The sequence below is a fragment of the Hordeum vulgare genome, chromosome 1H (genome assembly GCF_904849725.1).
Source record: "Hordeum vulgare subsp. vulgare chromosome 1H, MorexV3_pseudomolecules_assembly, whole genome shotgun sequence".
NCBI lineage: Eukaryota > Viridiplantae > Streptophyta > Magnoliopsida > Poales > Poaceae > Hordeum > Hordeum vulgare.
Window position 1 is genome coordinate 429,138,770 of NC_058518.1, and position 72,089 is coordinate 429,210,858.

General features: G+C 44.0%; 2 protein-coding genes across 3 annotated transcripts; one reads left to right on the forward strand and one right to left on the reverse strand.

Moving 5' to 3' along the window:
• Positions 1-1,863: 1,863 nt before the first annotated feature.
• On the forward strand, positions 1,864-6,765 carry LOC123442770 (KH domain-containing protein At1g09660/At1g09670-like). 2 transcript variants are annotated; one of them, XM_045118911.1, is made up of 7 exons: positions 1,864-1,913; positions 2,924-3,009; positions 3,561-3,706; positions 4,564-4,680; positions 4,787-4,903; positions 5,905-6,048; positions 6,164-6,765. In XM_045118911.1, exons 3-7 carry the CDS (start codon positions 3,656-3,658, stop codon positions 6,320-6,322), a joined length of 588 nt encoding a protein of 195 aa, XP_044974846.1. In that variant the 5' UTR covers positions 1,864-1,913; positions 2,924-3,009; positions 3,561-3,655; the 3' UTR covers positions 6,323-6,765. The 2 variants fall into 2 exon arrangements, with proteins under 2 accessions (XP_044974846.1, XP_044974838.1); XM_045118903.1 differs by lacking the exon at positions 1,864-1,913 and adding an exon at positions 1,924-2,485.
• A 6,332-nt stretch (positions 6,766-13,097) lies between these two features.
• LOC123442785 (glycine-rich protein 2-like) lies at positions 13,098-14,076 on the reverse strand. Its single transcript, XM_045118922.1, has one exon. It carries the CDS (start codon positions 13,995-13,997, stop codon positions 13,392-13,394), a length of 606 nt encoding a protein of 201 aa, XP_044974857.1. The 5' UTR covers positions 13,998-14,076; the 3' UTR covers positions 13,098-13,391.
• Between the last annotated feature and the right edge of the window lie 58,013 nt (positions 14,077-72,089).

The window sequence follows — 72,089 nt, forward strand, 5'->3', positions numbered from 1 at the left end:
ACAACTTTTGGTTATCAACACCTATAACTCAACTATATTGAAACGTCACCGAACCTTAAGTGTGCAGACCCTACGGATTTGAGAACTATGTAGACATGACCGAGACACCTCTACGGTCAATAACCAATAGCGGGACCTGGATGCCCATATTGGCTCCTACATATTCTACGAAGATCTTTATCGGTTGAACCTCCATGTCAAGGATTCAGTTAATCACGTATGTTGTTCCCTTTGTCCTTCGGTATGTTACTTGCCCGAGATTCGATCGTCGGTATCTCTATACCTAGTTCAATCCCGTTACCGGCAAGTCTCTTTACTCGTTTCGTAATACAATATCACGTGACTAACTCCTTAGTCACATTGCTTGTAAGGCTTATTGTGATGTTGTATTACCGAGTGGACCCCGAGATACCTCTCCGTCACACAGAGTGACAAATCTCAGTCTTGATCCATGCCAACCCAACATACACCTTTGGAGATACATGTATAGCACCTTTATAGTCACTCGGTTACGTTGCGACGTTTGATAACACACAAGGTATTCCTCCGGTGTCCGGGAGTTGCATGATCTCATGGTCATAGGAACAGATACATTGACATGCAGAAAACAGTAGCAATAAACTGACACGATCATATGCTACGTTCATAGTTTGGGTCTTGGCCATCACATCATTCTCCTAATGATGTGATCCCGTCATCAAGTGACAACACTTGTCTATGGCCAGAAAACCTTGACAACGAGCTAGTCAACTAGAGGCTCACTAGGGACAGTGTGTAGTCTATGTATCCACACATGTATTTGAGTTTCCAATCAATATAATTTTAGCATGGATAATAAACAATTATCATGAATAAGAAAATATAATAATAACCAATTTATTATTGCCTCTAGGGCATATTTCCAACACGTGTAGCCCAAACCAATGATTTTGAAGCACGTGGAGAACAAGTTGAAATCCCGGAAGATCAAGATGCAACTCACCTTATGAACTTTCTACACATTCATCAGAACTCTGAGATCATGAGGTGCACGTGCAAACTACTCAGTGCTATGGTGAAGTATATCTGGACCCATAATGAAAACCAAAAAGCAGATGATTGATTGTGCACTTCAAATAAATTTTATGTAAACACTATTTATGTTCGATACCAACATTTGTTATTTACGTTTGACAATTATTTATATGATCGACGTGCATGGTTTTGCATGGATTAGAGAGTCCGAATATGAGATATGTGAATGCAAGAAACGAAATATTAGGGACCGTCTGGATGCGTTCGTGGACGTGTCCAGACGCGTTCGTGGATGTATGAAGGACCGGATTTGACCAATCCGGTTGTAGATGCTCTAATCGACGGAAAAGAAATACCTGTCAAAGGAAGAAAAAAACACGAGAAAAGGAGACAGGCACGGGAGCGACGTTGCAGAGACCGGACTCACTGAAAAAATCAATATATACTTAAAAGTTTAAAAAAATAATATTTTTTATACAGATACATATGTATGATAGTCAAGCATGTAAAAAGTTTTATCAGGTAATTGGGCTATTTACATGCTACATAAAAAAGATAAATATCTGATTCAAATACAACAAAGATAAAGTTCATTTTAATCTGTGTATTTATCCTTTTTGTATACGCTACATGAAAGCATAAATGCTCGTTATACGTGTGTACTGCGAATACACATCTATGCAGCTCAAAAAAAAAAAGAATACACATCTATGTATTACTTTTTTCAGATTTTTTAATGTGTGGAAATAGTATCTTGGCAAAATAAATAACGAGCTGGGTGGAGCTCGGTCGCTGCTGTGCTTTTTCGGCACGCAGGGCTCGAATGACCCCAAGTTCAGAAACCGGTGAGACGCGCAGCTGCATAGAGAGTTGCATAGAGCAGTGAGCGAGCATCCAAGGTCCTCGGCTTGTCTCTTCCTCCCTCTCACCGCTCACCCCCACCCCCCACCCCCCTGTCCGTCCACAGGGTGCGACATTGAAGTACAGGGAGGAGGAACAGCAAGCAAGAACAGCAGGAGCGGGCGGGCAGCCACAAAGCGCTGCTGCCAACCCCCGCACAGCCTGGGCTCCGATAATTGATTGACGCAAACCCAGCTATCACCTCCCCTTTTTTATTTAATCTATAGCATATATAATCCCCACCCATCGGCCATCCCTACACTTATTTCTTGGTTCTTGGCACCTTCCTGTCTTTTCCAGATTTCATTGGATTCCATATAGGGCCTCCACCACATTCATTTGCTTTGATAGCTACCAGCTGCTCCCCTTTCTCCCTTCTCCAGATTTCTTGGCTCCCTGGCTTGCCCAGAGATTGCAATCTTGCAGAGCTCTTCTTTGGTTTCTTCTTCATGCTGGGAGCCATGGATGAGAGGATCCCGCCGCCCCCTTTCTTCCACTACTCGCCGTCTGGCGTCCATTCTTCCCCTCACCACCACAACCCCATGAGGTCGTCTGCCTCTGACAGGGAGAGGTCTGTGCCGCCCCTCCTCTTGTGAACCGCTGTCAAGTTTTCGTTTTTATCTTCGCGCCGATCCTACTAGCTTGAAAAAAATCGTCGTGGGCGTGAGATTTGACTCTGGCCGTGCGAGATTTGTGCCTAATCTGGACCGTCTCGGTGTGATTTTCGTGAATGGTCAAATGATGCCCCCACGCTGTAGTGATGTGCCGAGTTGAGGATTTGGGGACTGCCTGCTAATGGTAGATTTGTGCTTGCTGTTACGAATAAATGAGCTTGATGTCCTCGATTGGCCTCCGATAGTGTGAAGGTCATTTGCAGAGTGTTCATTGTTTTGACTTTTGATTAGGCCGCAAATTATTGGTGCTTTTTTTTTTGCTCTTAAATAAATCTGTTCCTGTGATACTTGCGGTTGATCTTACCAATGACTCAATGAGATGGTTTGCTTTGCAGGTATATTGCTGAGTTACTTGCCGAGAGGCAGAAACTCGTTCCCTTCCTGCAAGTTCTTCCATTCTGTAATAGGCTTTTAAACCAAGGTTTGTTTCCTTCTTCTTCTTTTTTCTCTGAATTATACATCGATGCTATTTGTGTATGTAGTTCTCAACATTAGAGTGCTACATACATTCACCCAATTGTTATTCTTAGCTATCCACACTGTCCGTTGGAAGAAACTGATATCCTTCTTTGGACAATCATGTCCATTCTTTTTTTTATATAAAAAGCTGCTCATGAGGGGAAAAAATAGAATGTGTAATCAGTCATTTGTCATGGTTCCTGTCAAGGTTATATTCCACCATACCGTTACTTTGGAGTCCCAAATGATGTCATTCATGCGAATCACATAAACTGCTGCAAGAGATTGTATAAAGCGTAGAACTAACTCATTGACGAAACAAGAATATGAGACAGTCTAACACCGTGAAGTTCCTCAGTCATAACTTTCAGTTAACATGCTTACTTTTCACTTCTGTATCATAATGTAACCGCTATATTACTTGAGTGGCGATTTCTAAACTCTAACCTCCAGTTGTAGTTCCAGGTCGAATAGAACTAACGGATTTCATACTGCTTGTTTTCTTCAATGCAGAAATTTTGCGGGCATCTTCTTTGCCACCTAACCCAAATTTTGTTGAACCTGAGAGATTCGATTATGGTAGCCCATTAAGATTAGCTGGCCACCCTATGAATGGTCAACCAATGGATTTGGAGGGATGGACTGGCATGCATGCAGAGGTTGTGCAAATTCATACAATCTTCTGATTATTGGTTTTACAAGTCCTAACTGCCTTAACATTCTATATAGCTGTTAGAGAAATGCTGGCATGATTATATCTACCTTCTCTACTTTTTTTTTCTTATTCTAATATGGCTATTTCAAATATGCAAATCTCTACCAGTGCTGCCACTAGTTCATGTTATCCTTGAAGCTGTTTAGAAATTCGCAGGAACCAATGAACTAATTTAGGACCGAGTTTCAGTCAGCTGTCCAGCACATTAACATGAAACGAAAAGAAAAGGCAAGCTGTACGTTGTGGTACTAATAGGAATGGTTTCAAAAGCACCAATCAAGTTACGGTCACTGTTACAGATATTAATAGCTTTAAATAATTCAAGAATGGCATGATTCGACTTTTTCCTTTTGAGAGAACGACAAGGTTCTTGCTACTTCAATGGTGGTTCCCATCCAAGCCTTTGATCTGAAATTATTCCTACGAGATTAATGATTAGGAACCATTGGTTCTACTCATAAGGATAATATTTAAATGATGTCCAGTTGTTCTTGTAACCGATCTTTACAGCCTGTCAGCAATTTCATCTACCCATGACGATCGTATTTCGACAATACAGTAAAAAATCAACCTGAGTTTTGTTAAGGAAGTGGTGTGGATATACAGACTGTTTATTCATATCGTTTTCCTGATATTACAACTAAGAGACTTGTGTAACTTGTTTTTGTTTCTAGGATTGACTTGTATAGCTTGTTCTTATCATGTAATTATTAATGGGCAATACTGGCCATCTTCAATGCAAAATAGAAGCACTTTTGTATTATTTCTTTGCATTGATTCTATTAAAATGCCTTTCTTCAGCATATGGGGATACACCATTCACCATCCATGGGCTGGAATGGTGGTCCCGGAGTTGTTGGCGGTCCTGTTGTGAAGAAACTTGTCAGGATGGATGTTCCAGCAGAAAAGTATCCAAATGTATGTACGGCGTACTTTCACCTCAAGCTGTTTGGATAAACTATTTAACTTTATTTTTATGAAATTTTCGAAATTCAAATCATCCATAATCTTTTGGTATGATTAGTTCAACTTTGTTGGTCGTTTGTTGGGCCCACGAGGAAACTCCCTGAAAAGAGTTGAAGCTACAACACAGTGTAGAGTCTATATTCGTGGACGTGGTTCAGTGAAAGATACTGTGAAGGTAATTAAACACAGATTAGAACCACCATTCAATTGTTGCTTGCTAACACACTTAGAATGTTCTAGCATCACTTCTTTTCTAGAGATGTTTTAGGACTTTGTTCCATTACAGTACTTGTTTTGCACGTTAAAATATAGATATAGACATATAGTATGTATGGTTGTTATTTGTTAATTAAATTGGATATGTATGTAAAACTGAAGGTCGATCCTGAATTCTTCTGTTTGATGTATAACTCCCATGTTTTTAGAAGTAGTATATTATCCCTTTCACGGTAAAAGGCTGATAGATGTTGAAGTAGTAATGGGCAGCATTGGTATTGATTGAAGTAAAAGAACCTTTCCAATTCTGCTCAGTTATTTGTTATTTCTAGTGTCATAAGCTTCAATCCGTGGCTTGTTAAGATGAAAATTCTTGTAATTTACCCACAAACAGTCAGAAAGTCCCAATAAACCTTCTAGGTTCCATATACTAAGTTTGATCACTAGTAACATTTGATATTATGGTCCATGAAAGATCGACTAGTAGTGCATGTGGTAGGCATATAGAGCTGACAGTTAAAATGTGGTGTGTTCATTATATTGTATTTTACCTATATTCTCATGTTGTTGCCCAGATAGTATGGAATGTCGATTGTTTTCTATAACTTATTTCATTGGTATCCATTTTGAAAACATGCACTCATGCAATTTTAGTTGGCACATGCATAAATAAGACAACTGCTACTCCCTCCGTTCCTAAATATAAGTCTTTTTAGAGGTTCCACTAAAAGACTAAATACGGATGTATATAGACATATTTTATAGTGTAGATTCATTCATTCTGCTCCGTATGTAGTCCCCTAGTAAAATTTCTAAAAAGACTTATATTTAGGAACGGAGGGAGTAGTTACTAAAATCTGGCTTAATAGAATTAACTCTTGTGTTTGACAATTCCACTCATCCCGTGACTACCAAAAACCATTGGAGAGGTTCTGAAAAGCTGATTTTGTTATTGAATAGGAAAACAAGCTTAGAGATAAGCCTGGCTACGAGCACTTAAACGAACCACTGCATGTGCTTATCGAAGCTGAGTTCCCGGCGGATATCGTTGATGCGCGCTTAAACCAGGCTGTGGTCATACTGGAAGATCTTCTCAAACCAGTAGTATGTCCCTTTATATCTTATTGTCTGTCCCAGTTCCCACCTTTCCATGTCCTCATTTTGTTTATTGAATTAAGTCGGTGTTACCTCTCCTGCTAATGGTATTACATATAACCAGGATGAATCCATGGATTACTTCAAGAAGCAGCAGCTGAGAGAATTGGCAATACTGAATGGCACTCTAAGGGAGGAAAGCCCAAGCCCAAGCCCCCATCTCAGTCCCAGTGTATCACCTTTCAACTCCACCGGGATGAAACGTGCGAAAACGGGCCGCTGATCGATCGTGCTTCTGAACACTGATTTGCCTGAGGTGACCATGATTTGAACAGATTGCGCCCTAACCTGTTCTACTGCTGGAAATGATTCCTGATGCATATGTGGGGCCAGCAGGGCTTCCTTCAGGCTCGTCGCATCTGTGACACGAGCTGCGATATATCTTTGGATGAATGGTCGCTATGAAAGAAATGAATTATGTCTGCTCGTGGAATCGGGGCTTGCTGTTTGGTCTTATTGATTATTCTCTGTGTATCTATATGACTCCCAAATATTAACGTTATCGATTCGGATTAGTTAATGCGATTGGTCGGTGGTTCGAAGTAATGTAGTTGCGCAAAATAATCAGGTTTTTTTGTCAGTTGTAACATGTCAGAGGTGTTTGCTTTTTCTTGTGGACAGCCATGGTTGGTGCAAGTCTAAATAAGATTTGTTTTCCCAATGGTATTCCAATGTATGAACCGCAAGCAACATCATGAAGATCACTCGCCTCGTACTCCCATTGTATCGAAATATTTATAGTTTTAGTAGGCTAAATTGGCTCGTACTCCTAGTAAGCATGTCTCTGCCGTTGTAACGTCCTGATGATTGCCGTGCTGTTGTAACACCATGATGATCGCCATATGTGATTTCGTTGTACATGCCTTTATTGGCATGACTCATGAACTGTGATGTGTGGTATGTACCCTACAACGAAGTTGCTCCTCCACGGATCCAGATGGCTCTACCATCATTTCAAGACCCATCCTTTTACCGACAAATGCTCGGGAACACATGAATTGAGAAAATTACTTCATATACATTTTTTAAAAGGAAAATATATTAATATCGCGAAGATATCAATTACATCTGGCCTCCGCAACAACGAAATGTCCTATTACGGATCATGGATGCACAGAACCATCAACAAAATAAAGAAAAAAGATCCCGCTACAACGATCAATTTCTTGTAACTGCAGCACAACGTCCGAAGTTCATATTTTTCAAAAACGATGTCTTCAAGAAGAAAACAGTGCACAAGCATCGTCGTCGCCCGATCATCGATCTAAGATTTTAGACCTGAAGAAAATTTGTGCTCTCAAAACAATGCCTTGAACAAGGCCACTGTTAGATACAACCAATTAAGATCATACTTTGGGTTTTTATCGTGAAAGCTAAGACTTTCTACTCCTCTTGTGTTGCCGCCCCCTCTTGCTGATGCCGCTGTTACTAGTCACGAATCACCAAGCAAAGTCCTCATCGTCTCGAAGACTCGATCGGCCATTAGTAGGCCTCAGACTTCAGCCACCATGATGTTCTCCGACATTCTCTTTATCATGAAAATCGCAATACCGACATGTGTCCCATAATGTCAACAAATGGTCGCCTTAGACTTAGGAATAGACCAAGTCCCATAATGGTCTATTCGTACTTTGCACTAAGCTCTCCAATGGAGCTTCCGGTCTTAATCAGCAAGTTACGTGCCTTGTTTCTTCAGCACTCAAGAGACTGCTGGATTCAGATTAAGCTTGTATCATGACATGCCGACGAAATGGGGGAGGGATTGACAGCACAAGTGGTTAAATTTGCCTTGTATCATGGCAAAGTATCATTGAGCGAGCCTTACTTAGCAAGGATGCATAAAGGTCAGGTTACATTTTGCAAGCCAGTTTTGAACTCAAGTACTGCTACGTATAGACAGCGGAGCCAGACAAGCAGGTGCAGGTCGACAGTTGCACATATAGAAATGGGCATTGGGATGCTACACAAATGCACTTACTGTTGAAGATCTGGGGCCATGAGCCTGCAGGCAGCGTATTTTAGCTTGGTTATTTGGGATCGTGGCACATGGTTTGGGGGACGAATCAAGATTGGTTACTAGGGCTGAATGTGTCGGCAGGATCACTAGAAACAAACCTCTACAAATGGGAGTATCTTTCGCGAAAATCCAATTCACCCCTTGCTTCTGCCATCAAAATGTTTGTTGAAAATGGCAAAAATAAATATAGAGAATAGATATGCTCATTGTCACATCCAAGTGCTACCTGCATTTTTTTTAGGAGGAAAGCTTAACCATTTTGACTTGTGAAAAAGAACTTTGGATGAAGGAGACTTCAACCACCCCCAACCCCCGCGTCTCCTCTCTCGGGCGACTCGAGGGTGGGTAGCGACTCGAGGGAACCCACCGACGCCGACTACTCCCCACCATGCTTTGCCCCAGCTCCTCGCCACTGCCTGAGGAGCTCGCCGACAAAGCCCGGCCAAGCTCGAGGGAGGGTGGCGGCGGGGCTCCTGTGTGGACGACGCATGGGTGGATCTAGCGTACGAGTTCGCCATGCTCCGCTAGGCATGCGGACGTGGCTTCGACGATGGCTGACGCAGTTCGAGGGTCCGACGGCAGGGGCGACACGACGGTGGCCTTCGCTTCCGGGCGTGGGCGCAACGGTCAAGCGGGTCTGGTGCGAAAAGGTGGCGCGACGAAGCGGGGTGCTTGTGTCCAACGATCGACGAGGCGGTGTAGGGTGGCGCAGGGCGCGGCGCTGATACCTTCATGCGGTGCAGATCTGTTGCAGGGAGTGGGCCTGATGGTGACGATGCGCTCGAGGCGCGGTGGCGGGTGAAGCCGGTGGACGCCGAGCATGGGGATTGTGTGTTATGCAATGCTTCGGTTCTCTTCGGATTCGAAGGTGTGATGGAGCTCCAGCTGAAAACCCAGCCCTGACTTCTGGTCGGTGCCGGCAACAGCGGCGCCATAGCGTCGTTCCCCTTCTTGAAGGCGTTGTCGTGGAACTTCATTGCACGACTCTCCGGGAGAAATCTCTAGCTTCGGATGGTCGAAGCGAGCGATGTCGGCGGCTACGTCTTTTCCTTCTTTGAGGCATCGCCTTGAAGAGTCAGCATACTGTAGTTTGCACGGATCTCTTCGTCGTCAGGGACACTGGACGTCTGGGTGGCGGCTGGAGGTGGTTTCTGTTGGTGCGTCGAGAAGGCGATCTCGGGAACAATGTGAGTGGCAACTCTATGAGGTGGGGCTCTATCTCGACATTGATCTGATGGCATCCTTGTCCCGCTTGGGCGGTAGGGGTGTCGCCTTGGTTGATGTGCCCTAGAGGGGGTGGTGTGACTTTACATCGGAGTGGCGGCCCCGTATGTGGTGCGGCGTTCATAATCTGCGAGTGGTTGCCCTCGAGCAGCGTGGGCTACGGGCAACTATGTTGTGCGGTGTTGCTGCTCGAAGGGAGCGGTGGTATGTCGAGGCGGCGGCCCCGAAAGGCGGTGCTGGTTGTTTGCGTTGGGTGCTACAGAGCGGTGGATGTCAGGGCGGCGGCCCTGAGAGTATCACTATTGCGTCCAGACTTCTATTGCAACGATGATGGTGGGAGCGAGGTCGGCGACGCGGCAATGGTTGCGGTTGTCGGCTCTTCTCCGACGTGTCCATAGTATTGCCTCAAATTGTTTGTTTCTATGGAGTCGAAGCTACGACGATGGAGACGTGTGGTGTATGATGAATGGCTGATGGTAGCCCATTCGGTGATCTACCGTGGCGCTGGTCGTGCCTCGTTTTGTTTTTCTCAATTCATCGTGAGAGTTGGAAATGCGTTGTCTCCACGCAGGTCGACATATCGTCGTTTTAGGTGGGCTCTGCCTAAAGTGTTTCAGTTTATGGGAGTGAGTTTGGCCATTATTGTTTTGGTTTTCGTCCGATTTTCCGTAATTAACTGACGATTCTTTTCTACTTAATTAATAGATGAGGTAATTTTTACCTCCGTTTAAAAAACTTTAAATGCCAAATGTTACCCTTAATTTTGCTTCTTTCACCGACAAAGCACTCATATCCCGTTTCGCATGAAATTATCAAACACGCTTGTTACTCTAACAAAGACAAAGAAAAAAGAAAATTTTAAAATTTATTTACTAATATTATTTTAAATTTACTAAGCATATGCACTCAAGAACCAAAACGGTCATCCCGTTTCGGCAATACCCTTGGATGTTTAGTTTGACTGGCTCATCGTGAACTACTCCATTACTACTGCGAAATATCTTCAAGTCCTGACACCAAAACAAAAGGCCAATCAGGGCCGTATAAAACCTGCTTATCTTCATCATGCCGCGACGCCACATGTTCGCGTGCGAGGGAGTTGCTTGTTCTACAGGGCAGTTCTATTTGGTTTCAATCGTGTTCTTCTCAAGTGTCTATTCAACGGTCAGCTGTTATGCCCAATCATGTTGTTACACGTGGTCAAAAATATGACTAACTAACTGACGGGTGGTTTCATCTTCCAGACCCAATAACAACCAGCGGACAGCACCTTGCTCAACGTTTAAACTGAAACTGCAGTTTTAGGTTGATGGTGTTGTCGGCATACAAATAGAGAGGGAATAAACCATGCATGGATTGAAAAATAAGAACACAGTTTCTGTAGAATTAAACATGTAATTCCTCCCCGGTTCATGTTCACAGTACGGAAAACTAGCTGGCTTGACACAATATCATGTCCAAATCGTATCGGTGAGAACCAGAACAGTGACACAAAGACCAAAGGCAAAAATGTAAAAAAGGACAGGCAGCCTTTGCATGTTGAAAATTTTGAAAAGGATATAGCACTGGCATCTCAGAGTGAAAACAGAGAGAAAAGGCTGGAGAAACAAACTAAAATCCTGGTGATGTAAATGGAATGCCTTTTCTGTTGTTGCTCTTTTCATCCTTGGATTGATATTCATGATAGCCAATCCTCCAGCCAGCACTGTTGGGAAACAAACATGAAATTTACAAGGGAAATTTCCAGCCAAGCATATGAAATCAGGCCATCTATACAAAAACCAAATAGACGGTACAAGTTGCCCAGCTAGACGAGTTAAAACATACTCCCTCCGTCCCAAAATTCTTGTCTTTTAAGTTTGTCTAGAAATGGATGTATCTAAATACTAAAACGTGACTAGATACATTCATATTTAGACAAATCTAAGACAAGAATTTTGGGACGGAGGGAGTACCATGCTAGCACTCACTGAGCTCGTTGGCCAAAGTAACAAAATCAGAACTAGTCCTGGAATTCAAGATTGCCCATGAACTCCTAAAATCATACTCTCTACAACTAAAAATCAAGAAAAATTGATCCGACGTTGCACATGATAAGCATCACAAATAAAAAAAAATTAATATACACATGCAGAGTACTAATTTGACACCAAAATCTATGATTTCAGGATTCTTCCTAGTCATTCATCCACCTGACACCACATCTAAATTGGCACACAGTAAAATACATAAATATGATCATCTCTGGAGAAAGAAAACATAGTGGTACAAAAACTTACGGCAAGAAAAAATGGCCTTGCAAGTTCAATAAAATTGTGAGTTGGTACAGATATATCTGATGTAGCACTGAAATCTATAGACAGAAGAAACACACACTAAATCCTGATGAGATAAAAGACACAGAAGACTGAAGAAAAAGTAATTAAAGCAGAGGACTTGACAAAGACATAGAAAGATGACAGCAACAATTTAAATTAACAACAATAATTTAGCCTGCAGTAAAGGAATATGGCAACATCTTCTCTGAAATCTGAATAGCTAACAAAAGTAGTCAACTTGGATTATCAGCACAAGTGTCCACTTATGACTAGAATGCAATTGAATTTTAGAGAAAAAAGGCATGTAGCCCAGTTTCATAGAAAGCAAACTATAATCTCTGCTCATCGGGTACAAAATGAGCCGAAGTGGCTGATTTACAGCATGGCTGTACTTAAAATAGACCGTCAGGTAAAACAATACGTGCAAATGAATAAAAAACTTGCAAAAGAAAGTTTCCAACCCTGGGTGCCTCTTTGTTTATCACTTCCGAAAGGAAGGATAAAATGATCATAATCATTACAACAATATGATAGATTGAATAGATACTGCAATGCGCCATGGACAAAATTTGAGAAACTTGTAAACAGAAATTATGATGAACAAAGAAAATTATAAAGCTGAAGAAAAAAGATGAGAATTAAAAGGCTAAAAGATGAAATTAAGAGAGGTTGAAGACAAAGAGAGACAAAAATAAGTGCAAGTAGCCTTCAGCATGATTGATCGGTCATGAAGAATGAAAAACTGAAGAAAAATGGGGTGCTAAAATACTGAGATGAACGGCCTTGACTATGAAAAAACTGCTATATGTAAAAATAGCAGACATAAGAAGCCATTGCCATGCAAGAGCTCAGCGAATGAAGACAGATACTGGTAAGACTGAGCAATGATGCAAGCACATAGAGCAAGGGACAGAAACCATAGAGACTGTAAGCAAAACATAGCTTCCAAACCTTCTTCTGATTTCAGTACACACAACTACTAAGATTGGCAAGCAAAACAAAACCACATAAATAGTGGGGCTGTTCTTTCATGCATCAAACACAAAATGACTGAAATATGACACGGAAAAAACTAATCTCTTCACATATATACTACTAATACTACACTCTGAACCATAATACTTAAGCATGCTATTTCCACAATCCATCCAGCAAACGCTAAACAAGCATACTTTACGCTATTGAACAATGAACATTATAGAATGCTATTGAACATGCTAGAATACGACATATATAAATTAACACCAAATACTGATAGAATGAACAATGATGCAAGCTCACAGAAAAAGGAACAGAAAACATAGAGAAACTGTAACACGCCCTGAGATGGACACACAGACCAACTGAAAAACTGACTCTGCACGAGATGAAAAACAATCAGCAGTTTTGTTTTGGGAAAAATGAAAGTAATATGCGAGTTTAATCGAGATCAATAGGCAGACAGCATAACTCGACTTGCATAACTTAGTTCATTCCATCCAATACATAGAGATAGATCAGTCTGTCCACATCAGACGACACGACAAAGATAACTTCGAACAAACAACACGCCACCAGCAATACTACTGGAACCAATCTCGCATCGTCGATTCTTCTTCCTAGGGGAAGCACGGGGTAACACTACGGCGACATATACTAATACTGATAGGTATATGTATGACTTGCTGCAGAGTCAGGCGGTAGGAAAAGGAACGAAGGGGAACGGGGCACTCAGATCTGACGGGCTGCGCCGCCTAGTGAGCCTTGTTGGGGCACTCGCGGGAGAAGTGGCCGGACTCGCCGCAGGAGAAGCAGCCACCGCCGCCGCCGCCGCCGCCGCCACCACGGCCGCCACCGCCACCGTAGCCGCCGCCACCACCACCACCACCGCCCTGGGGGCAGTCCCTGGAGATGTGGCCCTCCTCGCCGCACTTGTAGCACTCGCGGCCGCCGCCTCCTCCTCCGTAGCGGCCGCCACCGCCACCGCTGCCGTAGCCGCCACCTCCACCGCCGTAGCCGCCACCGCCGCCGCCGTAGCCGCCACCGCCACCACCGTAGCCGCCACCGCCGTAGCCGCCCCCGCCGCGGCCCCCGCGGTCACCACCGCCGTCGACAGGGCGGGAGCCACCGGCTAGAGCGCCTCCTCCTGGTGCGGTGACGTCGGAGGCCTTGGTGCGCCCGTCGTCGCCGGTGATGACATCGAACTCGACGACGTCGTTCTCGTTGAGGCTGCGGTAGCCGTCGGCCTTGATGGCGGACTGGTGGACGAAGAGGTCGTCGCTGCCGTCCTCCGGGGAGATGAAGCCGAACCCCTTGGTGACGTTGAACCACTTCACGGTTCCCTTCACTCTCTCCCCCATCTTGCGCCGCCGAAAACGAAGGACTAAAACCCTAGCAGGAAACCCTAGATCGGTGTGGTGGCTGAGGCTGATGGAGGAGGTGGGGGGTCTAGATAAATAGTCCTTTTAGTTGGGCTTCTACAGCAGCCTTGAGGCCCGACCACACAGCTAAGTTGGACCTGCTGTTTTTCCATGGCCCAAAGTGGCTGTGCGTGTTCTTTTTTTTTTCTGGAAGGCTTTGCAAAAAACAAAAAACAATGTGGCACGCGAGGCACTTCCAATAGAGTGTGCTATATTTGGAAGTCAAAAGAAAAAAAGTGTGGTATATTATTATTTTTCTATACAACGCATGAACTGTTTCTAGTAATTTTCTATTTGCTTAAAAAATAAATAGTGTTTCTTTTTCTCCCATGCAGAAATCTTCGTCAATTTAGATAGTGTTTCTTTTCCTCTTCCATCATAATTATCCATTGATTTTTTTTCATCCACACGAATTTTTCCACCACGTCATATTTGAATGTGTCCTTCAAATACGTTGCTCAATTGTATACCTTTTGGAGCATTGCATATATACTAATACTAATATATTAAGTTTCCTAGTTTTAGAGGCCTTACAATCAATTAAGGTCTTTAAATTGGAATTGGGTCACTCAATTTTGATTGGATCAACATTTTCTTCAAGAAGCTCCCTCGTATTATGTTTTTAAAGCTCACTAATTTTAGAGGCCTAGGAATAAATTGTGGACTCCAATTTAAAATTAGGTCACTCAGATTTACCAAAAAAGTCTTTCGTCCCGCGTTATATATAAAGCAATGATCATCAATAATCCGGTACATACGCACGTCACCACAACACACTCACACACCCAAAAGAGGATACATAGACGCTAAGCGCAACAACACCTTCCCTAGCACTACGAGAGCAAACAGGGACTTCAACCATGAACACGCCAGTGTGAAGAGATGAAGCCACACACGACGAACCGTGGGCTTCAAGGCGGTGTCTTCAAGAAGGTTACGACATCGGAACGCCGCCACTTCTAAAAGATATATCCCATGGTTGTGAGGAGAAGGCAAAAACCTTGTATGTGTGCGGCACTTCATGAAGCGTATGATCCATAGTGCATAGATCTTGAGTTCAAACAGGTTGATGCTATTGGCAGCTAGGGTTGTGAGAAATATATCTTGAAGATTGAACCTGATGCCATAGACAGTGTTATAGACCAATGTCTTCAACGCACCTTGCAGCTTGCTTGAAGATGAATGCCCTTTGATCGGCCATATGGTATGACAAAGAATATGGTATATAGTCCTCGACGGATCTTGAAGATCATTGACAAAGAAGCTTGTGGGCAGATCAACATCTCGGGCCAAAGGCTTCATCCCGACGAGCATGTCAATCATATTCGGCTCGCGTGACTGGAATATGTTGCGAGTGGCTTCAGCATAAGTTGCGGATCTTGGATCTAAGTCTTCACCAAATGCGGCAAGTGGTGTGGTGGCAAAGAATTCCATTGTAGGAGCTTGGACATGTTCATCTCAAATCATGAAGTCCATTTTCCATGTCTTCATATCTCTTCCATAGCGAGAGATGTGGAGAGTTGCATAAAATTGAAGAATCATTTCTTCATTCCAATCTTCATGGTTAGTGACAAATAGCAACAGTCCAACATCTTGAAGACAATCGAGGGCTTGATCAAAACACGGAAGACCACTCATTGCTTCAAAGCTAAGATGCTTACGAGGGGAGATCTGGTTCTGTCCATAGAGCACATCTGAATAGTAGTCGCACCGAGGCATGCTCCAAAACCTTTCAGATTGGATCTTAGCCTTCGTGTATGGATTTCTGTGAGAGTCATAGAAAGTATTGTTCAGTCTTAAGCGTTGGACAGTGAAGAGAATGGGGCGACCTGGTCCTTGGTGGCGAATGCTTGGCAGCCTCGGCATAGGCTTCATAACTCGTGGGTAGCGAAAGATGTTGAACTCATATTGCGGCCCCATTCTTGCACGTGCTTCAAGCCTTGGCCATCTGGTAGGACCATTTGTCCTTCCCTGTTACGAGCCATCATAATGTTCTCAGCATTGAAGTCGGTGGATGGTGTAGCAGACATAGGAGGGTCATCAAGTGCAACAACATCAACAACAGCAATATCTTATGTTGCTTTGGCTTCGACTTCAGGCTGATCACGAGCAATATCTTCAAGCCTGAGAACTTCATCGACTGTTGGAGTCGAAGTCACACACACTTCATCTTCAGGGATGCTTTGCATCGAAGAAGTGGCTTGCCTTGGTCCTTTGCGAAGCCTTTTGAGAGGCGACACAGGTTCAGTGGCTTCATCCTCCATTGGTGAAAATGGCGATTCTAGGAGTCTTGCCACAAGTGTCAAAAGTGGACTTTGAAGAGATTCAGGAGCGGTTTCATGCACATCTGGCCTTGTAGGAGTGCCAATTTCCATATACTCACTGCCTTCATGCAGTGGCGATGATACCACTAGGGCATCTAGTTGAGGCACGGGGTTTAGTCACTCCTTGAACATTGTCTTCAGCAGAAGCAACGTCTTAAGCGACAGTTGCTGCATTGTCTTAGCTGCGGTGATCTCAGCATCTGGTGCATCGTTAGTTGTTTGAGCCTCTGTGGTATGAGACTCATGTAGAACAACTTGCCTCTCAGTATTTTCAGAGGCATGAGGAGCCATTGAGATTGGCATCACAAGGAGTGGCTCCTCACGGGTTGGCGGTTTGGTGGATGGAGATGGAGGGTGCTCGGGTACTTGGGCAGAGCTCGAAGACTTTGTCTTCTTTGTCTTTCGTCGCTTAACTGGTTGAGCTCTGGAAGCACGAGCAGATTTGTGTTTCCTGGCTTCAGCTTCACCTTGCTTGGTCTTGTTGCTGGTTACAACAGAGGAAGGAGGGGATGTTCTTGTGTTTGAGAAGCGAGCAAGGAAGACAATGCTTGGCATGTCTTGATGTGTAGAGGTAGGCTGGATCGAAGACAATGAGCCTTGCCTTGATCGTTTGTTGATTCTGGGGTCAAGTGTAAGCTGGCCAGGTGCTTTGCGCTTCAACATTGCATTGTGATTATTTACCATCTGCCCAATCTTCTTCTTGATACACTCAATTGTACCTTTGATAGCTTCACAATGTCTATCAAATTCAGCTTTGAGATCTTTCATAATGATCTGATATCCCTAAATCTGTGTGGTTGTGAGCTTGTGCACATTTCTCTTGAAAAGAGCCTTCTCACAACGTATCTTCTCTCTCTGCTGCACAACCTTCTGAGAAACAGTGAGCTCTTCGTTCACCAGTCCTTCGAATGTGACCCTAAGTCCAATGGGAAGTTGTAGGGCGTCGATGGTGAGCAAGGGATCAGTAAACCATTCATCAACGAACTAGTTTACGATTGTTGCATCTATCAAAGGCAAGTCTTCGAGGCATTTTGCCTCTTCTTTTGTTGAATCAGCCTTGTGAGGGGTTCATCATCAAATTCATCACTCGATAATTCTATCATATTGGCCGCATCCTTCGAAGAGATGGATGGTTGTTGTCCACGGGCACTGACATGTTTTTGCTTTAGTCTCCCAGTGATGCGAGATTCTTCCTCAGTTTCAGCTGCTGCAGCTGGTCTTGATTTGGAGGCTTGAGGTGCAGTTGTTGGCCTTAAAGCCTTTGCAGTCTTAGGCTTTGAAGCATTTGCTTTCTCCATTAGCTTCGTACGTGCAACAAGAGACTGATCTTCCTCATCAGATGTGTCCTCTGTTGCAACGCGACCATGGATGCTTGATGGATCTGACCGCTCAGGCGTAGGAGGTCGTACCATGCACGGGTAGAAGCCAATATGTAAAGCTTCAGCCTTTGTCTTCGGATGCAGATTTTTGTAGATTATATGTGTCCATGGAGCCTTCTTGGAATTTTCTTGGCATATTCATTTGTGACGAAGTGGTAGTTGAACCACTCCTCGACCCAATATCTTCGGATCCATTGGATCCAGGTCTTGCGCTGGTGGTAAGTATCTTCTAGATCATACTTGTATCATTCATAGAGATCTGGTGGAAGTTCCTTTGCAGTATTCAGACGTCTTTGCCTTCCACCCTTCTTGGGAGTGTTGACTCTGGCCATTGTCGTCAACTTGGTCAAATACTTCACACATGGATTTAGGTTAGAGCAGGATCGAGGTGAGTCCAGATGTATCTGCAAGTAGTGTGCAAACGAATTCAGACTATGAGATCCAAGTGATTATGCCACAAACATGTATGTGTGAAAGAATTAGAGATGCGAGGGAATAGACGAGGTCATTTGCATTCTTAGAAGATTTTGAAGCTAAAACACTGTGTGAAGATATTGGCCTCATTCACTTAAGACTTTCACTTTTTCTCAAGACAAGGTGGTTTCAGATTTGTACAAGTCCGAGAATTGCACAAGTGAGAAATCAACCCATAGTTTTAAAAAGTAAAATAATTGAGCAAATAGAGATAGATTTGTTGAGAGTTGTTGGAACTATAGTGGAAAAACAACTTTTGAAGATTTATGGTAACTTTTAAGATCAATCGAGTGGTAAAAATCAGCGATTTATTTACCACGGTGAAGAACGAGAAGAACTGTTCGACAAGGCGAAGAAGCCGAGCAGTTCGATCTGCCACCCCTAGCTTGGTGGTGGCAGATGACTACGATGGACGAAGATGGTCGTGGCCTGCATGAGTACGTTGGTGAGGAAGTCATGGCAACAAAGCGCTTCTTCTCCGACGATGATGGAACCTAGCGACGACGCTATGGTTTGGAGCTTGGAGGCGGAGATGGAGAGGTAAGAGTAATAATGGAGCTTGGTGCTTTGTATTTATAAGGATGGGGTAAAACAAGAGCATTCGGTATGTTTGGCCTGATTTATCCTGGACTCTTTGGCTTAATGGGGCACGTGGCAAGCATGCAACACATGTGACAACCCACTACCTCCGATCTGCTATGCCAGGCGCGGTAATTGTGCCGTTTTGGGCGGTAGAATGATAGGTGTGAAAAACATTTTAACTTCTTGGTTGGATTTGTCTTCGACAAGCAATGATGCCGCAAAGACAATCAACACGTGTCAATTAGAATGCATATGACTGGAATTGAACAGTGTTAGGAGATATAAGCATAGATGAGGTGTAAAGGTCTGATCACATTTGCCTATATAAAAGTCGAAGATATTGCTATAGGCAAGATGCTCTAGAGGACAGAACTCCATAGTGTCTCATATGACGTATTCAAATGACAAGTGTTCAAGTTCGAAGACAACCACAAAATTTGAAGATGAACTCAAATCACTGAAGACATGGATGAAGATACGAAGGTAAAAGCAATGTCTTCGGGAGGGGTTGGTGGCGTTGCCCATCGTATAAGAATGTTTGACCCAGACACGAAGCACAAGTATTGTGGCGCTTTGGAGTCTTATTCTTTATTAATGTATTCACACTTAGAGTGTATGACTTCATGAGTTGAAGACAAACGTCACTTCGTGTGTTGTGCATCAAAGTCATCAACACGCATAAGCGTTAGGATGTGTGTCCATTCACTGGACATTTGAGGACTCTAAGGTATTTAGATCACACCGTAGCATGCAAAACCTCTTCTCATCCAATTGCTTTGTGAAAATATCAACCAACTACTCTTCTGACTTCACGGGTTCGATGACGATGTCGCCCTTTAACACATGATCACGAAGAAAATGATGTCGTATCTGAATGTGCTTTGTCTTCTAGTGTTGTACTAGGTTGTAGGCGATCTTGATAGCACTCTCATTGTCACAGTAGAGAGGTACTTTCTTGTGACGCCCCCATTTTGATCGTACGCTAATCATACACACAAATGTGTACAACCAACATTTGGGGCTCACGGGAAGATATCACAACACATCTCTAGACACAAAAAAGTTATACAAGCTTCACATTACAAGCCAGGGGCCTCTAGGGCTCGAATACATAAGCGTGGAATCAAACGAGTGAGCGGAAACAAATAATATCTTAGTACAAATGTAAGTCGACAAGCTTTGCCTTATAGAAGGCTAGCACAAAAGATACATCGATCAAAAGAGGCGAGGCCTCCTGCCTGGGAACTGACTCACACTCTCTAGCAATAGCTAGACGAATGCTGATTCTGTGACAACAAACCTTCCCCGGCAACGGCACCAGAAGAATGCTACTAGCACTCCCCAACAATGAAACTAGAAGAATGTTGTTGACGGCCCACCAGCGCGTGGGTTCGCAGCAGTTTTCGAGGGTAGAGTATTCGATCCAAATTTGTTGGTACGCCAGACAGGAGGTGAGAGAATACTCTCGAGTATTAGCAGCTGAATGCGTCAGATTCAACCACACCTGAAAGATTAGTATCTACAAGCAAAGTAGTAAACAACAAAGTAGTATGATAACAACGGTGTCAGAAACGATCCGTTGACGGCAGACTATTCCTAACGATTGTATCAATGGCGCCAAGTTGCCTCGTGGACGGAAATTGTCAGTTCCCGTCAACGACCAGCGATCAAGATTGTAGCAGGTAGCAGCAGTGTAACGAGTAATAGCAGTGGCAAGGAACAACAGTAGTGATAGCAGTAGCAAGTAGCAACAGTAGCAGCAGAGCAAGACAAGTAACAGCAGCAGAGCAAGACAAGTAACAGCAGCAGAGCAAGACAAGTAACAACAGTAGCAACAGTAGTAACAGCAGAGCAAGAGAAGTAACAGCAGCAGTAGGACAAACTCGTAGGCAATGGGTCGGTGATTTGTTTGGATGATATTCATCATGCAACAGTTATAACACGGAGAGATATGTGGCTAGCTCCCGTTCGTCAATGTGATGTAGGCATGCATTTCGTGTGTCGTCATACGTGCTTAGGGAAAAGAACTTGCATGACATCTATTGTCCATCCCTCCCGTGGCAGCGGGGTCCAAAAGGAAACTACTGGATATTAAGGTTCTCCTTTTAATAAAGAACCGGACCAACGCATTAGCACTTGGTGAACACATGAACTCCTCAAACTATGGTCATCACCGGGAGTGGTTCCGGTTATTGTCACTCCGGGGTTGCCGGATCATAACACATAGTAGGTAACTACAACTTGCAAGATCGGATCTAAAACACACATATATTGGTGACAACATAATAATTTCAGATCTGAAATCATGGCACTCGGGCCCTAGTGACAAGCATAAGCATGGCAAAGTAGTAGCAACATCAATCTCAGAACATAGTGGATACTAGGGATCAATCCCCATCAAAACTAACTCGATTACATGATAGATCTCATCCTACTCATCACCGCCCAGCGAGCCTACGAATAGATTACTTACGAATGACGAAGAGCTTCATGGAATTGGAGAGGGAAGAAGGTTGATGATGACGATGGTGATGATTTCCCCTCTCCGGGGCCCAAAACAGACTCCAGATCTGCCCTCCAGATGAAGAACGGGTTGTGGCGGCGCCTCCGTATCGCAAACGCGACGAAATCTTCTCTTTTTATTTTTTTCGGACGAAAGTGAACTTATAGACCTGAGATTGGGGGCGGCAGAGCCATGTGGGCCCCACAAGTTTGCCCACCGCCACCAGGAGGGTGGCGGAGGCAGGGCTTGTGGCCCACTGGCCCACCCCCTCAGGTGGATCTTGGCACAGTTTTTTTTCATATTTTCCAAAAATGCTCCCCGTAAATTTTCAGGATGTTTGGAGAACTTTGATTTCTGCACAAAAATAACACCAAGGCAATTCTGCTGAAAACACCGCCAGTCCAGGTTAGTTCCATTCAAATCGTGCAAATTAGAGTCCAAAACAAGGGCAAAAGAGTTTGGAAAAGTAGATACGATGGAGACGTATCAACTCCCCCAAGCTTAAAACCTTGCTTGTACTCAAGCAACTCAGTTGACAAACTGAGAGAGAAAGAAAAACTTTGACAAACTCTGTTTGATCTTGTTGTTGCAACTATGTCTAACTCATAACCATAATTTCAGCAAGATCACAAGTTAACCACATAAGCAAGTGACACAAAGGTCTCACGGTAAACTAATATCAATGGCATAATCAATGGTAAATCATCCGTCTACTAGCATCTCTATCCAGAAAATCATGGCGAACCATGCTGTCATAATCCAGATATTTTTCAGGGAGAAGCATTTCTCCTTCCTCTCACAGTCTAATGGGTATCTCAAAGTGTCTGGAAAGACGGGTAGCATAGATACCTCCATAGACGACACCCTTGGAACGATTGATGTTCAATCGCTGGGCCACTATAGCACCTAGGTTGTAAGTCTTATTGCTATAAAGACCTTCGCGCAAAACCGCAAGGTCTGGAGAACTAAGTGATCCAGCCTCCCCACGGCTAATCAAACATTTCCCCACAAATAATGAGAAGTACCGAAGCACAGGAAAATGTATGCTCGCAATTCTAGCGCGAGACACTCCTCTCTCCTCTCCAACAGCAATAGAACCAATGAAATCCTCCAAGTCCCGTGGACGAGGGTCACGGATATCCCCAACATAAGGTAATTTGCATACATTGCAAAAATCCTGTAGTGTCATGCACTGGGGGATGTCGTATATCATGAACTCAACCATGGGAGGATTCTTCCTCGGATAAAAGTTGAAGCTTTCCACGAAAATATTGGTGAGGAGGAGGTATTGTGAGCACTTACCTTCAACGAACGCAGTAAGACCTGCGTTCTTCACCAAGTAATAAAAGTCTTCATAAAGCCCAGCGACGCGCAAAAGATCATCACTTGGCCACTCGCATGCTCAAACTTCTGTGACTCGAGGGACTACGTACTTGGGGTGGTTCTTCTCATCCTCCTTGGGGTTACGGCTTGAAGAGCCTCTCAAGAACCTCTTCATCTTTTCCTTTCTCTAGCTCTGAAAAATTCTGAAATTTTTAGAGACTTCGAAAGAAAAGTGAACAAAGATTAACCCAACTTGTAGCAACTACTCCTACTAGTGCCTAGAGACCGTATCACGCGTTAAAACTACTTGGGACCAGCTAAAATCAACCTTTCTAGCTCAAGAACAGGGTCACCAAGGTAGCAAGAATACGCGAAAGATAAAGCACTAGAGCAAAAACTAATTGGACTAATGGAGGAGTCACTTACCAAGGAGTAATTTCCCCAAAACGGTTCGGAGAATGGTGCTTTGAGCAAGGAGATCGAAAATCATAGCCAAATGAGCAAGAACACGGGTTTGAGTTGCTAAACAATTTTTTCTGGAGGTGGAAGAAGAGGCTCGGAGCTGGAATGAGTGGAGGGGGTCTTTATGGGCCCCACAAGCTTGCCCTCCGCCACTAGGGGGTGGCGGTGGCAGGGCTTGTGGCCCACTGGTCTCGCCCCAGGCCAGCTCTCAGGCCCAGTAATTTTCAAAAATTTCAGAAAAAATCATACTAAATTTTCAGGACCATCGGAGAACTTTTAATTTCGAGGTATTTTTCTCCGGGACGCTAAAATAGAAAACAGGAAAAACTAAACTAATTCCATCATTTTTCTTCTAAGCAAAAGAACATGAAAGTTCAAAACAGAGGTATGTGACTCTTTGATTCATCCATTTCATGGTCATCAAAAGAAATCCGTCAATAGGATTGATCAAGTCCTCATGACAAAACCTTCTCGAATCTCAAGAGAGAACGGAGAATTTTCTAATAGCCACTAAGTCACCTCAATGGGGATATGTATCTCCCCAACAAGCAAATCATACTTCATCTTGACACGAGGAATAGGGCATTCAAAGCTCCCAATAAGAATCGATGAAGTCTTTTCGATAGCATTGATGCAATGTACTTGATATCGTTTCTTCGGAAAGTGCACTGTGTGCTCATTACCGTTGACATGGAAAGTGACATTGCCTTTGTTGCAATCTATAACAGCCCCTGCAGTGTTTAAAAAGGGTCTTTCGAGGATGACAGCCATGGCATCGTCCTCGGGAATATCCAAGATAACAAAGTCTGTTAAGATAGTGGTATTAGCAACCACAAGAGGCACATCCTCGCAAATGCCGATAGGGAAAGCAGTTGATTTGTCGGCCATTTGCAGAGACATTTCAGTGGGTGTCAACTTATCCAATTCAAGTCTACGATAAAGAGAGAGCGGCATAACACTAACACCGGCTCCAAAGTCACATAAGGCAGTTCTTACGTGGTTTCCTTTAATGGAGCAAGGTATAGTGGGCACTCCGGGATCACCAAGTTTCTTAGGAGTTCCACCTTTGAAAGTGTAGTTGGCAAGCATGGTGGAGATCTCAAGATCTGGTATCTTCCGTTTATTAGTCACGATATCTTTCATGTACTTGGCATACACAGACATCTTGAGCATATCAGTTAACCGCATCTGCAGAAAGACGGGTCTTATCATCTCAACGAAGCGCTCAAAATCCTCATCATCCTTTTTCTTGGATGGCTTAGGAGGAAAGGGCATAGATCTCTGAACCCATGGATCCCTTTCTTTACCATGCTTCCTAGCAGTAAAGTCATTCTTATCGTATCTCTTAGGTTGTGGATTATCATGATTAACCGTAGGTTCAATCTCCACATCCTCATCATTGCTAGGTTGAGCATTATTATGAACATCACTGTCCATATTGTCACCAGGTTCATGTTCATCACCAGATTGTGTTTCCGCATCAGACGCAGAAATATCATTAGGTTCTTCAGGTGTGACGGTATTTGGTGAACTGGCATGTAGGTTTCTATCACCCTTCTTCTTCTCCTTAGGATGGTTGGGTGTATCAGCATTGATTCCTTGAGAATCTTGATCAATTCTCTTAGGATGACCTTCAGGATACAAAGGTTCCTGAGTCATTTTGCCTCCTCTAGTAATGACTCTAACAGAGTTGTCATTTAATTCATTGAGCAGGTCATTCTGAGCTTTAAGTACTTGTTCTACCTGAGTAGTAATCATAGAGGCATGTTTACTCAGAAGCTTCACATCATTGACATTTCTATCTACGCAAGCACTTAGTGTTGGAATTATGCCCTAGAGGCAATAATAAATATAGTTATTATTATAATTCCTGTATCAAGATAATCGTTTATTATCCATGCTATAATTGTATTGAATGAAGACTCATTTACATGTGTGGATACATAGACAAAACACTGTCCCTAGCAAGCCTCTAGTTGGCTAGCCAGTTGATCAAAGATAGTCAGTGTCTTCTGATTATGAACAAGGTGTTGTTGCTTGATAACTGGATCACGTCATTAGGAGAATCACGTGATGGACTAGACCCAAACTAATAGACATAGCATGTTGATCGTGTCATTTTGTTGCTACTGTTTTCTGCGTGTCAAGTATTTGTTCCTATGACCATGAGATCATATAACTCACTGACACCGGAGGAATACTTTGTGTGTATCAAACGTCGCAACGTAACTGGGTGACTATAAAGATGCTCTATAGGTATCTCCGAAGGTGTTAGTTGGGTTAGTATGGATCAAGACTGGGATTTGTCACTCCGTGTGACGGAGAGGTATCTCGGGGCCCACTCGGTAATACAACATCACACACAAGCCTTGCAAGCAATGTGACTTAGTGTAAGTTGCGGGATCTTGTATTACGGAACGAGTAAAGAGACTTGTCGGTAAACGAGATTGAAATAGGTATGCGGATACTAACGATCGAATCTCGGGCAAGTAACATACCGAAGGACAAAGGGAATGACATACGGGATTATATGAATCCTTGACACTGAGGTTCAAACGATAAGTTCTTCGTAGAATATGTAGGATCCAATATGGGCATCCAGGTCCCGCCATTGGATATTGACCGAGGAGTCTCTCGGGTCATGTCTACATAGTTCTAGAACCCACAGGGTCTGCACACTTAAGGTTCAACGTTGTTTTATGCGTATTTGAGTTATATGATTGGTTACCGAATGTTGTTCGGAGTCCCGGATGAGATCACGAACGTCACGAGGGTTTCCGGAATGGTCCGGAAACGAAGATTGATATATAGGATGACCTTATTTGATTACCGGAAGGTTTTCGGAGTTACCGGGAATGACGAATGGGTTCCGGGAGTTCACCGGGGGGGGGGGGGGGCAACCCACCCCGGGGAAGCCCATAGGCCTTGAGGGTGGCGCACCAGCCCTTAGTAGGCTGGCGGGACAGCCCAAAAGGGCCCTATGCGCATTGGAAGAAAAAATCAAAGAGAAAGAAAGAAAAAAAAGGAGGTGGGAAGGGAAGGAAGGACTCCCACCCACCAAACCAAGTCCAACTCGGTTTGGGGGGGAGACCTTCCCCCCTTGGCTCGGCCGACCCCCTTGGGTCTCCTTGAGCCCCAAGGCAAGGCCCCCCCTCTCCCACCTATATATACGGAGGTTTTAGGGCTGATTTGAGACGACTTTTCCACGGCAGCCCGACCACATACCTCCACGGTTTTTCCTCTAGATCGCGTTTCTGCGGAGCTCGGGCGGAGCCCTGCTGAGACGAGATCATCACCAACCTCCGGAGCGCCGTCACACTGCCGGAGAACTCTTCTACCTCTCCATCTCTCTTGTTGGATCAAGAAGGCCGAGATCATCGTTGAGCTGTACGTGTGCTGAACGCGGAGGTGCCGTCCGTTCGGTACTAGATCGTGGGACTGATCGCGGGATTGTTTGCGGGGCGGATCGAGGGACGTGAGGACGTTCCACTACATCAACCGCGTTCACTAACGCTTCTGCTGTACGGTCTACAAGGGTACGTAGATCACTCATCCCCTCTCGTAGATGGACATCACCATGATAGGTCTTCGTGTGCATAGAAATTTTTTTGTTTCCCATGCGACGTTCCCCAACAGTGGTATCAGAGCTAGGTTCATGCGTAGATGTCTTCTCGAGTAGAACACAAAAGTTTTTGTGGGCGGTGATGTCCGTTTTGCTGCCCTCCTTAGTCTTTTCTTGATTCCGCGGTATTGTTGGATTGAAGCGGCTTGGACCGACATTACTCGTATGCTTACGAGAGACTGGTTTCATCGCTACGAGTAACCCCGTTGCTCAAAGATGACTGGCAAGTGTCAGTTTCTCCAACTTTAGTTGAATCGGATTTGACCAAGGAGGTCCTTGGATGAGGTTAAATAGCAACTCATATATCTCCGTTGTGGTGTTTGCGTAAGTAAGATGCGATCCTACTAGATACCCGTGGTCACCACGTAAAACATGCAATAACAAAATTAGGGGACGTCTAACTTGTTTTTGCAGGGTATGCTTGTGATGTGATATGGCCAACGATGTGATGTGATATATTGGATGTATGAGATGATCATGTTGTAATAGATAATATCGACTTGCACGTCGATGGTACGGCAACCGGCAGGAGCCATAGGGTTGTCTTTATACTAATGTTTGTGCTTGCACATGCGTTTACTATTTTGCTAGGATGTAGCTTTAGTAGTAATAGCATGAGTAGCATGACAACCTCGATGGCAACATGTTGATGGAGATCATGGTGTGACGCCGGTGACAAGAAGATCGTGTCGTTGCTTTGGTGATGGAGATCAAGAAGCACGTGATGATGGCCATATCATGTCACTTATGAATTGCATGTGATGTTAATCCTTTTATGCACCTTATTTTGCTTAGAATGACGGTAGCATTATGAGGTGATCTCTCACTAAAATTTCAAGAGGAAATTGTGTTCTCCCCGACTGTGCACCGTTGCTACAGTTCGTCGTTTCGAGACACCACGTGATGATCGGGTGTGATAGACTCAACGTTCACATATAATGGGTGCAAAACAGTTGCGCACGCGGAACACTCGGGTTAAGCTTGACGAGCCTAGCATGTGCAGACATGGCCTCGGAACACATGAGACCGAAAGGTTGATCATGAATCATATAGATGATATGATTAGCATAGGGATGCTTACCACTGAAACTATACTCAACTCACGTGATGATCGGACTTGAGCTAGTGTAAGTGGATCATGAACCACTCAAATGACTAAAGAGATGTACTTTTTGAGTGGGAGTTTAGCGGATAATTTGATTAAGTTAAACTCTAATTATCTTGAACATAGTCTAAGTCCACTTTGAATATATTTGTGTTGTAGATCATGGCTCACGCGACAGTCACCCTGAATTTTAATACGTTCCTAGAGAAAGCTAAGTTGAAAGATGATGGAAGCAACTTTGTAGACTGGGCTCATAATCTTAAGCTAATCTTACAAGCTGGGAAGAAGGATTATGTCCTTAATGCTGCGCTAGGAGATGAACCACCCACTACGGCTGATCAGGATGTTAATAACGCTTGGTTAGCACGTAAGAAGGACTACTCAGTAGTTCAATGTGCAGTCTTGTATGGCTTAGAACCGGGACTTCAACGTCGCTTTGAGCGTCATGGAGCATTTGAGATGTTCCAGGAGTTGAAGTTTATCTTTTAGAAGAACGCCCGGATCGAGAGGTATGAGACCTCCGATAAATTCTATGCTTGCAAGATGGAGGAAAACTCGTCTGTCAATGAACATGTGCTCAAAATGACTGGGTACTCAAACCATCTAGCTGAGCTGGGGATTGAACTCCCGCAAGAGGCTATCACTGACAGAATCCTTCAATCACTGCCACCAAGCTATAAAGGCTTTGTGTTGAACTACAACATGCAAGGTATGAACAAGTCTCCCGGCGAGTTGTTTGCGATGTTGAAAGTCGCAGAGTCTAAACTCCGTAAAGAGCATCAAGTGTTGATGGTGAATAAGACCACTAGTTTCAAGAGAAACGGCAAAGGCAAGAAGGGTAATTCAAAGAAGAGCGGCAAGCCTGTTGCCAATCTGACGAAGAAACCCAAAGCTGGACCTAAGCCTGAAACGGAGTGTTACTATTGCAAGGGTATGGGTCACTGGAAGCGCAATTGCCCCAAGTATCTGGCAGATAAGAAGGCGGCCAAAGAAAAATCAGGTATATTTGATATACAAGTTATTGATGTGTACTTAACCGGCTCTCGTAGTAGTGCCTGGGTATTCGATACCGGTTCTGTTGCTCATATTTGCAACTCGAAACAGGAACTGCGGAATAGACGAAGGCTGGCGAAAGATGAAGTGACGATGCGCGTAGGAAATGGTTCCAAGGTTGATGCAATCGCCGTCGGCACAGTTTCACTTCAGTTACCATCGGGATTAGTTATGAACTTAAATCATTGTTATTTAGTGCCTGCGTTGAGCATGAACATTATATCTGGATCTTGTTTATTGCGAGACGGTTACTCTTTTAAGTCAGAGAATAATGGTTGTTCTATTTCTATGAGTAACATCTTTTATGGTCATGCACCCAATGTGAGAGGATTGTTCATATTGAATCTTGATAGTGATACACACATACATAACATTGAGACCAAAAGAGTTAGAGTTTACAATGATAGCGCCATATTTTTGTGGCACTGCCGCTTAGGTCATATTGGTGTAAAGCGCATGAAGAAACTCCATGCTGATGGACTTTTGGAGTCACTTGACTTTGATTCACTTGACATGTGCGAACCATGCCTCATGGGCAAGATGACTAAGACTCCGTTCTCCGGAACAATGGAGCGTGCAAGTGACTTGTTGGAAATCATACATACCGATGTGTGTGGTCCGATGAGCGTGGAGGCACGCGGCGGATATCGTTATTTTCTCACCTTCACTGACGATTTGAGTAGATATGGTTATGTCTACTTGATGAAGCACAAGTCTGAAACATTTGAAAAGTTCAAGCAATTTCAGAGTGAAGTTGAAAATCATCGTAACAAGAATATCAAGTTCCTATGGTCTGATGTGGGGGTGAATATCTAAGTTTCGAGTTTGGTGCTCACTTAAGACAATGTGGAATTGTTTCACAGTTGACACCGCCTGGAACACCACAGTGTAATGGTGTGCCCGAACGTCGTAATCATACTTTATTAGAGATGGTGCGATCTATGATGTCTCTTACCGATTTGCCGTTATCGTTTTGGGGTTATGCATTAGAAACAACTGCATTCACTTTAAATAGGGCACCATCAAAATCTGTTGAGACGACACCATACGAACAGTGGTATGGCAAAAGGCCAAAGTTGTCGTTTCTTAAAGTTTGGGGATGTGATGCTTATGTCAAAAAGCTTCAGCCTGAAAAGCTGGAACCCAAAGCGGAAAAGTGCGTCTTCATAGGTTACCCAAAAGAGACAGTTGGGTACACCTTCTATCTCAAATCCGAGGGCAAAGTGTTTGTTGCTAAAAACGGAGCTTTTCTCGAGAAGGAGTTTCTCTCGAGAGAATTGAGTGGGAGGAAGATAGAACTTGACGAGGTTGTCGAACCTCTCATCCCTCTGGATGGTGGCGCAGGGCAAGGGGAAACCTCTGTCATTGCGACGCCGGTTGAGGAGGAAGTTAATGATGATGATCATGAAACTCCGGTTCAAGTTTCTGTCGAACCACGCAGGTCAACGAGACCACGTACTGCTCCAGAGTGGTACGGTAATCCCGTCTTATCAATCATGTTGTTGGACAACAATGAACCTGCAAATTATGAAGAAGCAATGGTGGGCCCAGATTCCAACAAATGGCTAGAAGCCATGAAGTCCGAGATAGGATCCATGTATGAGAACAAAGTGTGGACTTTGGAGGTACTGCCTGAGGGCCGCAAGGCTATTCAGAACAAATGGATCTTTAAGAGGAAGACAGACGGTGACGGCAATGTGACCGTTTATAAAGCTCGACTTGTGGCAAAGGGTTTTTCACAAGTTCAAGGAGTTGACTACGATGAGACATTCTCACCCGTAGCGATGCTTAAATCCGTCAGAATCATGTTAGCAATAGCTGCATTTTTCGATTATGAAATCTGGCAGATGGATGTCAAAACGGCGTTCCTTAACGGTTTCCTTAAGGAAGAATTGTATATGATGCAACCCGAAGGTTTTGTCGATCCTAAGAATGCTAACAAGGTGTGCAAGCTCCAACGATCCATTTATGGACTGGTGCAAGCATCTCGGAGTTGGAACAAACGCTTTGATGAGGTAATCAAAGCATTTGGGTTTATACAAGTGGTTGGAGAATATCGTATTTACAAGAAAGTGAGTGGGAGCTCTGTGGCGTTTCTAATATTATATGTGGATGACTTATTGCTGATTGGAAACAACGTAGAGTTTTTGGAGAGCATAAAGGATTACTTGAATAAAAGTTTCTCTATGAAGGACCTAGGAGAAGCTGCTTACATTCTAGGCATTAAGATCTATAGGGATAGATCAAAACGCCTGATAGGACTTTCACAAAGCACATACCTTGATAAAGTTTTGAAGAGGTTCAAAATGGAACAGTCCAAGAAGGGGTTCTTGCCAGTTTTACAAGGTACGAGATTGAGTAAGACTCAGTGCCCAGCAACTGATGAAGAAAGAGAGCATATGCGTTCCGTCCCTTATGCTTCAGCCATAGGTTCTATCATGTATGCAATGTTGTGCACTAGAACGGACGTTAGCCTGGCCATAAGTATGGCAGGTAGGTTCCAGAGTAATCCAGGAGTGGATCACTGGACAGCGGTCAAGAATATCCTGAAGTACCTGAAAAGGACTAAGGAGATGTTTCTCGTGTATGAAGGTGACGAAGAGCTCGCCGTAAAAGGTTACATCGATGCAAGCTTTGCCACAGATCCGGACGACTCTAAGTCACAAACCGGATACGTATTTATTCTTAATGGGGGTGTGGTAAGCTGGTGCAGTTCCAAGCAAAGCGTCGTAGCAGATTCTACATGTGAAGTGGAGTACATGGCTGCCTCGGAGGCGGCTAAGGAGGGTGTCTGGATGAAGCAATTCATGACGGATCTTGGAGTGGTACCAAGCGCACTGAATCCAATAACCTTGTTCTGTGACAACACGGGTGCCATTGCCTTAGCAAAGGAACCACAGTTTCACAAGAAGTCCACACACATCAAACGACACTTCAACCTCATCCGCGACTACGTCGAAGGGGAGGACGTAAATACATGCAAAGTGCACACGGATCTGAATGTAGCAGACCCGCTGACTAAACCTCTTCCACGTCCAAAGCATGATCAACACCAGAACTGTATGGGTGTTAGATTTATTACAATGTAATTCGCATGATGATGTGAGGGCTAGATTATTGACTCTAGTGCAAGTGGGAGACTATTGGAATTATGCCCTAGAGGCAATAATAAATATAGTTATTATTATAATTCCTGTATCAAGATAATCGTTTATTATCCATGTTATAATTGCATTGAATGAAGACTCATTTACATGTGTGGATACATAGACAAAACACTGTCCCTAGCAAGCCTCTAGTTGGCTAGTCAGTTGATCAAAGATAGTCAGTGTCTTCTGATTATGAACAAGGTGTTGTTGCTTGATAACTGGATCACGTCATTAGGAGAATCACGTGATGTACTAGACCCAAACTAATAGACGTAGCATGTTGATCGTGTCATTTTGTTGCTACTGTTTTCTGCGTGTCAAGTATTTGTTCCTATGACCATCAGATCATATAACTCACTGACACCGGAGGAATACTTTGTGTGTATCAAACGTCGCAACGTAACTGGGTGACTACAAAGATGCTCTATAGGTATCTCCGAAGGTGTTAGTTGGGTTAGTATGGATCAAGACTGGGATTTGTCACTCCGTGTGATGGAGAGGTATCTCGGGGCCCACTCGGTAATACAACATCACACACAAGCCTTGCAAGCAATGTGACTTAGTGTAAGTTGCGGGATCTTGTATTACGGAACGAGTAAAGAGACTTGTTGGTAAACGAGATTGAAATAGGTATGCGGATACTAACGATCGAATCTCGGGCAAGTAACATACCGAAGGACAAAGGGAATGACATACAGGATTATATGAATCCTTGACACTGAGGTTCAAACGATAAGTTCTTCGTAGAATATGTAGGATCCAATATGGGCATCTAGATCCCGCTATTGGATATTGACCGAGGAGTCTCTCGGGTCATGGCTACATAGTTCTCGAACCCGCAGGGTCTGCACACTTAAGGTTCGACGTTGTTTTATGCGTATTTGAGTTATATGGTTGGTTACCGAATGTTGTTCGGAGTCCCGTATGAGATCACGGACGTCACGAGGGTTTCCGGAATGGTCCGGAAACGAAGATTGATATATAGGATGACCTCATTTGATTACCGGAAGGTTTTCGGAGTTACCGGGAATGTACCGGGAATGACGAATGGGTTCCGGGAGTTCACCGGGGGGGGGGGGCAACCCACCCCGGGGAAGCCCATAGGCCTTGAGGGTGGCGCACCAGCCCTTAGTGGGCTGGTGGGACAGCCCAAAAGGGCCCTATGCGCATTGGAAGAAAAAATCAAAGAGAAAGAAAGAAAAAAAAAGGAGGTGGGAAGGGAAGGAAGGACTCCCACCCACCAAACCAAGTCCAACTCGGTTTGGGGGGGGGAGACCTTCCCCCCTTGGCTCGGCCGACCCCCTTGGGGCTCCTTGAGCCCCAAGGCAAGGCCCCCCCTCTCCCACCTATATATACGGAGGTTTTAGGGCTGATTTGAGACGACTTTTCCACGGCAGCCCGACCACATACCTCCACGGTTTTTCCTCTAGATCGCGTTTCTGCGGAGCTCGGGTGGAGCCCTGCTGAGACGAGATCATCACCAACCTCCAGAGCGCCGTCACACTGCCGGAGAACTCTTCTACATCTCCGCCTCTCTTGCTGGATCAAGAAGGCCGAGATCATCGTCGAGCTGTACGTGTGCTGAACGCGGAGGTGCCGTCCGTTCGGTACTAGATCGTGGGACTGATCGCGGGATTGTTCGCGGGGCGGATCGAGGGACGTGAGGACGTTCCACTACATCAACCGCGTTCACTAACGCTTCTGCTGTACGGTCTACAAGGGTACGTAGATCACTCATCCCCTCTCGTAGATGGACATCACCATGATAGGTCTTCGTGCACGTAGGAAAATTTTTGTTTCCCATGCGACGTTCCCCAACACTTAGATGGCTAAGCATACGAGTACTTTGTTCCAAATGTCTGGTAACATAATCATTGAAACTGTGTTTTTTGGCAACAAAGTTGTCAAATTCATCAAAGCATAGGCTAGCAGGTTTGTCAAAAGGAATATCACTCTCATCAAACCTACGCAGAGAATTCACTTCTACTACCTGTATGGGGTTATCGAGACCATGGATCTCTTTGATAGGTGGTAGATTTTTGACATCTTCAGATCTAATGCCTTTCTCTTGCATAGATTTCTTGGCTTCTTGCATATCTTCGGGACTGAGGAATAGAATACCTCTTTTCTTAGGAGTTGGCTTAGGAGGTGGTTCGGGAATAGTCCAAGCATTATCGTTGATCAAGATGTTATTCAGTAGGGTCTCAGCTTGTTCTATAGTTCGTTCCCTAAAAACACAACCGGCACAACTATCTAGATGGTCTCTAGAGGCATCGGTAAGTCCGTTATAGAGGATATCAAGTATCTCGTTCTTCTTAAGAGGGTGATCAGGCAAAGCATTATGTAGCTCGACGAGCCTCCCCCAAGCTTGTGGGAGACTCTCTTCTTGGAGTTGAGCAAAGTTGTATATTTCCTGCAAGGCAGCTTGCTTCTTATGGGCAGGGAAATATTTCTCACAGAAGTAATAGACCATATCCTGGGGACTACTCACACATCCAGGAGCAAGAGAGGTGAACCAGGCTTTAGCGTCATCCTTTAGAGAGAAAGGAAACAGCTTAAGGATATAGTAGTGGCGGATCTTCTCCTCATTAGTGAAAAGGGTGGCTATATCGTGTAGTTTGGCAAGATGGGCTATGACCGTCTCAGACTCATAACCGTGAAAAGGATCAGATTCGACTAGAGAGATTATCTCAGGATCGACAGAGAATTAATAATCCTTATCGGTGATAAAGATAGGTGAAGTGGCAAACTTCAGGTCGTATTTCATCCTAGCTTTCAAAGATTTTTTCTTCCACTTGAGAAGTAATTTCTCAGTGTCATAGGCATCCTTACACGCAAGAAAATCCTCAGCTATCTCTCCCTCCATAACGTTACCCTCAGGTATATCAAGCAATTCATATCTAGGAGAGCTAGATCTAACAGGAGCAAAAGCAGGTTCTATCTCAATAGTATCGATAGTTTCAGAAGCATCACGAGCATTGGCAGTAACTCTAGCAATATGAGCATCAAGGAATACCCCTAGTGGCACATCAGGCAAAGTAGAATCTCTAGCAGTATCAAGCATAGCATCATCAGGCAAAATAGCATCTCTAGCATCATCAGGCAAAGCAGTATCAGGCATAGCATCAAGCATAACATCTCTAACAGTAGCATCATAAGCATCATCAAGCACAGGTGACATATCAAGATTTCTAGCAGGAGGTGATGTCGCAGACTTACTCATAACTGAAGGTGAATGAAGTGCAGAGCTAGATGGCAATTCCTTACCTCCCCTCGTAGTTGAGGGCAAGACTTTGGTTTTTGGATCCTTCAGATTCTTCATAGTGATCAGCAAATATAAATCCCAAGTGACTCAGAGAATATAGCAATACTTCCCCGGCAACGGCGCCAGAAAAATGCTGACTCGCACTCTCTAGCAATAGCTAGACGAATGCTGATTCTGTGACAACAAACCTTCCCCGACAACGGCACCAGAAGAATGCTACTAGCACTCCCCAACAATGAAACTAGAAGAATGTTGTTGACGGCCCACCAGCGTGTGGGTTCGCAGCAGTTTTCGAGGGTAGAGTATTTGACCCAAATTTGTTGGTACGCCAGACAGGAGGTGAGAGAATACTCTTGAGTATTAGCAGCTGAATGCGTCAGATTCAACCACACCTGAAAGATTAGTATCTGCAAGCAAAGTAGTAAACAACAAAGTAGTATGATAACAACGGTGTCAGAAACGATCCGTTGACGGCAGACTATTCCTAACGATTGTATCAATGGCGCCAAGTTGCCTCGTGGACGGAAATTGTCAGTTCCCGTCAACGACCAGCAATCAAGATTGTAGCAGGTAGCAGCAGTGTAATGAGTAATAGCAGTGGCAAGGAACAGCAGTAGTGATAGCAGTAGCAAGTACCAACAGTAGCAGCAGAACAAGACAAGTAACAGCAGCAGAGCAAGACAAGTAACAACAGCAGCAATAGTAGTAACAGCAGAGCAAGAGAAGTAACAACAACAGTAGGACAAACTCGTAGGCAATGGGTCGGTGATTTGTTTGGATGATATTCATCATGCAACAGTTATAACACGGAGAGATATGTGGCTAGCTCCCGTTCGTCAATGTGATGTAGGCATGCATTTCGTGTGTCGTCATACGTGCTTAGGGAAAAGAACTTGCATGACATCTATTGTCCATCCCTCCCGTGGCAGCGGGGTCCAAAAGGAAACTACTGGATATTAAGGTTCTCCTTTTAATAAAGAACCGGACCAACACATTAGCACTTGGTGAACACATGAACTCCTCAAACTATGGTCATCACCGGGAGTGGTTCTGGTTATTGTCACTCCGGGGTTGCGGGATCATAACACATAGTAGGTAACTACAACTTGCAAGATCGGATCTAAAACACACATATATTGGTGACAACATAATAATTTCAGATCTGAAATCATGGCACTCGGGCCCTAGTGACAAGCATTAAGCATGGCAAAGTAGTAGCAACATCAATCTCAGAACATAGTGGATACTAGGGATCAATCCCCATCAAAACTAACTCGATTACATGATAGATCTCATCCTACTCATCACCGCCCAGCGAGCCTACGGATAGATTACTTACGAACGACGAAGAGCTTCATGGAATTGGAGAGGGAAGAAGGTTGATGATGACGATGGCGATGATTTCCCCTCTCCGGAGCCCAAAACAGACTCCAGATCTGCCCTCCAGATGAAGAATGGGTTGTGGCGGCGCCTCCGTATCGCAAACGCGACGAAATCTTCTCTTTTTATTTTTTTCGGACAAAAGTGAACTTATAGACCTGAGATTGGGGGCGGCAGAGCCGTGTGGGCCCCACAAGCTTGCCCACCGCTACCAGGGGGTGGCGGAGGCAGGGCTTGTGGCCCACTGGCCCACCCCCTCAGGTGGATCTTGGCGCGTTTTTTTTTCATATTTTCCAAAAATGCTCCCCGTAAATTTCCAGGACGTTTGGAGAACTTTGATTTCTACACAAAAATAACACCAAGGTAATTCTGCTGAAAACAGCGTCAGTCCAGGTTAGTTCCATTCAAATTGTGCAAATTAGAGTCCAAAACAAGGGCAAAAGAGTTTGGAAAAGTAGACACGATGGAGACGTATGAGGAACCTCCTAAACTACTCTTGGTCATCAGCGACCTTCACGTACGGTGGCGTTTGGTTGAGGGATAACCAACCAGTGGACAGGGATAGCCGATTTTAGGAGGGATGTCACTCGTTTGGTTTGATGGTGAAGAAGGTTGGGGATAACCAGATACCTAGGAATATGTTGGAAATATGCCCTAGAAGCAATAATAAATTAATTATTATTATATTTCCTTGTTCATAATAATCGTTTATTATTCATGCTAGAATTGTATTGATTGGAAACTCAAATACATGTGTGGATACATAGACAACACACCGTCCCTAGTGAGCCTCTAGTTGACTAGTTCATTGACCAAAGATGGTCAAGGTTTCGTGTCCATAGGCAAGTGTTGTCACTTGATAACGGGATCACATCATTGGGAGAATGATGTGATGGACAAGACCCAAACTATAAACGTAGTATATGATCGTGTCAGTTTATTACTACTGTTTTCTGCATGTCAATGTTTCTGTTCCTATAACCATGAGATCCTGCAACTCCCGGACACCGTAGGAATACCTTGTGGGTTATCAAACGTCGCAACGTAACTGGGTGACTATAAAGGTGCTCTACAGGTATCTCCAAAGGTGTCTATTGGGTTGGCATGGATCGAGATTAGGATTTGTCACTCCGTGTGACGGAGAGGTATCTCGGGGCCCAATCGGCAATACAACATCACAACAAGCCTTGCAAGCAATGTGACTAAGTAGTTGGTTACGGGATCTTGTATTACGGAACGGGTAAAGAGACTTGCCGATAACGAGATTGAACTAGGTATGGAGATACCGACGATCGAATCTCGGGCAAGTAACATACCGAAGGACAAAGGGAATAACATACGAGATTATATGAATCCTTGACATAGAGGTTCAACCGATAAGATCTTCATAGAATATGTAGGATCCAATATGGACATCCAGGTCCCGCTATTGGATATTGACCGAGAAGTGTCTCGGGTCATGTCTACATAGTTCTCGAACCCGCAGGGTTTGCACACTTAAGGTTCGATGGTTTTTAGTATAGTTTAGTTACATGTGTTGGTGACCAAAGGTTGTTCAGAGTCTCGGATGAGATCACGGACGTCATGAAGGTTTCCGGAATGGTCTAGAAATGAAGATTGATATATAGGAAGTTGGTGTTTGGATTCCGGAAAGTTTTCGGGCATTGCCGGAGTGTACCAGGAGTGACGAATCGGTTCCGGGGGCCCATTGGGTGGGCGCACCATGCCCAAGGGGTCCACGTGGGTTTATTGGATGCGCAATAAGTTATAATAGGCTGGCAAATTCATCCAAGGAAATCCCATGAGGAAAAGTGGAAAACCCAAAAGAGGGGGGGAAATAAGGAAGGAGTCCTAATCCAAGTGGGATTGGAGGAGGACTCCTCCCTTCCCCACTTCGACCGACCCATGGATGCCTTCCTTGGCACGCCAAGGCTGCCTCTCCCCTCCTCCTATATATACTAGAGGTTTAGGGCTTTTGAGACACAACTTTTCCACGTGCAACTCAAACCTACACCTCATAGTTCTTCCTCTAGATTAGATATCTGCGGAGCTCGGGCGGAGCACTGCAGGAATAGATCATCACCAACACCGGCGCGCCTTCATGCTGACAAAGAACCCATCTACTTCTCTGTCTATCTTGTTGATCAAGAAGGCCGAGGTCGTCATCGATCTGTACGTGTGTTGAACGCGTAGGTGCCGTCCGTTCGGCACTAGATCGGAACGGATCGTGGGATGACGGTGATTGGAATCACGAAGCTATACCACTACATCAACCGTGTTTCTTAATGCTTCCCGCTTAGCGATCTACAAGGGTATGTGGATCTAATCTCCTCTCGTAGATGAACATCACCATGATAGGTCTTCATGTGCGTAGGAATTTTTTTGTTTCCCATGCAACATTCCCCAACAGGGGCATCATGAGCTAGGTTCATGAGTAGATGTTATCTCGAGTAAAACACAAAAGGTTTTGTGGGCGTTGATGTTCGATTTGCTTCCCACCTTAGTCTTGTCTCGATTCAGCGGTATTGTTGGATTGAAGCGGCCCGGACCGACATTACTCGTACGCTTACGAGAGACTAGTTTCATCGACCAACTGCAACTCGTTGCATAAAGATGACTGGCGGGTGTCGGTTTCTTCGACTTTAGTTGAATTGGATTTGACCAAGGCAGTCCTTGGAGAGAGGTTAAATAGCAATTTGCACATCTCTGTTGTGGTTTTTGCGTAAGTAAGATGCGATCATACAAGATACCCATAGCAGCCACGTAAAACATGCAAACAACAAATTAGAGGACGTCGAACTTGTTTTTGCAGGGTATGCTTGTGATGTGATATGGCCAAAGACATGATGTGATATATTGGATGTATGAGATGATCATGTTGTAATAGTTAATATCGACTTGCACGTCGATGCTACGGCAACCGGTAGGAGCCATAGGGTTGTCTTTAAGCTAATGTTTGTGTTTGCAAATGTGTTTACTATATTGCTAGGCTATAGCTTTAGTAGTAATAGCATATGTAGCACCACAACCTCGATGGCGGCACGATTATGGAGATCATGGTGTGGCGCCGATGACGATGAAGATCATGCCTGTGCTTTCCTGATGGAGATCAATGAGCACAAGATCATGGCCATATCATGTCACTTATGAATTGCATGTGATGTTAATCCTATCCTGCACCTTATCTTGCTTAGGACGACGGTAGCATTATAAGTTGATCCCCGACTGTGCACCGTTGCGATAGTTCGTCATTTTGGGACACCACGTGATGATTGGGTATGATAGCCTTGCTGCTGGCTACGCCTATAGGGATTTCCTTGGCAAATATGCAAAGGATTCCCCCGCGGCCTTGGAGCCTTGCGTTGGTGTTCCCTTGAAGAGGGATGTAACATCCCAAATTTCCGACCTTGGAATGTTTTACAAATGTAGCTAAGCATCTATGCATTTTGGTTGCAATAAAGATTTGCCTTTGAATTCTTTCAAATATTTTCTTTTGCTTTTCTATTTTTTCTTCCCCGAGAAAATACCCCAAAGATAATTCTTGCATGCAAGAAAGACTGGAGGAAAATGACCCTCCCAAGCCAGGGGTGTTTTTGAAAATCTTTGAGCCAAGAAAAAACCAAAGTTTATGGGGAAAATATTTGCCAAAAAGAAAATATAGCATAAGGGGTTTTTCTGAAAAAAACATTTTTTAAAAAAGTTTTTATTTTGGTTTCGAAAAAATGATAAACAATTAGGAAATATTTTTCTGATCATTTTGGTATATAATACCCTATATTAATTATTTTATTTTGTTTCCTTTTTATTATTACTTGCTGTTTTTGAAATAAAATAAAATCGGGAAGGTAATTTTTTTTAAAGGAAACAGCCCGGGGCGTCTTTTACTTGGGCAAGATCCCCTCAGACCCGGGACCGAATCCTCTTAGGATCGGCCACCGATCCTTCCCACCTTGCCCCCTTCTCTCTGCGCCTGGGCCCCACTGGCCGATCCCCCCACCCGCACGGTCCCCTTCTTCCTCTTTCCTTCTCCCCTCCTCTCTCTTTCCTTCCCACGCCAGATCCCCTGCCAACCACGCCGGCCGGCCGATCTCGCCTCGGATCCCCCTCCTCCTACCATCCCGAGCACCCCCCTTCCCCCTATATAAGCCGGAGCCCCGCGCCCCCTCGACCCCTCCTCCCCACGCCGCCACGCCGTCACGCCGCCCCTACAGCACCTCGCCGGAGCAAGGTCCATGAGCACCCTCGCCGCCCTACCTTGCCACCCCTCGCCTCCCCGCACCACCCGAGACCACCATCAGCACCCCCTCGTCCCCTGCAACCCATTTTCCCCACTATCCCGAGCACCCCGCCACCGCAGTGCCCCGCCACCGTCTCGCCGGAGTTCGAGCTCCACAGGAACTCCCGAGCCTCCCCGAGCTATTCCCCGGCCACGAAGGACCTCGCCGTCGCCACCATCCGACGGAGGAGACCCGCCGTCGTCCTCCCCACACCTCGGACTCGCCGGATCTTCGCCGGAGACACGCCCCCGACCTCGCCACCTTCTATGCCTCGCTGGAGGAGAAGCACCAGCAACCCCCACGGTGAGCTACCCCTCCACCTCCTGTAGCCGTTAGATCGTAGACCAACGCTCGTGATTAGAAGCGTAGTACCCCTTCGGTCTTTTAAACAAAACTCGAATGGTTTTATTTCACTTACTATTAGCCATAGAGTTTTTTGTTAAGATTCGTCCGTTTGCTAGTTGTCACCGCAGCAAACAACCTCCCAACCAACCAGAGAGGGACACGTGTACCCCTGTCCGATAGAATTCAGATTTCCTTTTTCTGTTTTAATTCAAAAACAGAGAGAGTTTCAATTTAGTTTTGATCATAACTTTTGATCCAGAACTCCAATAGAGTTGAAACTTGTTCGAGTAGATCACAATTTTCCTGTAGTTTTCAAAAACATATTATTTGTCTATGTTTGAAATTTCCAATTTTGAATTAGATCATATTTAGTTTAAACCTTGTTTTTCTTATTCCAGGACTTTAAAAATAGATTTTTATTTGATTCTTTTTGCTACTGCTTCCTAGTGATTATATATTTCTGTAGTATAAGTTTCAAATTTTTGTAAACATTTTTACTCGGGGTTTTATCAAAAACAGTTTCTGCCTTAGATAGGTGAAGTGAATTCTTTCAGTTTATGCCATAGCTACTTTATGCTTGTGATGTTATTTTACTTGTTGATGATTGTAGTGTTTATGGTGTGTATTTGTTTGTATCGGTAGATCACCCGGAGTGCGAAGCTTGCTACTTAGAAGCGCTCGATCAAGACAACTATCAGCAAGGCAAGTCATTTTGATCATACTATCGCCTATGTTTTCTATGCATGGTAGTTTCACCCTTCTTTGCCCAATTGCATGCTGAGTAGGTACTTGGAAATTATAGTTATAGGTTGTAGTATCATGTGGTAGGCACACAACAACCCCGATATTTGGCCCGGGACGACAAATTTCATATTGCTATGCTTGAGTAGACGGGATTCTGGTTGAGTGCATAACACGAGTGATGCGAGAATAATTAAATAACCAAGACCGGTTAAGTCAAGATTTTCAAGACCTCGTGAAGCAATGCAACTCTGGGTGAGGGACGGTTTTGACGGGCTCCCTAGAGATACCAGTGGACGACCCCGGGATGCTTGGAGACGTGCCATGACATCTTGCGGAAAGCTTCACCTAGGCTCGAAGAGACGGACGGAGGCTTCAAGACCCAAGGCTGACCTGCACAGCCACAAGTCATTATGGGCTCTAGCTTGGTTGGACAACGTGGCAACTCTGGACATGCGGTGCTAGCAGATGTAGAAAAACGGTAGGATTGGATGGGCACCGACAGGGGATCAGAGGGACCCGTTGAAAGACCATGTTTTGATCATCCGATATTCAAACACCCTGAAGTGCGAGGACATACCCGGAGGCGATCAAATCTTGTGGGGAACGTGTGCAGAACTCTGGAGAGTACCCAAACCTAATCGATTAGCCGTGTCCACGGTCATGGACAACTTGAGCCGAAGGCATTGAATTTTTCCTCAACTCTCAACACAACTTAATAATGATGTGGGAATTATCAACAACTCGGGTACGAGAATTGCTTGGCGGAACCATCTCGTTAACAACAAACAATGTAGTAATATTTTGCTTTCAACCCTCTCTTGTTGTAGGAGAAAATTTGCTTTGTGCTAAAACTTATAGCCCCACCTGCCATATAAGCATGTAGAAATAGTTGGATATTATTTCACCCCCTCTCTTTGATGACTTGCCGACATATTCCATATGATGACCTACACGGCTGCAACGTATCATGTTGCAGAGTACTTTTCTGACCAGGAGTGAGGCTACGATCTACGCTCGGCGAAATGCCCTGGAGTTGGATGGACTCGTCTACCTGATGCTTCTGCTAGTCTTTGTTAGATATCTCATGAGATGGCCTTCAGCCACTTTATTGTAATTCATTATTGTAATAAAGTACTCGATATGAGATTTCGATTAATAAAGCTATGTGATTGAACTCTTGATATATACATTGATGTACTGAGTGTGTACCAGCATGATCCTGGGATTGTACGGAAACACCAGAGACTTGGCCGTTTCAGGTCGGGTCGCTACAGAAATGGTATTCAGAGCACAGGCTGACCGTAGAATGTAACCTCTAGGAATGGAAAAGCCTCAGGAAGAAAACTATTTTTCTTATATAAATCTTCTATTTCCTCTTCTGCTCATTTCTGACTTCTCTCCGATTTTCCAATGTTTTAGATGGCCACCTTCATCCCCGTTAAGTTCACGGAGTTTTGCCAGCCCGACGCCACTATGCCTTACGGAAAGGAGCTGATGCAGATCACCAAGGACTTGAGGATTGCTCTGCCGACTATCACAGGGAAGGCTACTTCGTCTTACCCGGAGGATTCATGCTACAGGATTGAGGTGCACGTTCCCGGAAGGACATTCGAGCCGCGCACTGAGCCTGTGGACTTCAAGTTCATCGCACCCAACTGGATTCTCAGAAGGGACATGGCGGTCCATTGTGCACTCGGACGTATCAAGGAAGTGTACAGAGGCTGCCCTATTTCACCGGACCTATTCACGGTATCCCGGAGAGGAGAAGATGGAGAAATCATCTCAAGCAAGACCAAGGACGCTCTCCTGTCCTATGCACAGACCTTGGAGAAGCACAGCGGGACACTGGAGCATCGTGTGATCAAGGATGCCAGGAAGATCAAGCAACTGTCGCTCCGCGAACTCGAACTCGAACTCGAAGAAGCAGCCTGGGAAGCCCACTATGAGCACGAATTGGAGGTGAAGGACTTCCTGGAGAGGATCGAGAAGGTGAAGACTCGTGTCGCATACCTGGAGGAAGAACTGAACATGGGCGAGAACCTTCATCCTGAAGGAGACATAGCCCCCTTGATCAGCAATGAGGAGGACTATGAAGCAAGCTCCACCGAAGGACCCACCACCATGCTTTCTGAGGAGGACACTTAGACTAGTCCACCAATTTATCTTATCGTTAGATGCTTAGGCCGATGTTTAGGCTATCGAAACTTGTATCCCCGTGTGTGAACCTTTTGTGATGGTATTGAATAAAATGTGTGGTGTGATACTTGTTTGTTGCATTTCATATGGGTAGTGTAATTACTCTTTAGACCATTGTTCTATGCTAATCTCAGCCCTCTACAAACACCAGATGCCTCCGAGACGTGACCCTGCTTCCAACTTCCCGCCGGAACTCACTCAGTTGATTCAGCAACAGAATGCCCTGATGCAGCTGATCATCCAGAACCAGAACAATAACAACAACCATCATCCACCCCAGGCCGACAATCTCACCCGTTTCCTGAGGTTGAACCCTCCGACTTTCTCCAGCAGCATTGAGCCCATTGTGGCAGATGATTGGCTCCGCAAGATGGAGCGGGAACTAATCACTACTGGATGTACTGAAGCTGAGAAGGTGCACATTGCCGCGCATCAACTTGAAGGCCCTGCAGCTGCATGGTGGGAGAACTACACCACCATGTATCCCATTGCTGGAGTCACTTGGGAGCAGTTCAAGCAAGCCTTCCGCGCCGCACATGTCTCAGCTGGTGCAATGAGTCTGAAGAAGCGTGAGTTTCGCAACTTACGCCAGGGAAATCGCTTCGTTGCTCAGTATGTTGACGAATTTAGCATGCTCGCCCGTTATGCACCTGGAGATGTGGCCGATGATGCGGCTAAGCTGGAAAAGTTCTTGGAGGGACTCAATGATGAGCTGAGCATTCAGCTGACTGTAGCCAACTTCAACAACTACCAGGAGCTGGTAGATAAGGCCCTCATCTTGGAGGGGAAACATCAGTAGATGGAGAACCGCAAGCGGAAGTATGGCAATGGGAAGTTCAACTCCGGCACTCAACACAAGCCTCGATACACCCCCTATTCAGGGAATACTGGGACTGGACCCAGTAAGTTTGGAGGACACGTCCAACATAACCACCTAGTGCACAACCATGGAGGCCACAACCATGGAGGAAATGGGAACCACCGCAACAACAGCAACTTCAAGAATGCGGTACCGGCACCCAGCATCATTCCGCTCCAGCTCAGAAGGACCTGACTCATATCACCTGCTTCAAGTGTCAGAAGACGGGACACTATGCCACTGAATGTCCCCATAACAAGCAGGGAAATGGAAACGGCAATGACAACTCAGCAGCAAAGAAGCCCAACCCTTTTCCTCGAGCTCAGGTGAATCACATTGATGTTGAAGAGGTCTATGATCACCCCGATACTGTGGTTGGTAAGTTTTTGCTAAATTCACGTCCAATATTGGTACTTTTTGATTCTGGTGCCACACATTCATTCATATCAAGGGTAGTTGTGGAAAAGTATAGTTTGCCAACTAGAACCCTCAGCCAGCCTATTAAGGTCAGTTCCCCAGGAGGCATGATGACAGCCGGGATAGGATGCCATGCTTTGAGTCTCAACATCGGGAACCATAAATTTCCCACCGACCTCATCGTATTAGAGTCTCAGGGATTGGATGTAATCCTAGGCATGGATTGGTTGGCCAAGTACGAAGGGAATATGGATTGTGCCCTTAAGTCTATTTTGCTCACCACCCCCGAGCAAAAGCGGATTAAGTACGTATCCCAGCGCCCGACACGGAGTAATCGGTTAAACTCTCTCACGGGAGTAGTCCAGGAGGAAGTACCGATTGTGCAAGAATACCCAGATGTATTTCCGGAGGAATTGCCGGGCATGCCACCCGATAGAGAGATTGAATTCATGATTGAACTATTGCCCGGAACAACACCGATATCCAAGAGACCCTATCAGATGCCCGCAAATGACTTAGTAGAAATCAAGAAGCAAATTAAGGACTTGTTGGACAAAGGGTATATTCGCCCGAGTTCTTCACCTTGGGGAGCCCCAGTGCTCTTGGTTGAAAAGAAGGATAAGTCCTTGAGAATGGTTGTCGATTATCGTGCATTGAACGAGGCGACCATCAAGAACAAGTATCCCTTGCCGATGATCAATGATATGTTTGACCAGTTAGTTGGATCCCGAGTGTTTTCCAAGATCGATCTGCGATCCGGGTATCATCAGCTGAAGATTCGTGAACAAGATATAACCAAGACAGCCTTCACCACTCGGTACGGCCTGTATGAGTACACGGTCATGTCATTTGGACTGACTAATGCTCCGGCATATTTTATGAATCTGATGAACAAGGTATTTATGGAATACTTGGACAAGTTTGTCGTGGTGTTCATCGATGACATATTGATATTCTCCAAGAACGAGGAGGAACACAAGGAACACTTACGTCTAGTTCTGGAGAAACTTCGAGAGCATCAACTATATGCGAAGTTCAGCAAATGTGAATTTTGGTTGAAGGAAGTCGGATTCCTCGGACACGTCATTTCAGGAGAAGGAATAGTAGTGGACCCCGCCAAGGTCGCAGGAGTCACCGAATGGGTAGCACCCACTTCAGTTAAGGAGATCCGCAGTTTCCTCGGACTTGCCGGATATTACCGGAGGTTCATTGAGAATTTATCAAAGATCGCCAAGCCCATGACAGAGTTGTTGAATAAGGAGTCCAAGTATGTTTGGACCGAGGAATGTGAAACCAGTTTTCAAGAGTTGAAGAAACGTCTGGTTACAGCCCCGGTGCTGATATTGCCGAACATTCGGAAGGATTTCCAGGTTTACTGTGACGCTTCTCATCAAGGACTTGGAGGAGTTCTCATGCAAGAAGGTAAAGTCGTAGCCTATGCATCCAGACAGCTCAGACCCCATGAGTTGAATTATGCCACACATGACTTGGAACTAGCAGCCGTAGTGCACGCTCTCAAGACCTGGAGACATTTCCTGATCGGAAGTAGTTGCGATGTTTACACTGATCACAAGAGCCTGAAATATATCTTCACGCAGAAGGAGTTGAACCTCAGAGAGAGGCGATGGCTAGAATTGATCAAGGACCATGACATGAGATTGCATTATCACCCCGGGAAGGCAAATGTTGTAGCCGATGCGTTGAACCGTAAGAGTTATGTGAACACACTCATAGTGGGAGGATTACCCCAGGAGTTAGCCAAGGATCTCCGAGAGCTCAAATTGGAAATAGTTACAAGAGGATTTGTAGCCACACTGGAAATTCAGTCCACTTTGACAGAAAAGATCCGCAAAGCACAGAAGACAGACACGGAGATAGCTGAGATTAAGAAGAAAATGAAAGACGGGAAGGCTAAAGGTTTTCGTGAGGATGAACATGGAACTTTATGGTTTGAGGATCGCATCTATGTGCCCAATGATCCCGAACTCAGGAAATTGATACTTCAGGAGGCCCATGATTCCCCGTACTCGATACACCCAGGAAACACCAAGATGTATCTGGATCTGAAAGAAAGTTTCTGGTGGACAGGAATGAAGAAAGACATTGCCGAGTTTGTAGCAATATGCGATGTTTGTGAGCGAGTAAAGGCATAGCATCAGAAGCCAACAAGTTTACTTCAACCTCTGCCGATACCCGAGTGGAAATGGGAAAAGCTTGGTATGGACTTCATCATAGGATTACCCAGGACCCGTTCTGGTTATGATTCTATTTGGGTTGTGGTCGATCGTTTGACCAAGGTAGCTCACTTCATTCCTGTGAAGACTACTTACACGAGTGCCAAGCTGACCAAGATATATATGACCAGGATCGTATGTCTGCATGGAGTACTGAAGAGTATTGTGTCAGATAGAGGGACTCAGTTCACGTCAAAATTCTGGCACCAACTACACGAAACCTTGGGAACAAGATTGGAGTTCAATACAGCTTTTCACCCTCAGACCGACGGACAGACCGAGAGAGTCAATCAGATTCTGGAATACATGTTGAGAGCTTGCGCACTAGACTATGGGTCTAGCTGGGATGACAATTTTCCTTATGCCGAGTTCTCATACAACAACAACTATCAGACCAGTCTGAAGATGGCCCCTTTCAAAGCTTTATAGGGAAGGAGGTGCAGAACACCACTGATGTGGGATGGAGTTGGAGACCGACAACTATTTGGTCCCGACCTTATCCGAGATTCTGAAGAGAAGGTCAAGCTGATTCGTGACCGACTCAAGATAGCTCAGTCCAGACAGAAGAGTTATGCTGACGGCAAACGCAAGGAAGTAACATATGAAGTGGGAGATCGAGCATATCTTCGTGTGTCTACACTTCAAGGACTCAAGAGATTCAGTGTGAAAGGAAAGTTAGCACCCCGATTCATTGCCCCCTACAAAATCGTTGAACGTAGAGGCAAACTTGCATATAAACTGGAATTGCCAGAAGGATTGTCCGGAATTCATGATGTCTTACATGTTTCCAAGTTGAAGAAATGCCACGCTGAGATGGCTGATGTTCCCTTGAGAGATACAGTGCCCCTAGAGGCCATACAGCTTGACAGTGATATGACGTATGAGGAGAAACCCGCCAGGATTCTTGAGACTGCCAACAGAGTTACCCGCAGTAAGATCATCAAGTTCTGCAAGGTGTTGTGGAGCCACCACACTGAGGAACAAGCCACCTGGGAACGAGAAGAGGATCTTCGTCGAGACCACCCGCACCTATTTTCTAGCAAACCCGAATCTCGAGGGCGAGATTCATCTTAAGGTGGGTAGGTTTGTAACATCCAAAATTTCCTACCTTGGAATGTTTTACAAATGTAGCTAAGCATCTATGCATTTTGGTTGCAATAAAGATTTGCCTTTGAATTCTTTCAAATATTTGCTTTTGCTTTTCTATTTTTTCTTCCCCGAGAAAATACCCCAAAGATAATTCTTGCACGCAAGAAAGAGCGGAGGAAAATTACCCTCCCAAGCCAGGGGTGTTTTTGAAAATCTTTGAGCCAAGAAAAAACCAAATTTTATGGGGAAAATATTTGCCAAAAAGAAAATATATCATAAGGTTTTTTTCTGAAAAAAACATTTTTTTAAAAAGTTTTTATTTTGGTTTTGGAAAAATGATAAACAATTAGGAAATATTTTTCTGATCATTTTGGTATATAATACCCTATATTAATTATTTTATTTTGTTTCCTTTTTATTATTACTTGATGTTTTTGAAATAAAATAAAATCGGGAAGGTAACTTTTTTTAAAGGAAACCGCCCGGGCCGTCTTTTACTTGGGCCAGATCCCCTCAGACCCGGGACCGAAGCCTCTTAGGATCGGCCACCGATCCTTCCCACCTCGCCCCTTCTCTCTACGCCTGGGCCCCACTGGCCGACTCCCCACCCGCACGGTCCCCTTCTTCCTTTTTCCTTCTCCCCCTCCTCTCTCTTTCCTTCCCACGCCAGATCCCCTACCAACCACGTCGGCCGGCCGATCTCGCCTCGGATCCCCCTCCTCCTACCATCCCGAGCACCCCCCTTCTCCCTATATAAGCCGCAGCCCCGCCCCCCTCGTCCCCTCCTCCCCATGCCGCCAAGCCGTCACGCCGCCCCTACAGCACCTCGCTGGAGCAAGCTCTAGGAGCACCCTCGCCGCCCCTACCTCGCCACCCCTCGCCTCCCCACACCACCCGAGACCACCATCAGCACCCCCTCGTTCCCCGCAACCCATTTCCCCACTATCCCGAGCACCCCGCCACCGCAGCGCCCCGCCATCGTCTCGCCGGAGTTCGAGCTCCACAGGAACTCCCCAGCCTCCCCAAGCTCTTCCCCGACCACGAAGGACCTCGCCGTCGCCACCATCCGACGGAGGAGACCCGCCGCCGTCCTCCCCACACCTCGGACTCGCCGGATCTTCGCCGGAGCCACGCCCCCGACCTCGCAACCTTCTCTGCCTCGCCGGAGGAGAAGCACGAGCAACCCCCACGGTGAGCTACCCCTCCACCTCTTGTAGCCGTTAGATCGTAGACCAACGCTCGTGATTAGAAGCGTAGTACCCCTTCGGTCTTTTAAACAGAACTCTAACGGTTTTCTTTCACTTACTATTAGCCAGAGAGTTTTTTGTTAAGATTCGTCTGTTTGCTAGTTGTCACCGCAGCAAACAACCTCCCAACCAACCAGAGAGGGACACGTGTACCCCTGTCCGATAGAATTCAGATTTTCTTTTTCTGTTTTAATTCAAAAACAGAGAGAGTTTCAATTTTGTTTTGATCATAACTTTTGATATAGAACTCCAATGGAGTTGAAACTTGTTCCAGTAGATCACAATTTTCCTATAGTTTGCAAAAACATATTATTTGTCTATGTTTGAAATTTTCAAATTTGAATTAGATCAGATTTAGTTTAAACCTTGTTTTTCTTATTCCAGGAGTTTAAAAATAGATTTTTATTTGATTCGTTTTGCTACTACTTCCTAGTGATTATATCTTTCTGTAGTATAAGTTTCAATTTTTTTTAAATATTTTTACTTGGGGTTTTATCAAAAACAGTTTCTGCCTGAGTTAGGTGAAATGAATTCTTTCACTTTATGCCATAGCTACTTTATGCTTGTGATGTTATTTTACTTGTTGATGATTGTAGTGCTTATGGTGTGTATTTGTTTGTATCGGTAGATCACCCAGAGTGCGAAGCTTTCTACTTAGAAGCGCTCGATCAAGACAACTATCAGCAAGGCAAGTCATTTTGATCATACTATCGCCTATATGTTTTCTATGCATGGTAGTTTCACCCTTCTTTGCCCAATTGCATGCTGAGTAGGTACTTGGAAATTATAGTTATAGGTTGTAGTATCATGTGGTAGGCACACAACAACCCCGATACTTGGCCCGGGACAACAAATTTCATATTGCTATGCTTGAGTAGACGGGATTCTGGTTGAGTGCATAACACGAGTGATGCGAGAATAATTAAATAATAAAGACCGGTTAAGGCAAGATTTTCAAGACCTCGTGAAGCAATGCAACTCTGGGTGAAGGACGGTTTTGACGGGCTCTCTGGAGAAACCAGTGGACGACCCCGGGATGCTTGGAGACGTGCCATGACATCTTGCGGGAAGCTTCACCCAGGCTCGAAGAGACGGACGGAGGCTTCAAGACCCAAGGCTTACCTGCACAACCACAAGTCATTATGGGCTCTGGCTTGGTTGGACAACGTGGCGACTCTGAACAGGCGGTGCTAGCAGATGTAGAAAAACGGTAGGATTGGATGGGCACCGACAAGGTATCAGAGGGACCCGTTGGAAGACCATGTTTTGATCATCCGGTCTTCAAACACCCTGAAGTGCGAGGACATACCCGGAGGCGATCAAATCTTGTGGGGAACGTGTGCAAAACTCTGTAGAGTACCCAAACCTAATCGATTAGCCATGTCCACGGTCATGGACAACTTGAGCCAAAGGCATTGAATTTTTCCTGAACTCTTAACACAACTTAATAATGATGTGGTAATTATCGACAACTCGGGTACGAGAATTGGTTGGCGGAACCATCTCGTGAACAACAAACAATGTAGTAATATTTTGCTTTCAGCCCTCTCTTGTTGTAGGAGAAAATTTGCTTTATGCTGAAACTTATAGCCCCACCTGCCATATATGCATGTAGAAATAGTTGGATATTATTTCACCCCCTCTCTTTGATGACTTGCCGGCATATTCCATATGCTGACCTACACGGCTGCAACGTATCATGTTGTAGAGTACTTTTCCGACCAGGAGTGAGGCTACGATCTACGCTCGGCGACATGCCCTGGAGTCGGATGGACTCGTCTACCTGATGCTTCCGCTAGTCTTCGTTAGATATCTCATGAGATGGCCTTCAGCCACTTTATTGTAATTCATTATTGTAATAAAGTACTTGATATGATATTTCGATTAATGAAGCTGTGTGATTGAACTCTTGATATATACATTAATGTACTGAGTGTGTACTAGCATGATCTTGGGATGGTACGGAAACGCCAGAGACTTGGCCGTTTCAGGTCGGGTCGCACAAGGAAAGGGTGATGTAGCACAGTGGCGGTAAATATTTCCCTTAGTTTGAGAACCAAGGTATCAATCTAGTAGGACGATCGCTTCAAGTCACAAGTACCTGCACAAACACAAAGAGCTTGCACCCAATGCTATGAAGGGGTTGTTAATCCCTTATAGATTGTTTGCAAAGTGAGAACTGAAAGCAAAAAGTAAACAAAGCAAAGTAAAAGTAAAAGCTGAGATGATAATTGTGAATAGACCTGGGGGCCGTAGTGTTCACCAGTGGCTTCTCTCATGAAAGCAAGTAGACGGTGGGTGAACGAATTACTTCGAGCAATTGATAGAACCGCGCAAAGTCATGACATTATCTATGGCAATGATCATACATATAGGCATCACGTCCAAAACAAGTAGACCGATACTTTCTGCATCTACTACTATTACTCCACACGTCGACCGCTATCCAGCATGCATCTAGTGTATTGAGTTTATAAGAACAGAGTAATGCCTTAAGCAAGATGACATGATGTAGATGGACAATCTCAAATCTATGATAAAAGCCCATCTTGTTACCCTTGATGGCAACAACACGATGCATGCCTTGCTGCCCCTTCTGTCACCGGGAAAGGTCACCGCACAGTATGAACCCAAAACCAAGCACTTCTCCCATTGCAAGAATCATAGATCTAGTTGGCCAAACAAAACCCAAGACTCGGAGAGACTTACAAGGATATCAAATCATGCATATAAGAAATCAGCACAGACTCAAATATAATTCATAGATAATCTGATCACAAATCCACAATTCATCGGATCTCGACAAACACACCGCCAAAGAGGATTACATCGGATAGATCTCCATGAAGATCATGGAGAACTTTGTATTGAAGATCCAAGAGAGAGAAGAAGCCATCTAGATACTAACTACAGACCCGTAGGTCTGAAGTAGACTACACACGAGTCATTGGAGAGGCAATGATGTTGATGTAGAAGCCCTCCAGCTCCAAAGTCCCCTCCGGCAGGGCACCGGGAAGGGTCTCCAGATGAGATCTCGCAGAAACGGAAGCTTGCGGCGGCGAAAAAGTGGTTTCGTGGACGCCCTGATTTTTTCTGGGATTTTAGGGAATATATAGGCCAAAGAGCTAGGGCAGGGTAGCTCCAGGGAGGCCACAAGCCTGGTGGCCGCGGGCCCCCCTAGCCGCGGCGACAGGGCTTGTGGGCTCCCTGTGGGCCTCCTGACTTGGCCCTCAAGTCCCCCGATCTTCTTCTGTTCTGGAAAAATTCATTTTGGGGATTTTATTCCGTTTGGACTCCATTCCAAAATCAGATCTGAAAAGAGTCAAAAACACAGAAAAAACAGGAACTGGCACTTGGCACGGAATTAATAAGTTAGTCCCAAAAAGATATAAAAGGTATATAAAACATCCAAAGTTGACAAGATAACAACATAAAACCATCAAAAATTATAGATACGTTTGAGACGTATCAAGCATCCCCAAGCTTAAGTCCTGCTCGTCCTCGAGTAGGGAAGTGATAAAGAATGAATTTTTGATGCTTTCATGCTACCTAGCATAGATCTCCTTGTAACTCCTCTTATGTGACGTGAATGTTCAGATCCGTTAGATTCAAAACAATAGTTTGCTATTGACGTGCAGACAATAATACTTCAAGCAAACTAGCAAGGTAATCATGAACTTTCAAAATAACAAGGCCAAAAGAAAGTTATCCCTACAAAATCATATAGTCTGGCTATGCTCTATCATCCTTGCATAACGAATTTAAATCATGCACAACCCCGGTATTGGCCAAGTAATTGTTTTCACACCTTTACTTTCTCAAACCTTTTCAACTCTGACGCAATACATGAGCGTGAGCCATGGTTTTAGCACTATAAGTGGAATGGAGTGTGGTGGAGGTTGCAAGGCAAACAAGGAGAAGATGGTCACATTGACTAGGCATATCAATGAGCTATGGAGATGCTCATCAATAGATATCAATGTGAATGAGTAGGGATTGCCATACAAATGATGCACTAGAGCTAAGAGTATGTGAAAGCTCTTAAAGAAAACTAGTGGGTGTGCATTCAACTTGCTTGCTCACGAAGACCTAAGGCAATTCTGAGGAAGCCTATCATTGGAATATACAAGCCAAGTTATATAATGAAAATTTCCCACTAGCTATATGGTGGTGACAAAACGAGAGACTCTCAATCATGAAGATCATGGTGCTTAATAAGCACAAGTGTGGAAAGATAGTAGCACTGTCCCTTCTCTCTTTTTCTCTCATTTTTTGGTGAGCTCTTTGGCCTCTTATATATATATATAATTTTTTTGTGGGCATCTTTGGCCTCTTTTTGTAAATGGGCTTCGCTGGCCTCTTTTATTTCCTCACATGGGACAATGCTCCATCAATGATGATCATCACACTTACAACTCAAAACTTAGAGCAATGATGACTCTATATGGAATGCCTTCGGTAGCGTATCGTGACAATGATCTAGCATGGCATAGACATCAATGGAAACATCATGCTAGCTATCTTATGATCATGCAATGGCAATGTAGAAGCTGTGGCACATGTCATGGTGGTAGTTGCATGGCAATATATCTCGGAATGGCTTTGAAAAAGCCATAGTAGGTAGGTATGGTGGCTGTTTTGAGGGAGGCTAATGGTGGTTTTATGCACCGGCGAAAGGTGCACGCCACTAAAGAAGATAGTGATGGTGGAAGGTGAAGGTGCATATAAACCATGGACTCAACATTAGTCATAAAGAACTCATATACTTTTTGCAAAAGTTTTAGTAGTAATCGAAACAAAGCATTCAACACATACTCCTAGGGGAAGAGTTGGTAGGTATAAACCATCGCGCGATCCCGACCGCCACAGGAAGGATGACAACCAATAAACTAATCATGCTCAGACTTCATCACATAGCGGTTCACCATACGTGCATGCTACGGGAATTATTAACTTCAACACAAGTATTTCTAGATCCACAACACCTTACTAGTATAACTTCAATATTACCACAACCATAACTCAAAACTAATTGAGATGAATCAAACTTCTCTAACTACTCAATGCACATGAAGGTGGAAGTTTTCATACCCCTTTGGATAACTACCCCTTTTGAGACTACTTTCATAACATAGATCAACTACCACGCCACGCACTTCCATCCTCCAAAAGATAGAAGTGAAACACATAGAGAAAAATCAACTAGCTCAAAAGATATAAGTGAAACACATGTGAGCTGAATTGTCTAACCAAAGGATATAAGTGAAGCTCGACAAAACCACGGTGAGTGCATGTCTCTCTCTCTAGGTGTGGAGCAAGGAAGATTGTGACACAACAAAAATAAAAGACTCCTACGATACAAGACGCTCCAAGCAAAACACATAACATGTGCTGAATAAAAATATAGCCCCAAGTAACGATACCGATGGATTGAAGACGAAAGAGGGGATGCCTTCCCGGGGCATCCCCAAGCTTAGGCTTTTTCGGCATCCTTGAATAAACTTGGGGTGCCTTGGGCATACCCAAGCTTGAGCTCTTGCCATTCTTTATCTCTTTGTCCATAATAATTTCACCCAAAACTTGAAAACTTCACAACACGAAACTTAAACAGAAACTCGTGATATCATTAGTATAAGAAAGCAAATCACCACTTCCTTAGGTTCTATAGCAAACTTAAATTCTAGTTATGTTGATGTTGGGTTACTGTATTTTCAATCTTCCATGGCTAATATTCCCCGATACTATCCATAGTTTCATCAAAATAAGCAACCAACTCAACAAAAACAGAATCTGTCAACAACAGACCAATCTGTAGCAATCTGTATACTTCTGGTACTTCAAAAATTCTGAAAAAATTACTACAGTCTGAAGAATTTGCATGGCAATCAGCAGCAAAAAGAATCAACTCAAAAGCTCTCACAGAAAAAATTGAAAATTATTTTCTTGAGCAGAAAGTTTTTGTCTTTTCCAGCATGACCAAACGATCATACCCAAGACTAATCATAACAGTTTCACTTGGCACAAACACAAAAGAAACACAAAAAACACAATCATAACAGAATTATGAAAGTGTGGAAAACACAAAACAGAAAGAAAAAGGATAGATTCGTTGGGTTCCCTCCCAACAGGCGCTATTGTTTAACGCCCTTAGCTAGGCATAAGGTGATGGAATCACGTATAGTCATCTTTGGTGCTCAAACCATAAGTAGCCCTCATCATAGATTCATAAGGCAATCTTATTTTCTTTCTATGAAAATGCTCCTTGCCCTTCTTGAGAGCAAATTGAAATCTAATATTCCCTTCCTTCATATCGATGATAGCACCAATAGTCCTTAGGAAAGGTCTACCAAGAATAATGGGACATGAAGGATTGCAATCTATGTGAAGTACAATGAAATCCACGGGTACATAGTTCTTATTTGCAACAATAAGAACATCATTGATCCTTCCCATGGGTTTCTTGATAGTAGAATCCGCAAGATGCAAATTAAGAGAACACTCTTCAATCTCATGAAAACCAAGAATATCACATAAAGACTTTGGAATCGCGGAAACACTAGCACCCAAATCACACAAAGCATTGCATTCATAGTTTTTTATTTTGATTTTGATAGTAGGTTCCCACTCATCATGAAGTTTTCTAGGTATAGAGACTTCTAATTCGAGTTTATCTTCAAGAGATTTCATCATATCATCTACGATATGAGCGGTAAAGGCTTTGCTTTGGCTATAATCATGTGGAGAGTTTGCAATGGATTGCATCAAGGAAATGCATTCAAACAAGGAGCAACTATCATAATTGAATTCCTTGAAATCCAAAGTGGGAGTTTCATTACTACCCAATATTTTGATTTCTTCTACTCCACTCTCCACACCTTTATCATCAAGATAGGTGGACTCCGAATCATTGGGGCGTTTTTCAACCAAAGTGGATTCATATCCAGCCCCTTCATTAATAGGTTTGACACGCGAAAACAAAGATTCAAGAGGAGTTACACCAAGAACTTTAAGATCTTCGTGATTTGCATCACTAGAACGCACCCTTTTAAACCATTCATGCTTAACGCGAATTTGGGCAGTTCTTTCTTTGCTCTCATTCATGGAGACACGCATAGCTTTTAAAGTTTCATCCAAGTTAACCTTGGGAGGAGCACATCTAACTTTCAAAGCATCAATATCACAAGACATCCTATCAACGCTCTTAGCCAAATCGTCTATTTTTAGTAGTTTTTCCTCTATGGACGCATTGAAAATCTTTTGAGAGTTGATGAACTCTTTGATATTACTCTCTAAATCCGAGGGTAATTTGTTATGATTTCCATAAGTGTTGTTGTAGGAATTGCCATAGTTGTTAGAGGAGTTACTAGGAAAAGGCCTAGGAACATAGTTTCCTCTAAAAGCATTGTTGTTGCCAAAATTAATGTCCAAACTAGCGTTGCTACTCTCAATCAAGGAAGATAGTGGCATGTCATTAGGATCTAAAGGAGCATTTCTACTAGCAACCAAATTCATCAACTCGTCCATCATAGCACTAAGGAGTTAATTTCTTCTATAGCGTGTACCTTTTTGCTAGCAGGTGACCTTTCAGTGTGCCACTGAGAGTAGTTGGTCATGATATTGTCTAGGAGTTTTGTAGCTTCTCCTAACGTGATTTCCATGAACGTTCCACCTGAGGCGGAGTCCAAGATATTTCTAGAAGCAAAATTCAAACCAGCGTAAAAGATTTGTATAATCATTCACAAACTCAAGCCATGAGCGGGACAATTTCAAATCATTAACTTCATCCTCTCCCAAGATTGTGCAACATGTTCATGATCAAGTTGCTTGAAATTAAATGAAATCATTATGGAGAGAGATAATCTTAGCCGGCAGAAAATACTTGGATATGTAAGCATCTTTGCACTTATTCCAAGAATCAATACTATTTTTAGGCAAAGAAGAAAACCAAGTTTTCACACGATCTCGCAAAGAGAACGGAAAAAGCTTCAATTTAACAACATCATTATCCACATCTTTCTTCTTTTGCATATCGCAAAGTTCAATGAAAGTGTTAAGATGGTATGTGGCATCTTCACTAGGAAGGCCAGAAAATTGCTCTTTCATAACAAGATTCAACAAGGCAGCGTTGATTTCAAATGATTATGCATTAGTGGCGGGAGCAATCGGAGTACTAATAAAATCATTATTATTAGTATTCGAGAAGTCGCAAAGTTTGGTGTTTTCAGCCATGATGACTTCAACAAACAAACAACAACACAAGCAAGCAAGAAAACTGGCAAAGGAAAACGACAAAAGGCAAATGAAAACAGCAAAGGAGAAAGGCGAATGAAAATGGAAAATGTGAAGTGGGGGAGAGGAAAACGAGAGGCAACTGGCAAAAAAGGTAAATGCAAGAGCTGAGTTTGTGACACTTGGATAGATCTTGACTTGATCTGTCCCCGGCAACGGCGCCAGAAATCGGCTTGTTGACGGGAGATTATTCTTGTCTTGATACTCCTCGGCACGCGATCCTCCCCGGCAATGGTGCGACAAATCCTTCTGCTGCTGGCTACGCCTATAGGGATTTCCTTGGCAAATATGCAAAGGATTCCCCCGCGGCCTTGGAGCCTTGCGTTGGTGTTCCCTTGAAGAGGAAAGGGTGATGTAGCACAACGACGGTAAGTATTTCCCTCAGTTTGAGAACCAAGGTATCAATCCAGTAGGAGGATCGCTTCAAGTCACAAGTACCTACACAAACACAAAGAGCTTGCACCCAACGCTATGAAGGGGTTGTCAATCCCTTATAGATTGTGTGCAAAGTGAGAACTGAAAGAAGCTGAGACGATAATTGTGAATAGACCCGGGGGCCGTAGTGTTCACTAGTGGCTTCTCTCATGAAAGCAAGTAGACGGTGGGTGAACGAATTACTGTCGAGCAATTGATAGAACCGTGCAAAGTCATGACGTTATCTATGGTAATGATCATACATATAGGCATCACGTCCAAAACAAGTAGACTGATACTTTCTGCATCTACTACTATTACTCCACACGTCGACCGCTATCCAGCATGCATCTAGTGTATTGAGTTCATAAGAACAGAGTAACGCCTTAAGCAAGATGACATGGTGTAGATGGACAATCTCAAATCTATGATAAAAGCCCATCGTGTTACCCTTGATGGCAACAACATGTTGCGTGCCTTGCTGCCCCTTTTGTCACTCGGAAAGGTCACCGCACGGTATGAACCCAAAACCAAGCACTTCTCCCATTGCAAGAATCATAGATCTAGTTGGCCAAACAAAACCCAAGACTCGGAGAGACTTACAAGGATATCAAATCATGCATATAAGAAATCAGCAAAGACTTAAATATAATTCATAGATAATCTGATCACAAATCCACAATTCATCGGATCTCGACAAACACACCGCCAAAGAGGATTACATCGGATAGATCTCCATGAAGATCATGAAGAACTTTGTATTGAAGATCCAAGAGAGAGGATTACATCGGAAACGGAAGCTCGCGGCGGCGGAAAAGTGGTTTCGTGGACGCCCTGATTTTTTTTGGGATTTTAGGGAATATATAGGCCAAAGAGCTAGGGCAGGGGAGCTCCAGGGAGGCCACAAGCCTGGTGGCCGCGGGCCCCATGGCCACGGCGACAGGGCTTGTGTGCTCCCTGTGGGCCTCTTGCCTTGGCCTTCAAGTCCCCCGATCTTCTTTTGTTCTGGAAAATTCATTTCGGGGATTTTATTCCGTTTGGACTCCGTTCCAAAATCAAATTTGAAAAGAGTCAAGAACACAGAAAAAACAGGAAATGACACTTGGCACTGAATTAATAAGTTAGTCCCAAAAAAGATATAAAAGGTATATAAAACATCCAAAGTTGACAAGATAACAACATGAAACCATCAAAAATTATAGATACGTTTGAGACGTATCAAGCTTCAACGTTCACATACAACGGGTGCAAAACAGCTACACATGCGGAACACTCGGGTTAAACTTGACGAGCCTAGCATGTGCATACATGGCCTCTAAACACAAGAGACCAAAAGGTCGAGCATGAATCATATAGTAGATATGATCAACATGGAGATGTTCACTACTGAAACTATACTCAACTCACGTGATGATCAGATTTGAGTTAGTGGATTTGGATCATGCGTCACTCGAATGACTAGAGAGATGCCTATTTGAGTGGGAGTTCTTAAGTAATATGATTAATTGAACTAATTATCATGAACATAGTCAAAAGGTCTTGCGAATTATGTTGTAGCTTGCGTTGTAGCTCTACTGTTTTTTATATGTTCCTGGAGAAAATTTAGTTGAAAGATGATAGTAGCAACTTTGCGGACAGAGTCTGTAAACTGAGGATTGTCCTCATTGCTGTACAGAAGGCTTATTCCCTTAATGCACCACTCAGTGTGCTGCACCTCGAGCGTCGTCTGTGGATGTTGCGAACATCTGACATACACGTTTTTGATGACTACGTGATAGTTTAGTGCGTAATACTTAATGGCTTAGAAGCAAGGCACCGAAGACGTTTTGAACGCCACAGAACATAAGAGATGTTATAAGAGATAAATTTGGGATTTCATGCTCGTGCCCTTGTTGAGAGGTATGAGACCTCCGACAAGATTCTTTGTCTACAAAGTAAAGGAGAAAAGCTCAATCATTGAGCATGTGCTCAGATTGTATGAGTACAACAGTCGCTTGAATCAAGTGGGAGTTAATCTTCCAGATGAGACAGTGATGGTTTTCTAAAGTCACTGCCACCAAGCTGCTAGAGCTTCGTGATGAACTATAACATATCAAGGATAGATATGATGACCCTTGAGCGATTCGCAATGTTTGACACTGCGAAAGTAGAAATCAAGTAGGAGCGTCAATTGCTGATGGTTAGTAAAACCACTAGTTTCAAGAAGGGCAAGGGCTAGAAGGGATACTTCACGAAACGACAAACCAGTTGCTGCTCTAATGAAGAAACCCAAGGTTGAACCCAAACCCGAGACTAAGTGTTTCTGTTATGAGGGGAACGGTCACTAAGGCGGAACTAACCAATATACTTGGTAGATGAGAAGGCTGGCAAAGTCCACAAAAGTATATTGGATATACCTGATATTGATGTGTACCTTACTAATATTCCTAGTAGCACCAGGGTATTAGATACCAGTTCACTTGCTAAGTGTTAGTAACTCAAAGTTATAGCTATGGACTAAAAGGATACTAGCAAGGGTGAGGTGACGATGTGTGCTGGAAGTAATTCTAAGGTTGATGTGATCAAACATCACATGCTCCCTCTACCATCGGGATTGGTGTTAAACCCAAATAATTGTTATTTGGTGTTTGCGTTAAGCATGAACATGATTGGGTCATGTTTATTACAATACGATTATTCATTTAAAGAGAATAATGGTTATTCTGTTTGCTTGAATAATTACCTTCAATGGTTTATTGAACCTCGATCATAGTGCTACACATGTTCATATTATTGATGCCAAAAGATACAAAGTAGTAATGATAGTACCACTTACTTGTGGCACTGCCACTTTAGTCATGTTGGTGTAAAATGCATGAAGAAGCTCCATGCTGATGGATCTTTGTACTCACTCATTTTTGAAACGTTTGAGACATGCAAACCATACTTGTTGGTATAAACGCATGAAGAAACTCCATGCAGATGGATAGTTTGGACTCACTTGATTTTGAATCACTTGAGACATGCAAATCATACCACATGGAACAAGAAAGTAAATTGTTAGAAGTAATACATTTTTATGTGTGCAGTCCAATGAGTGATGAGGCACGCAGTGGATATCGTTGTGTTCTTACTTCACTCACGATTTGAGTGAATACAAGAGTATTTACTTGATGAATCACAAGTCTGAAATATTGAAAAGTTCAAATCTATTTCAGAGTGAGGATCGTCGTGACAAGAGGATAAACTGTCTACGATATGATCATAGAGATGAATATCTGAGTTGCGAGTTTTGGTACATAGTTAAGACAATGTGGAAATAGTTTTGCAATTCATGCCACCTAGAACACCATAGTGTGATGGTGTGTCCGAACATCATAGTCGCGCCCTATTTCATATGGTGCATATTATGATGTCTCTTATCAAATTACCACTATCGTTTATGGGTTATGCATTAGAGACAACCGCATTCACTTTAAATAGGGCACCACATATTTCCGTTGAGATGACACAGTATGAACTATGGTTTGGAGAAACCTGAGCTGTCGTTTCTTGAAAGTTTGGGGCTATGACACTTATGTGAAAAAGTTTCAGTCTGATAAGCTCGAACCCAAAGCGGATAAATGCATCTTCATAGGATATCCAAAACAGTTGGGTACATCTCCTATCTCAGATCCGGAAGCAAAGTGTTTGTTTCTAGAAACGGGTCCTTTCTCGAGGAAAGGTTTCTCTCAAAAGGATTGAGTGGGAGGGTGGTGGAACTTGATGAGGTTATTGAACCGTCACTTCAACCAGTGTGTAGAGGGCGCAGGAAGTTGTTCGTGTGGCGCCTACACCAATTGAAGTAGAAACCGATGATGGTGATCATTAAGCTTCGGATCAAGTTACTACAAACCTCGTAGGTCGACAAGGTCGCGTACTACTACAGAGTGGTACGGTAACCCTATCTAGGAGGTCATGTTGTTGAACAACAATGAACCTAGGAGCTATGGAGAAGCGGTGGTGGGCCCGAATTCCGGCAAATGGCTGGATGCCATGAAATCCGAGAGAGGATCCATGTATGAAAACAAAGTGTAGACTTTGGAAGAACTACTTGATGGTCGTAAGACTATTAAGTAAAGATGGATCTTTAAAAGAAAGACAGACAATGATGGTGAAAAGTCACCATTGAGAAAAGCTCGACTTATCGCAAAGATGTTTCTGACAAGTTCAAAGAGTTGACTATGATGAGGCTTTCTCACTCGTAGCGATGCTAAAATTCTGTTGGAATTATGTTAGCAGTTGATGCATTATTTATGAAATATTGCACATAGGATGTCAAAACATTGTTTTCTCGACGATTTCCTTGAGGAAAGGTTGTATGCGATACAACCAGAAGGTTTTGTCGATCCTAAGGATGCTAACAAGTATGCAAACTCCAGCGATCCTTCTATGGACTGGTGCAAGCATCTCGGAGTTGGAATATACGCTTTGATGAGATGATCAAAGATTTTGGGTTTATACACGATTTATGAGAAACTTGTATTTACAAATAAGTGAGTGGGAGCACTATAGAATTTCTGATAAGTATATGTAGTTGACATATTGTTGATCAGAAGTAATGTAGAATTTCTGTAAAGCATAAAGGGGTGTTGGAAAGGAGCTTTTCAAAGGAAGACCTGGATAGAGCTACTTGAACATCGAGTATCAAGATCTATAGAGATAGATCAAAACGCTGAATAGAACTTTCAATGAAATGCATGCCTTGACAGGATTTTGAAGGAGTTCAAAATAGATCAGCAAAGAAGGAGTTCTTGGCTGTGTTGTAAGGTGTGAATTTGAGTAAGACTCAAAGCCCGACCACGACAGAAGAAAGAGAAAGGACGAAGGTCGTCCCCTATGCCTTAGCCGTAGACTCTAAAGTATGCCATGCTGTGTACCGCACCTGATCTGTGCCTTGCCATGAGTCTGTCAAGGGGTACAAAGAGTGATCCAGGATTGAATCACTAAACAACGGTCAAAGTTATCCTTAGTAACTAATGGACTAAGGAATTTTTCTCGATTATGGAGGTGGTTAAAGAGTTCGTCGTAAAGGATTACATCGATGCAAGCTTTGACACTAATCCGAATAACTCTGAGTAGTAAAACGGATTCGTATAGTAGAGTAGACATTTGGAATATTTCCGAATAGCACGTAGTAGCATCATATATAATATGACATAAAGATTTGTAAAGAATACACGGATCTGAAAGGTTCAGAACCGTTGACTAAAACCTCACTCACAAGCAAGACGTGATCAAACCCTAGAACTGTATGGGTGTTGGATTCTTTAAAATCACATAGTGATGTGAACTAGATTATTGACTCTTGTGCAAGTGGGAGACTGTTGGAAATATGCCCTAGAAGCAATAATAAATTAGTTATTATTATATTTCCTTGTTCATAATAATCGTTTATTATCCATGCTAGAATTGTATTGATTGGAAACTCAAATACATGTGTGGATACATAGACAACACACTGTCCCTAGTGAGCCTCTAGTTGACTAGTTCGTTGATCAAAGATGGTCAAGGTTTCCTGGCCATAGGCAAGTGTTGTCACTTGATAACGGGATCACATCATTGGGAGAATGATGTGATGGACAAGACCCAAACTATAAACATGGTATATGATCGTGTCAGTTTATTACTACTGTTTTCTGCATGTCAATGTTTCTGTTCCTATGACCATGAGATAATGCAACTCCCGGACAACGGAGGAATACCTTGTGGGTTATCAAACGTCGCAACCTAACTGGGTGACTATAAAGGTGCTCTATAGGTATCTCCAAAGGTGTCTGTTGGGTTGGCATGGATCAAGACTGGGATTTGTCACTCCGTGTGACGGAGAGGTATCTCGGGGCTCACTCGGTAATACAACATCACAACAAGCCTTGCAAGCAATGTGACTAAGGAGTTGGTTACGGGATCTTGTATTACGGAACGAGTAAAGAGACTTGCTAGTAACGAAATTGAACTAGGTATGGAGATACCGACGATCGAATCTCGGGCAAGTAACATATCGAAGGACAAAGGGAATAACATACGGGATTATATGAATCCTTGACATAGAGGTTCAACCGATAAGATCTTCATAGAATATGTAGGATCCAATATGGAAATCTAGGTCCCGCTATTGGATATTGACCGAGAAGTGTCTCAGGTCATGTCTACATAGTTCTCGAACCCGCAGGGTCTGCATACTTAAGGTTTGATGACGTTTTAGTATAGTTGAGTTACATGTGTTGGTGACTGAAGTTTGTTCAGAGTCCCCGATGAGATCACGATGTCACGAAGGTTTCCGGAATGGTCCAGAAACGAAGATTGGTATATATGAAGTTGGTGTTTGGATTCCGGAAAGTTTTCGGGCATTGCCCGCAGTGTACAGGGAGTGACGAATGGGTTCAGGGGGCCCACTGGGTTGGCCCACCATGCCCAAGGGGTCCACGTGGGTTTATTGGATGTGCAATAAGGTATAATAGGCTGACAAAGTCATCCAAGGAAAGCCCATGAGGAAAAAGTGGAAAATCCAAAAGAGGTGGGAAAATAAGGAAGGAGTCCTAATCCAAGTGGGATTGGAGGAGGACTCCTCACTTCCCCACTTCGGTCGACCCAAGAAGGCCCTCCTTGGCACGCCAAGGCTGCCTATCCCCTCCTCCTATATATACTAGAGGTTTAGGGCTTTTGAGACACAACTTTGCCACGTGCAACTCAAATCTACACCTCGTAGTTCTTCCTCTAGATTAGATTTTTGCGGAGCTCGGGCGGAGCCCTGCAGGAAATGATCATCACCAACACCGACACACCGTCATGCTGCTGGAGAACCCATCTACTTCTCCGTCTATCTTGATGGATCAAGAAGGCCAAGATCATCATTGAGCTGTACGTGTACTGAATGCGGAGGTGCCGTCCGTTCGGCACTAGATCGGAACGGATCGTGGGACGATGGTGATTGGAATCACGAAGCTGTACCACTATATCAACCGTGTTTCTTAAGGCTTCCCGCTTAGCGATCTACAAGGGTATGTGGATCTAAACTCCTCTCGTAAATGAACGTCACCATGATAGGTCTTCGTGTGCGTAGGGATTTTTTTGTTTCCCATGCAACATTCCTGATGTCCCACAAGCGTATGGGATCGCAACAGTTTTCGAGGGTAGAGTATTGAACCCAAATTTGTTGATTCGCCAAGATGGGAAGTGAAAGAATATTCTCAAGTATTAGCAGCTGAATGTGTCAGATTCAACCACACCTGAAAGATTAGTAGCAAAGTAGTATGATAGCAACGGTGCAAGAAACGATCTGTTGACGGCAGACTATTCCTAACTGTTGTATCAATGGCGCCATCACGTTGACGCGGGATTATTCTTGAGAAGAATGTTTCCCCGACTACGGCTCCAGAAAAGTCTTGCAACAAGTAGCAGCGGAGTAGCAAGGAACAACAGTAGCAGCAGCAGCAGAGTAACAAGTAACAACAGTAGTGACAACATCAGCAAAGTGGCTCAATCCCTTTTGTAGCAAGGGACAAGCCTATACAAAGTAACGTAGCGAGAACCAGTAGTAAAAGACTCGTAGGCAGTGGATCGGTGATGGATGAGTATTCCGAATGTGATTCATCATGTAACAGCTATAACACGGAGAGATAAGTAACAAGCTCCCGTTCGTCAATCTAATGTAGGCATGTATTCCGTATGTAGTCATACGTGCTTAGGGAAAAGAACTTGCATGACATCTATTGTCCATCCCTCCCGTAGCAGCGGGGTCCTAATGGAAACTACGGGATATTAAGGTTCTCCTTTTAATAAAGAACCGGACCAACGCATTAACACGCGGTGAATACATGAACTCCTCATACTATGGTCATCTCCGGGAGTGGTTCCGGCTATTGTCACTCCGGGGTTGCCGGGTCATAACACATAGTAGGTGACTACAACTTGCAAGATAGGATCTAAAACACACATATATTGGCGACAACATAATAGGTTCAGATCTGAAATCATGGCACTCGGGCCCTAGTGACAAGCATTAAGCATAGCCAAGTAGTAGCAACATCAATCTAGAACATGGATACTAGGGATCAATCCCCGTCAAGAACTAACTCGATTACATGATAGATCTCATCAAGCTCATCACCGTCCAGCAAGCCTACGATGAGATTACTCACGAACGATGAAGGGCATCATGGAATTGTCAATGGAGAAAGTTTGATGATGACGATGACGACGATTTCCCCTCTTCGGAGCCCGAAACAGACTCCAGATCTGCCCTCCAGATGAAGAACATGATGTGGCGGCGCCTCCGTATCGCAAAACGCAATGAAACCTTCTCTCTGATTTTTTTCCAGGTGAAACTGAAGATATAGAGCTGAGTTTGGGGGCGGTGGTGCCACGTGGTCCCCACAATCCTGCACGGCGCGGCCATAGGGGGTGGCCGCGGCCTGTGGGCTTGTGGCCCACTGTCACGCCCCCTCCGGTGGATCTTTGTGCACGTATTTTTCTTTTATTCCAGAAAAAGTCTCCGTAAATTTTCAGGACGTTCCGAGAACTTTTATTTCTGCACAAAAACAACACCATGGCAATTTTGCTGAAAACATCGTCAGTCCGGGTTAGTTCCATTCAAATCATGCAAATTAGAGTCCAAAACAAGGGCAAAAGAGTTCGGAAAAGTAGATACGACGGAGACGTATCAAATACCCCAAGCTTAAAGCCATGCTTGTCCTCAAGCAACTCAGTTGACAAACTAAGAGAGACAAAAGAAAAACGTTGACGAACTCTGTTTGATCTTGTTGTTGCAACCATGTCTAACTCACAACCAGAATTTCAGCAACATCACAAGCAAACCACATAAGCAAATGACATCTAGGTCTCACGGTAAACTCATATCAATGGCATAATCAACTAGCGAGCAAATAATAATAAGCCTCAAACGTCAACACTTCAATCAAAGCAACATGAAGCAGTACGAATAGATGGTATCTCGCTAGCTCTTTCTGAGACCGCAAAACATAAACACAGAGCACCTTAAAAGACCAAGGGCTGACTAAACATTGTAATTCATGGCAATGCAGATCCAGTCATAGTCATACTCAACATAGTTAAAAGCAAAGCATAAAAATGACAGAGGTGCTCTCTAATTGGTGCTTTTGTAAGAGGAGGATGACTCAACAGGAACATAAATAGACAGGCCCTTCGCAGAGGGAAGCATTGATTTGTAGAGGTGCCAGAGCTCAAGCTTTGAAAACAGGGATAATAATTTTGGGTGGCATGCTTTCATTGTCAGCGCAATGACTAAGAGTTCTCAACATCTTCCACGCTACACATGCTATAGGCGGTTCCCAAACAGAAAAGTAAAGTTTTGACTCCCCCACCACCAATCAATCACACTCCACGGCTAGCCGAATCCTCGGGTACCGTCCATACCAACATCAATCCTGGGGGAGTTTTGTTTGCAATTATCTTTTCGATTTGAGCATGGAATTGGGAATTCCAATTACCGGCCCCTTTCTCGTGAATGATAGTGAATAAACACATATCGAGGATAACACGCCTAGCATGGAAGATACCAATAGCCCCCTGTCACCACATGAGAGGTTCGGGCATGCAAAATAGATTATTTCTTGAAGATTTAGAGAGTGGCACATGCAAATTTACTTGGAACGATAGGTAGATAACGCACATAGGTAGGTATGGTGGACTCATAAGGCACAACTTTGGGTTTATGGAAGGTGGATGCACAAGCAGTATTCCCGCTTAGTACAAGTGAAGGCTAGCAAAAGACTGGGAAGCGACCAACTAGAGAGCGACAATAGTCATCAAAATGCATTGAGATTAACTAACACTGAGTGCAAGCATGAGTAGGACATAAATCACCATGAACATGAACATCATAGAGGCTATGTTCATTTCGTTTCAACGACATGCGTGAACATGCGCCAAGTCAAGCCACTTGAAACATTCAAAGGAGGATACCATCCTATCATACTACATCATAGTCATCTCAACATTCATGTGGACATCCAAGACAAACCATTATAAGCTCCTAGCTAAGTAAGCATGGCATAAGCAACTATGATCTCTAAGTTGTCATTGCAAACATGTTTCTCTCACAACAAAGATAAATCAGGCATGATGAGCTAGTCATATTTACAAAAACAAAATAGATCGAGTTCATACCAGTTTTTCCAGGCTCAGTCACTTCATCATGTATCGTCATTATTGCCTTTCACCAAACGATGTGAACAATAATAAGAGTGCTCGTGGATTGGACTAAAGTTGGAATCTGCAGGCAAACACAAAGGAGAAGACAAAGTAATATGGCTCTATGAAAGCTAAACTGGTATGCATGCAAGAGCCACTAAACATTGTAACCAATATATTCTACCTTGACCCAAAGAAAAAGAAAACTACCTACACGGGAAAGCTCCCAACAAGCAAAAGAAGAAAAGAAAATCTTTTTGGGTTTTCTCAAACTAGACAGACACACGGAAAGAAAACGAGAAAAAGAAAATAAACTAACATGGATGATACAATGGCAAAGTGTGAACACCGGCTAACAAGGTGAAAGCATAAGCAAGAATGTAAAGTCGGTGAGAACACGTACTCCCCCAAGCTTAGGCTTTTGGCCTAACTTGGTCTACTCCCAAGGATGGTCCTGGCGAAACCCGAAATCATAATGGGGGTTATACGGGAGCGCTGCAGCCACTGCCTGAATAGCTGCCTCACGGAGATGAGCAACCTTTGCCTGCCTCTCATACTCCTCTGGTTATGTAATATCTCTGTTTTATCTAAAAGTCAAAGAAGGCAGGAGCAGGAAGGGTAATATGGAAAACACGCTACCGGTTAAATATCAAACGGTATAGGAGGGATTCATCATCCCTCTCAAGGAAATGGTAGCGTGTCAAAGCGACGCGGTCAAGGAAAGCTGTATGAAGCGGGGTATCTCCTTCGCGGATGGGTACTCCAAGGAAATTTGCTATGCGAGTGGCATAGATCCCACCAAAGAAATCCCCTTCAATAGCATTCTTATTCAGCCTCCTTGCTATAATAGCTCCCATCTTGAAGCTTTTGTCACCCGTCACTGTGCTCTTAAGGATACTAAGGCCGGGTGCGCAGAGGTGGCAATGCTCAAACTTGCCATTAATGCATCTGCCTATGAAGAGGGCAAAGTAATGCAAGGCAGGAAAATGAATACTCCCCATGGTAGCTTGCGTAATGTCTCTAGTTTCTCCAACTGTAATACCAGCGCAAATATCTCTAATCAGAGATTTAGGGGGATCATTGAGGTTACCCCAAATAGGTATTTTGCAAATTCTACTAAAATCCTCTAAATCCATGGTATACGATTTATCATAGAGATCAAACAGTACCGATGGCTCACGGCCGGCTGAGAATTTGAATCTACAAACAAAAGAGGTAGTGAGAGTAACATATTGTTCACATTTATCGAAGATGAATTCTTCGAGTCCGACGTTGTGAACAAGTGTATCAAACTCATCTTTGAAACCTACCTCAATCATAAATTCATCAGAAGGCCATTCACATGGTTGTACCTGTGCGTCCCTAGGTTGGTAAGGATCAGGCTCCTGAATAGCAAGACGGGGACCTCTCTTGCTTGAGGAACCACCATGAAAGTTTCTCCTGAACATCTTCCTTTTTTGAAATTTTCAGTGACCCAAAGGAAAGGTGAACAAGGTTCAACTAAACTTGTAGCAACTACTCCCACAAGTGCCTAGAGACCATATTACGCATCAAACTACTTGGGACCAACTAGAATTAGCATGCAAAACTCAAGAACATGGTCACCAAGGCAGCAAAAATACGCGGAGTATAAGGCGCTAGAGCAAAAACTAATTGGACCAATGGAGGAGTCACTTACCAAGGAGTAATTTCCCCAAAACAGTTTGGAGAACGGTGATTTGAGCAAAGAGATCGAAAATCCCAGCAAGAGGAGCAAGAACACGGGTTGAGCTTTGAAACGATTTTTTCTGGAGGTAGGAGAAGCGGATGAGAGCAAGAATTAGTGGAGGGGGTGCCTGTGGGCCCCACAAGCCTGGGTGGTGCAACCAGGGGGGTGCCCGCGCCCCTAGGGCTTGTGGCCCACTGGTGTGGCCCCCAGACAAGCTCTTTGTCTCAGTATTTTTCAAAAAATCCAGAAAAAATCATACTTGATTTTCACAACGTTCGGAGAACTTTTATTTTCGGGGTTCTTTTCCACCGGACGCTAAAACAGAAAACAGGGAATACTAAACTAAACCTATCATTTTTCTTCTAAGCAACCGAAGGTGAAAGCTTGGAAGAGAGGTTTGTGACTCCTCGATTCATCCAGCTCATGGTCATCAAAAGAAATACGCCAATGGGGTTGATCAAATCCCCTCGACCAAACTTTCTCGAATCGCAAAAGAGAACGGAGAATTTTCGAATAGTCACTAGGTCACCTCAATGGGGATGTGTATCTCCCCAACAAGCAACTCATACTTCATCTTGACACGAGGAATAGGGCATTCAAAGCTCCCGATAAGAATCGATGAAGTTTTTTCAATAGCATTGATGCAATGTACTCGATATTGTTTCTTCGGAAAGTGCACTGTATGCTCATTACCGTTGACATGGAAAGTGACATTGCCTTTGTTGCAATCTATAACAGCCCCTGCAGTGTTTAAAAAGGGTCTTCCGAGGATGACAGCCATGGCATCGTCCTCGGGAATATCCAAGATAACAAAGTCTGTTAAGATAGTGGTGTTAGCAACCACAACAGGCACATCCTCGCAAATGTCGGTAGGGAAAGCAGTTGATTTGTCGGCCATTTGTAGAGAGATTTCTGTGGGTGTCAACTTATCCAGTTCAAGTCTACGATAAAGAGAGAGAGAGAGGCATAACACTAACACCGGCTCCAAGACCACATAACGCATTTCTAACGTAGTTGCCTTTAATGGAGCAGGGTATAGTGGGCACACCGGGATCACCTAGTTTCTTCGGAGTTCCACCCTTGAAAGTATAGTTAGCAAGCATGGCGGAGATCTCAAGATCAGGTATCCTCCTCTTATTAGTCACAATATCTTTCATGTACTTAGCATACGGAGACATCTTGAGCATATTTGTCAAACGCATCTGCAGAAAGACAGGTCTGATCATTTCAACGAAGCGCTCAAAATCCTCATCATCCTTTTTATTGGATGGTTTGGGAGGAAAGGGCATAGGTTTCTGAACCCATGGTTCCCTTTCTTTACCATGCTTCCTAGCAGCAAAGTCATTCTTATCGTATCTCTTAGTCTTAGGCTGTGGGTTATCAAGATCAACATGTTCAATC

Bases quoted from the DNA above. Each gene is read 5' to 3' on its own strand.
- LOC123442770 (XM_045118903.1), top strand. From the start codon at position 2,364: ATGCTGGGAGCCATGGATGAGAGGATCCCGCCGCCCCCTTTCTTCCAC. The intron at 3,010-3,560 runs GTTTGTTTCCTT...TCTTCAATGCAG, and splicing joins TAATAGGCTTTTAAACCAAG to AAATTTTGCGGGCATCTTCT. The intron at 6,049-6,163 runs GTATGTCCCTTT...ACATATAACCAG, and splicing joins AAGATCTTCTCAAACCAGTA to GATGAATCCATGGATTACTT.
- LOC123442785 (XM_045118922.1), bottom strand. From the start codon at position 13,997: ATGGGGGAGAGAGTGAAGGGAACCGTGAAGTGGTTCAACGTCACCAAG.